The sequence below is a fragment of the Episyrphus balteatus genome, chromosome 2, assembly GCF_945859705.1.
Source record: "Episyrphus balteatus chromosome 2, idEpiBalt1.1, whole genome shotgun sequence".
NCBI lineage: Eukaryota > Metazoa > Arthropoda > Insecta > Diptera > Syrphidae > Episyrphus > Episyrphus balteatus.
Genome location: NC_079135.1, coordinates 117,897,286 through 117,969,374, shown reverse-complemented (window position 1 = coordinate 117,969,374; position 72,089 = coordinate 117,897,286). Strand labels below are relative to the sequence as shown.

Below are 72,089 nucleotides of genomic sequence, written 5' to 3'. Positions count from 1 at the left end.
GTATCCCGGATGTAAGGATGTTATTTCAGTAGTTTGCAGATGTACATTTTGTTATGTAAATGTTATGTGTTATGCTTATGATTTTATAAAGTAAAGGGAATATCATTTAGAGATAGAAGGATTTTTTTTCACTCGCGTCCTTAAAGAAAAAGGCTTAAAGTTCATATTAAACTGATGAGATATCTACAGAAAATTTAAGTTTGATGATGTATAAAATATGATCTGGATACAAGTTCAGAATTTATAGGTTTTATAGCATCATCCTTATCATATTTTCATGTTTAAGAGTTAAAAAAGAAGATTTCTAATTCTAAAGGATTTCTTTTAATAGAAGAAAAAAAGGAACAAACTTTAACAAGGTCCACTTTAAATTTTCCAAAAAGAAAATGTGATTAAAAATTATATTCTTGTTTTTTTTTTGTTTTGTTAACTTAAAGAGAGGGGATACATTCAATTTTATTGATGGGATGTGTTTCGTGTGAAATGCAATTTTCCAAATGCACTTAAGTACCCGGCCATTGAGGTTGGGATAATACAATTTAAATGCACACGCAAAGTGTAAATGGAGCAATAAATGGTGAGGATTATTGTTGAATGTTGATAGTCGTGTAACACGTTTCGTGGTTTAATTGAATTTTATTTTTGTTTTTTTAAAATACTGAATTCAATGGTGATGTGATGATGTTGGTTTTATTCAGAATTTTTTCTATTTGAACGTGATAAGGTATTATTTTTTTTTCTTTTATTTTTACAGGTATAATATTTAAGAAATTGTATGCATTCATATAGACCGAGAGCTTGGAACAGATTTTTTGCGTGAAAGGTAATCGATTCATATTAATGTTACAAACAATAAGTCCCAGTCATGGTGATGTCTGCCAGCACGCATCGGCGACTTTGCAGAAAAAAAGTGCATCAAAAGGACAATTTTGATATATTAAGGGTAACCACTTAAAATTAGTTGGATCCAAACGCCCTCATCTTAGTGATTACAAAAACAACCATGAAAGACGTTTTATCCGCCCCCAAACACCCGAAAGACGAGCACAAACGCAATCTTTTTCGTGGCTTGGGGTAACCACTTAAAATTAGTCTCACCCTGTTGCCCTAGACTTCCTGATTGCAAAAACACTCATGATAGAAATGTTTCAACCGCGACAAAACGCGACAAAACGCGACACAACGCGACACAATGCGACACAACGCGACACAATGCGACACAACGCTACACAACGCGACACAATGCGACACAACGCGACACAATGCGACACAACACGACACAATGCGACACAATGCGACACAACGCGACACAATGCGACACAATACGACACAACGCGACACAACGCGACACAACGCGACACAACGCGACACAACGCGACACAACGTGACACAATGCGACACAATGCGACACAACGCTACACAACGCGACACAATGCGACACAACGCGACACAACGCGACACAATGCGACACAACGCGACACAATGCGACACAACGCGACACAATGCGACACAATGCGACACAACGCGACACAACGCGACACAACGCGACACAACGCGACACAACGCGACACAACGCGACACGACGCGACACAACGCGGCACAAAAATATTTAAATATTCAATTTTATTTTGTTTTTATTTTTATTTTTGAGTTTATTTCATAGTACTCCGCCCCTGGGTGTGGTTTTTTCAATTATTTTTTTGCGTTGTGTTTAACAACATTTAAAAATATATATGTTTGTATTTTAAATAAAAAAATTTATTTTTTTCTAGGTTTGAACTGACATTATTCCAGGCAGTTTTCAAATTTGATTGAATTTGATGGTAAATTGTTAAGAAAAAACTTTAAAACAATGAATAAATAAATGTTTTTTCTTTTGACGAGACACAACGTCCGAAAAATCTATAAAGTAAAGTAGAACATGAAAAAATATATACCAACTCATTTTAAAGTATACTTTATACTTTAAAGGAGCACTCTTGAATTATTATATAAGGAAGTCTATACAAAATCAACTCACAACTTTTTTTTATTTAATTTGTTGTTTGTTTTCTTCAAAGGAAAGAAAAAACTTTCTTTTCACAAAAAGAAAAACTTTTCCCCTTTTTCCCAACGATAGGTCTTTATTTTTGTTTCCTCTTATGAAATAAAAAAAAAAAATTGCCTTAAAAAAAAACAAACAAACACACAAAGAAGGAATAGAATCCTGAAACTAAAAGTAGGTCACGAGGTGAAATCATTACATGAATCTAAAATTTGTTTTTATGGTTAACCTTAACGAAGTCCAGACGTCAGACAAATTGGGCAAGTTTTACCCTCCTTAAAAAAGAATACTAAAGCCGGTCAGTCATCTCCTGAGGGAATCATTTTGTCTAAGTGTAAGTGTATACATAATGTATTATGAAGGGATGATGCTATGTATTAGAGATGTTATATAATTTTTTTCTATTACGTGAATTGAGATGTGGTTTGGGGAGGGGGAGGAGATTAATGAAGCAAAACAAAAAAAAATTTTGAAACCCAATAAGTTATATTAAATTTTGCAAAACGAAATATTGAAGAAAAAGTTTAGACACATAATTTAATTTAGGAGTGAATATTAAATTTAGGTCAATGGATCAGTTGGCTGAGGTTATAAATTATTTTTATAAAAAAAAATATATTATTAGGGCGTTCGTTATTTAGGTTTTTTTCGAAAATCAAGTTCCTAAGTGGAAATACTGTTTCTTAATAATAAAAAAAAAAATTACCTAATTTTTTCAGATTTTTATTTTGACGCTAGATGGCGCACAGTGGGGAAAATGCGGAAAAAACTCATATTTCAGAAGTACGATTTATTTTGATATTGCACGTGTTTCTAACAGTAAATTAGTTGAAGAATCAGAAAATGAAAACTGTTTTTCAAAAAAAAAATTTTGGGCCTGGAGATTATCGCTCAAAGTTGAAAAATAGTGAAAACTGATAAAAATACAAGTAGTTTCAAAATGATCCATTTACCGTATAATTTCAAGGTTTGAACCAACTTTTTTTGTAAATAGGCTTAAAATAAATTGACAAACAATATGGTACATTAGTTTAGCGAAAAAGAATTGAATACGATTTTTTTGACAAAAAACATCTGTTTGCCTCTGTTGGCGGATGGGTTTCGTTAGATAGTGTGAAATCTCAGCAATAGTTTTCAAAAAAAATCTCACCCGAAGACGTCTGTATTCGGTTTTTATAGCAATTTCAATCTGAAAAAGTCATCCAAAAAAGCAAAAAAAAAAAAAAAATAAGGCAAAAAAAAATAAGCAGCTATTTTCTCCAGACAAATCTTTCTTAATGTATTTTGGTATGCTGAATCTGAACGTTAAGTCCGTTTTGCGAAACAACCCAGAATTTTTGATAAGATTGCAAAAAAAAAAAATTTTTTAAACCCACAATTTTAGAGTTTTTCCCAATTTAGTCGCTGTTGGGATCAGGAGTTTGTGTTAATGAAACCTGCAATGCACATTTACCTATTAAAACAAATGTTTTTTTTCACTAATTCACTTTTTTGACTTTATTTAGGTATAACTATCGGAATCGTAATACAGTAAAACTGGTTATTTGAAGCCTCTCTTATCTTTTTTCCACTTGTCTCCAAAAAAAGATAGAATTATTTGATGGAATGTTCCGCTAATTGATGGAAAAGTTTGGGTTTGGTAGCCGTTTAAATTTTAGAATCAACAAAAAAAAAAAAAGTTTTCAAAAAAGTTAAATTTTGAAAAAAAATGTCATACCTACCGTTTTTGGAGATTTTTCCTTTTTTGAAAATTTTAGATTTTTTTTTTTTGATTTTTGTAAAATTTAAACGGTATTTATAAATAAAATGTTCTAATAAACTCAAAAGAATTTCATTTCACTAGTAAAAAAGTGATTGGAAGTAAGTCATTTACAGCAGAAAAAACTTGTTTTCAGATTTTTTAATATAATTTTTTTCTGAGTGGACGTGGCAATGGGTGGTCATGGATGTAGGTTTGTCTTGCTATTAGCTACCTTTCCTGCAAATTTCATGAAAATTGGTTCAGTAGTTTAGTCTTAATTGAGTTTTTTCCGGTCTCCCATACAAGGTGCCCCACTGTGTGGCGCCCCAAGAGGGTTAAAGTTTTTTCTTAATTAAAAAAGGTAAATGTTGGCTTATACGGCCATTTTTTTAATGATGGCCTTAAGGTAAATTTTTTTCATGAGGATCTTGTCTACATTAAACACCGTTTTCAAAAAGGTATAAACCATTTTTCTAGGACAAAGGGTTTAGTTAGGGAATACATGTATTTTCTGGGTTTATTAAAGCAATCATGTTATATTTAAACAAGCATATGAGTAGCATGAAAAATAAAATAAAACCCAAAAACGGCGAGTATGTCCTGACTAAACCCCTTGTCCTAGAAAAATGGTTTATACCTTTTTGAAAACGGTGTTTAATGTAGACAAGATCCTCATCAAAAAAATTTACCTTAAGGCCATAATTAAAAAAATGGCCGTATAAGCCAACATTTACCTTTTTCAATTAAGAAAAAACTTTAACCCTCTTGGGGCGCCATCTAGCGTCAAAATAAAAATCTGAAAAAATTAGGGGATTTTTTTTTTTTATTATTTAGAAAAAGTTTTTCCACTTAGGAACTTGATTCAAAAATAACGAACGCCCTAATATATATATTTTTTTTGTCTTTAAAATGCATCTCCCTAGAAACTCAAAAAAAATATACCTTATATTTGAGCTTAACAATTTAAAATTTGTCCATATGCCACATCAATTAGGAATTCTCATTTAAATTTTTTAAATTCATTTACCATCAGAATTGTGAGAAATGTTCTAATTTCCAATTTTCTATTTCAATACAAAAATTTATTCAAATGCATTTAGAATTATATTTTACAAGCAATCAAAATGGCATCCTATTTTAGATGCCAAACAATATCAGACTGATTTCGAACTTCCGTCAATGACAGGATGTGCAGTGCATTTAACAAAACTTTTGCTCTCTTCTTGTATAAAGGTGCATAAATATAACATTGAAAAGGAACAAAACTTTTCCAATAGTCTTTCCTTTCAAAATATATATAGTATTTCTACGTAATGAACGTTTACAACTCAAAGCTATAGTGCAACCTGAATGAGGTTTATTCACTTAAACGAAGGCATCATCACACACATTCATACAATTTCGAATTCAAAATTTGGCCTGGTTGCGGATTGAATAGGGAGAAAGCAGCAGCAGCAGTAGCAGAGCAGCTATTGGAAATGGAATAGGATAGTTACAAATGTTTGAATGAGAAAGTGTAGGTATAGATGATGATGGTTAGATTGTAGGGAAGAATAAATTACCGTCGTCGCATGTGGCGCCACTATAGAATTTTGCAAAAAGATAAAATTCACAGGCACACATAAATCAATTTTGAATATTTAATTTCTATTCATACAATATTTAAACGAGAAAACTCTCTCTTGTGTTACCCAAAAGTTCAAAAAAAAAAAAACAAAAAAAGATGGATTTGGAAAGAAGAGATTTTTCAAAAGATTAAGTTTATTGAACTTCAAATAAATCAATCTAAGCATTGTGTTTTAAGTGTAAACACTGAAATAAAGGAGGCGTTTTATAGAACAGTTAAGATTTTGCTGGTGCCAAAGAAGATTGTTTTTTAAAGTTTTGGGAAATAGGTTAAACAAATTTAAAGGTTAGTGTGTGACTCTCAGCTAAGTGTAAGTTTTTAAATTGATGTTTTTGTGTTAAACTTTAAATGAACATGCGTTTTTTTAAAGTACAATGATTTTGCGGCCTTCATTTTTTTCGATATAAGATTTCAAAAATAAGTGGTCACTCTGGCGTATACGTATTTTTTATTTTTTATTGAGAACTTTAGTTTTTAATACAAAAATCTATATCACCTGTGATTTTTATTTAAATTTTACCAATACGCATAAAAACTAAGTTAAAATTAAGGCAATTATTGCCACAAACATTACGTTCTTATACCAAATTATTTTATTTGTCATAAATCAATTAGAATTTTTTTAGTATTATTTTTATTTCTTTTTTTTTCGTAATAAAAATCAACTTTCATTAAAAATAAAAGCATTTTCCTTCCACAAAAAATGTTGTATGTATAATGCCACACCTATATTTGTTTAAGATCGTTTAGTTTTTTGTTGCCTACCAATATCCTTTTTATTCTAAGCACGTAGGTACCATTTCTTCTATTAATTCTTGTATTTTCTTCCTTTTTTTTCGTTTGTGTTTACATAACTTTTATTTAGGCACGCAGTCAAAACATGCCATAACGAGAATGACTGCGAGACTGGAAAAAGTAAACCGAAAACGAAAAGTAGGTCACGAAATTAAGTCAAAACAAAAATACCTTCTTTTTAAGCATTTAAGCTTATCGTATTGTTTACATATATATTTTGTTAATAGCTTTTGCTGGCGGCTGCGGTAGATGGCGTCAATTGGGCTATGGAATTTAACTTTGAATCACATGAAAACTGCCTATTTAATTACTTTCTAGGATATTTAAGTAATAATATCAATTTATTCAAAATTATGTTTTCAAAAAGTTTCTTGAAACCGAACTGGTTCTTGAGATATTAAATTAAGTTAAATTTTTCGTATTAGCAAACTTGTATAAGAGTTTAAACCTTTAAACTATTGAAATTCAATATTTTATATCTAAAATTCAAAATTAGGTTTTTTGCTAATAATAATTTCCTAAATAATAACAATTTGTATCGAAAGGATATTTTACGCTTGAGTTGATTTTTGCTCGGTCAACTGTGTCATTCAACATCCCCAACTCCAACAGCAAGAAAACACAACTAACAAACCATAGTTATGGATAATATTGATACGAAAAAGCGCAATAACATGTCGAACAACACACATTTTATCCTTTTGGTTGGTTGACTTTTGGGCTTGTTCTACCGATGCGTCATGACGCATGGTTTTTTATAGATATTTGCGTATGAAAAGTTTAATTACAAGAATGATAATACTGGTACATTTATAGTATTGAACAGAGAATAACATATACAATGGAGTACATACAAAATAATGTTTGACATGCATTTTTTCCTGTTCGATTTTAATTAAAAAAATGTTTTCCATTTATTGATACATTGATGATTATTTTGGACCTTTGACAGCAAAAGTGTGGTATCAGAAGATACGAAATGTTCAAACAAAGAATGGGCTGAACTTTGTGAATCATTTGTACAATGATTAATTTTTGAGAAAAAAGGCACGCCAGGGCTGCACGAGCTTGCTCTTAGAGTTCAAGATACTTTTTATATAGAAATTTGGTAAAGGCATTTAAAAAAAAAAAAATTAACTCAACATTCGTTTTTAAAATTATTAATTTCAAAAAAAAATTTAATGTAGTGAAGTAATTAAAGCAACTTATTAGGGAACCCGACCGAACAGCTCTGATTTTGATGATTTCGAATAAATAGGGTAGAGTTGCCTATTTGCGGCCGTCCCCAGTTTCCCGGCCACCTTTCGGAAAATCGTTAGAACTAATGATTTCGTGGGGTTTATTCCAAATTTTTGCTATTATGCTGTTCTCTTATATGTTAGAACAGCATAAGAGCGAAAATTTAGAATAAACGCTACGAAATTTCTTGTTATAACGATTTTCCGAAAGGTGGCCGGAAACTGGGGACAGCCGCAAATAGGTAACTCTACCCTATCAAATATCAAATTAAAAATACTTTAAAGTCTATAGATTACAAATTGATGAAGTTTTTGGTTTTTAAAATTAAAATTAAAGTTTTTTTCAACAAAAAATTTTTTTTTTGCTTAAATTTTATAAAACAAATGATAAAAAAAGATTCTCTAGTAATTAAAAAAAAAATAATATTAGGGAGTAAGGGACAATCTTCCATCGTTTAGGCGATAAATGCAATTTTCTCACAATCTGACTTCAAACACAAAAAAAAATATTTTGAAAATAACGGCAACACCTACAATATTTCAAAATACATTTTTAAAAAGCCATAAGCTCATTCGTATCTCTTAAATTTAAATCCACTAAATTTAGCTAAGACTTTTTGTAAGACTGGTCCTCAAACTCAAAATTAAAAAAAAAATATTAAAAAAATTAAAATTACTTTTTTTCAAACTTTTTCTAATAAAATATGAATTTATTTAAAAAAAAAAATTTGGCCATAAATATTATCAGTTGAATTACAATTTCAATGGGTTTTTTTGATAAAAACTGAATTTTTGCATTGAAATAATTGATTTTCTCAAAGATTTTGGCAAATAAGAACTTTAAACTTTTGCTATTTAACTTTCAACAAGGGCTATTGAATAAATAAAAAATTACTTTATATTTAAATACTTAACTTAATAAATAAGTTAATTTATTTTTCAACACTTCTATTAAAAAATTTGTCAAAATTTAAAATTTTGTCAATAATTTTTTTTTTTTCAAAAATTTGAGTTCAATTACTATTCTTTCAAAAGCGAATAGCCCTTCATTAAATTTTCTTAATTTTAATTTTATGAATAGGAAAAAACTTCTAGCCTTTTAAAAATGTATATATTTAAATATTGCAGGTGTTGCCGTTGGGTTCAAATATTTTTTTTTGTGTTTGAAGTCAATTAATAAGAAAATTGCATCTATCGCTTGAACGATGGAAGATTGTCCCTCACTCCCTTATATTTTTTTCCTTGAACTTCCTAGACAATCTTTTGGCATCAGTTAATTTATGAAATTTAAGAAAAATTTTTGAAAAAAAAATTTTTTTTTTGTTCACAAAAATCTTCAATTAAATTTAAAAAAATTAAAACGGCAACACCGGTAATTTTTAATCTATACACTTTAAAGTATTCTTAATTACCGACGTCTGAAACGTTCAGAAACGTTAGGGACTAAAAATTTTGGTAATTTCTCGGTCTCTGATTGGTCAGCTTTAAAAAAAAAATCTTTCCAATTTAGGTAATTTTATTGGAAAGCTGACTGGAAAGTTAGGCAAGAAAATTTTCCCTAAAAATTTAGGAAAGTGTTTTTTGTCAACATGACAGCAGATTGTTTTTAATTAAAGAATTATTTTAGCAAAATTAAATTTATTTGTGTGAAAAACAACTAAAAAGTGCATTATCGGTTATAATTCATTTTATTTATTCATTATAGTTAAGGGAAGTTTGGTGTCTTACCCATGCGACCGGTAAAATTCTTAAATAAATTTCGAAATTTGACAATAGCATTACATCCAAACTAATTTAGTCAATTTACTAAAATTTCCGTTCAGAAAATGACGTTGCCTAAATATCTAGTCCCTAATATTTCCTGAACGTGCCCATTGCCAATTTTTGAGCTTTAGTTACTCTACTAAATGTCATGTTTTCGAAAATTTGATTTTTCAAAAAAAAAAAATTTGTAATCCAAAAATTATTCTTTTCAAAATGTTGTTTTTTTTAAATTTATTTTCAGGCTATATAAATTCTTTTGCATACAAAATTCATTAAAATTGAATCAGTAACTTGCGAGTTATAAAGAAATTTAAAAGACGGTTCTATGGCAGGCAATAATGATTTTCGGGAAAAATATTCGTCACAAAATAGATCTTGTCGTAAAACTATTACTTTAAATTTTTTTTTATCATAATCGTAGAAGCCGTTTTCTAGAAAATAATTTTTTTCCAAAATTGACAGTTACCTTTATTTTTGGTCAAAAAAAATTAAAGTCAAGTTTTTGATAAAAACGATGTTTTTCAATCGTCAAAATAATTTTCAAAATCTATCATTTTAACTTGCATGCTGAATTTTATTCCTGTAACATCTTGGAAAGTACGTTTTCTTAAAAAATATGTATCTGTTGCTCTGAAAGTAGTAACTTCATTTAAAGCATTTTATAGTAACTTGGAGTGGTCGTATAAATTTGGATTGAATTTTGTTAGATTCAGCATACAAAAAGCATGCACATTTTCAAAAAACTTACGGACAGATTAAGTTTATAACAAAATTAACTCCAATAATACCCACCAGAGATTATTTTTAGAAGAATAAAATTAATTTTAATATAATAATAATAAATAGATATTATTTTTGTTAACCTTAAGCTAGCAAAAAATCTCCCTTTCTATTTTTGTATTTGACTGACGGTAATGGCATTTATATTGGACCACCAAATCCGACTTTTATTGCTTTCTAAACGAGAATCATGAAACAGCAGCAGCCAAAATCCCTTTGACCTAGTTCTACTGGTATACAATACAATATCCCAGCCAAACAATAAGTTCAGTTGTTTAAAAAGTTAAAAATAACAAAAAATGAAAAAAAAAAAAAAATGACGATGAGTGAAAGCTAAATTCTTATTGTATTCAGAGAAAAAGTAGAGCAAATAAAATATTCTGAAAAAAATAAAAAAAAAATATATATCTATACGCCAAAAACTTTATTGGCAGTTAAACAGCTATAAAACGTGAATATAATACCGTTTGTGGCAAATTAAGAAGGGGAGTATTATCTTTTAAGAAAGTACCTACTATTGGAGAATTAATTTAATTTAGCAGTAGTAGATCTAATGTAGAAGAGAATATTAACATCTTGATAAAGTTGATACGAGAATACCATCACGTCTGTATTCTGTTTATTGAGATGACTGCAAACGCTTATGAAACGAAAAGAAAAAATTAAAAAAAAATTTGTCAACATAATGAAGTTTCATTTCATAATAAATTACTAAAAAATTTAGTTTTGTTTTCAATTGTTTTCTGAAAAATGCAATTTTTGAATTATTTCAAGAAAGTTTTTAATGTTGTGCCTCAAAAAAGTGACTAGAGACTATATGCATATGCAGAGGCGGCGCTAGACCAAAATGGGGCGTGTGCTAGAGAAAATTTTCGGGGCCCCTGAGAAAATGAATTTGGACTATCATTTTGAAAAAAGTATCAAATCTTGCGTCCAAGTTCAAGTTCAAAATTCTAATAACAAACTTAAGACAAAACGTTTCATTTCAATGTAAGCCCTGTTCCTTTGGGAGGTGGCAAAGTACTACTAGTAGTTTACTAGCGATTTCCAAGACAGTAGATGATAGTACTAGATTAACCAAAACATCTACTATTAGAAGACTACCACTTCCAATGGAACAGGGCTGTAGATGAAAAACAAAATGCACGATTGCTTTAATTTTTAAAACTTTTTATATAAATAAGATTTTGGTTTTGTTCTTCAAATCAAACAAAATAACAACATCTAGAATGAATTTCAGCAATTTGATTTCTTTTATTAGGGCGCGTTTTTAGAAAAAATGAAAATCGTTAGAAATCGCTATAAACATTTTTCGGAAAAAAACTATTTTAAGTAAAATTGATATGAAATTTTGCAGAAATTTTTTATCTACATTCCAAATTCAAATAAAAAATAAAAATCAAACTTTCTTCATCAAAATATAGAAACTAATAAAAACTAACACTTGATTGCTTTTTTTTGATAAAATTGTTAAAGTAATTTTTGAGTAGATTGTACTTTTCTAAAATTGGTATAGCTATTTATTTTAATGTAGAAATTCTTGTTTTCGTCAGTTTCTCGGTTTCTTTTTTAGAATATAAAAATATCAATTGAATTACCAATTAGAAAAAGGGAAAAAACCCATCTCATCTTATTGTTGGCAAAACGCAAATAACTGCACAACTTCTTTATTTGATGGTTCTAAGAATGTGGTAAGGCTAGTCTCACGTTAGTCTTAAAATTTGAAAATTTACACTTTTCAAACAACCTGTAATATAGCTGAGTGCCATTGCTATATTAAAATAAAAAAATAAAATTTATCAGTAGGAAGAAGGAAATAAGGCCGGGATTTGTTTCTTTCTTTAAACTATTGTTTTTTTAAATCACTTGTATGTATGATTTCTATTAAAAAATCGTTTTTTTTTTTCTTTCTTTTGTATAGAGACAAGATTTACATCAAAATGTAGGTAATTTTTGGAATATTGAGGACTTATTGCTTCTTTTAATTGGTGATTCAATTTTGCTTTTGAGTTGAAGAAGAAGAGACCGGAAAAAACCAAGGGACTCTCCCTGCTAAATACAGAAAGATATATAAAAAATTGAAATTGTTTTTGTTGATGTTTGCTTTCCTCTGTTAGATACTTATCAATCATTTAATTTTTTTTACGAAATAACTGATAAATACATAAATTATTCGCATGTTTGTTTGAGCTAAATTTTTGATTTAAAACGGGTTTTTAAAGTTTGGTGGATTGTAAATCCGTCCGTATTTTGAAACATCAATGAATCCGCAAAATGTGTTCGAATACGAACAGCAAAAATTCCACTGAATAAAATGGTCCTTTTTAATCATTAAATTGGCGGCGGAAAACAGAAATGTTCTTAAGTCCAAAGTAACAAAGTGTTTAAATTGGTAGAAAGTGTGAAAAATCGGTTTATATAAAAAATTGCGAGCGTAAGCGAGCAAAGAATTTTTTTTAAGGGAAATAAAGTTTACCAATTCTTAACCTTTACAAAAAATATATATACAACATTAAAAAATAGAAAAAAGAAAAACTGTTTTTATCACTGAGATTTTTTAACAAAAAATGAATTCATTTCATTGAGTTTTAAATTTAGTTGGGAATTTTAAAAGCAAAATTTTAGATAATCCAAAATGCTTGGCAAACTAATTATCTGCTTCACTTGAGAAAAAAAAACAAACAATAATCTTAAATTGTTAAATTTATTTTTTCTTTCCTACTTTTGCAAAAAGCGGCCAATGTATGCTTCGACTCATCTCAATGCAATTATGGAAATCGAGTGAAAACAAGCCAATTTCAATTATTTGATTGTTTTGAATAAAGAGAAGAGACATGGTTTTTCGGATTTTATTATTTCTGAGACATTTTCATTTAGCGCCCGCGGGGCCCCTCTAAGCGTGGGGCCGTGTGCGGGGGCACACTCCGCACACCCCTTCCGCCGCCTCTGTGCATATGTTTTTGTAATTGTAGTATTTTTGAAAAAAAAAAAATTGAAAACGAAATTATAACTCAGTATTTTTTTAACATTTAAAGAAATGAAGTACCTACCTTTTTGACAAATTTTGAAAAAAAAAAAATAAAAATAGAAAATAAAGTGTTTGGATGTAAAAAAAATGGTAAAATACATTATATTTTCGAAATTGTTTTAATGTTTTCATTGATATTTAATTTTTAAAGGCATAGCAATTTTTTTGTAAAATGTTTGAAATTTTGTTTATATAAGAAAACTATTTTATTAAAAACAGTTCTAAGGACATACAAAAATTTCTAAATAAAATATCATACTTAAGTTAAAGACCAAAACCATTTACAAAAATGTTTCATTTATTTTAAAATCAAATTTTATATTTTGTATTTTTAAGTAAAGTTTCTAATAAAATTAAATTACAAATAATATTTTTTTATAAATGCTTAGAATCTTAAGTGATTTTTTTAACATTTTATTTTTTTTAATACATATATATTTAAGAAAAAAATAACTATGTTGGTATGCAATTATAATAGTAAAATAAATATTATTTAAGAAGTTGGGCAAATGACGAAAAAAATTGAATTTAATATAAATTCTAGGTGGTTTAATCGAATCACATGTTTTATACATTGTTGAAAAGGTGTAATTATCTTCTATCATGGGTAAAAATTTGACAAAGCTAGAATTTTTTCAATGGGTTAAGGTCCAAAAACCGTTTTTTGCCCTTAACTCCAGATTTTGGGGGTTTTAGGGACTTTTTAAATATCGTTTCGTATTCAGTGCGACTAGCTGTACAAAACATGAAAAATCTCCGTCCGTGTATATTTTGTTTTTAGTTTTGATGACAAATTTTAAATTTTAAAACCTTCTTTTTGTAACACAGTGTTATTGATTCAATACATAAAATAAAACAAATTGCCCCAAATTGATTTAAAAAAAAGTCGACTGAAAAGGTAAAGAATCTTATGTCAATTTTGATGATGTTTCAGGAGAGCAAAAAAACACTTCAAAGCTGGCCTCCCAAAAATTCTTTCAAGGGTTAATTTAATTGTATAAAACATTTAGATGCCAAATAATATTATTTTTTATTTTTTTTTTTTTTTTTTCAAAAAGATATTTTTAATATTTTTCACGTTATAAGGAAAAATATGACTTAACGCATATAATTTTAAAAAATAAGGAGAAAAAAAAATTGAAAATAAAATCATTCCTTAACAAAGTACCTAAATAAACGCATGCATTTTTTGGTGATATTTTACACAGGTGAGTAAGGGTGGGTGAGCTAGTTTCTTTTCAAATGTGATACATAATTAATTTTGTTCCAAACAAAACTTTAACTTTTACTGTGAATCCAATCAGGAATAAAATTTATTTTATAAAAAAATTTTTACTTCGTTTTTAAACCACCCATGTTTTTCTTACCAATTTTTTTTTTTCTTAACTGTTTATACATACTTACTCAAAATATTAAAATATTATTTTTCTTTCTCATTTTGTTTATAAATCCTTTTCGAAATTTAATACCTTTGTCAAATTAGATATTCAAAATTTTTTATTTGCCAGTTAAAATTTAAACTCTCATTGAATTATAAGGTACCTACGCGGTACAACATTTTCACACCATTACTTAATTTTATGTGAGAGCGAGCCTTCTAGTAAGTAAGTGAACGCACATAAAAAGGATTATTTAGAGGAAGGAAACGGAGCATTAGCACTCAAGCGTTTTACTATTTCCTTTGCTTGATATCGTGTGTGTATTATGTTATGAAGATACTTAAAATTATACTGGCAATAAAATGTCCTTTTTATAAATTCCGCATACAACTGACTGAGTGTCTGGTTTATATCCGCATGATTGTGTCAACACATTCTCTCGTTGTAAGTATTATATGAAAATGTGGGTCATGGAAGGGGCTATAATTTATTTTGCATTATTTGATGTGTGTCAGGAAGTGTAAAAGGATGCGATATGATGACTAAGAAGACTTCGTCGTCGGTCGTCGTTGGTTTTGGAATATGCAAGTTAAGTATGTTTGTGGGTTTCATAATATAAAATTTTATGAACTCTTTTGTTTCACAACATTTTTATTAAATCCTATTATATTTTATTCATCATTTTCTTTATTTCATATTCCTGTTTTCAAATTTAATATTTTTCATACATAAACAAAAGAATAAAATTATAGAACAAAAACTGTTTCCATTACGCCTTTTAAAAGTAACATTTTGTTTTCTATAGCTGAGTTAGATTTAAAAAACATCTGATTCAATGTCAACACTTTGCAGTTCCTGGCTCATTAATAAAAGGCCTAAAGCAGAAACATGTTCAAACACTGCCTTAGGCATGCACTCTCTCTCTCTCTTGTTTTCTTACAATAACTTTTATGTACATACCTTTTCGCATTTCAATACCTAGTAGAAATTGTTGACATAGTTTTTTTTGAATATCCTCATACCCATAAACAACCTTGACATCCTTTTCAACTGAAATATGAGAAAAAAAAAAAAAAAACACACACCTACAGCTTAAATCATTATTATTCCGCTTACTTGACGACATGAGCATTTTTTTGTTGAGTAAAACTGAAAGAATAAAAAATAAAAAACTCACAATCAAAGACATGCCACAGCCACGCGGATGATGATGTGATGTTCAGTTCATAAATGTATGCATTGTTTCTGAAGGGTTAAAAGGAACAACTTGGATATGTTATCATCATGAATATGACATTCAGTGGACTTGAACTCGCTCTTCATTCTTCACTTGACCCAAAAATATTGGATGGATCAGCTTTTTGAGAGATAGAATTTAAGGATATACGGCTTTAACTTAATCACGGTTAATATTTTTTCGAGTATTTATAGAAAATGGAATGTATAATGGAAGGCACACCTACACAACAGCATATGCAGATAAAGTCTTTTTCTTTGATAAAGTGTCACATTCTTGTAGTTTTAATGGAATTTCGTGCCCGGAAAGTACTTGAAGACGTTGTCCTTAAGAAAAATATTTTTTTAAAATGTATTTAAATGTATTTAAAAATTGAATAGCATAATTCTATGAAAATTTTTCTATTTCAAATAAAATTGATGCTGCGTTTGTTAACATTTTAATATAGGTTTCTAAAATATAAGGAATAAAGCAAATGATTTATATGAACATTTTTTAAGATATTATATACCTCTTTATTACAAGAAAATAGTGGTTATTGGTCCTTTGAAAATAATAAACATATTGCAGCTCTTATTACATAAGTTATAAGAACTATCACTTTTTATATCTTGAAGAAGTTAAAGTTTTAATAAGACTAAGAGCAAAGGCGTTCGTTGAGGAGCTTGGGCCCTGGGGCAAGACTACATTTTTGGGCTCCTGTGATATTTAGTGACCTCTTTTATATACATATATATAAATGAAAAAAAAAAAAAACAATTAAAAAAGTAAGTATACGCCATACTTTTTGTTTTGGGACCCTTGGTGTATCATTTGTTGGTCGCTAGGATTATTAATGTAATATTTTTTGGGGCCCTAATATAATATTTAATTTTTGTTTTAAAAATAAAATTTATTTTTTGGGGGTCCCTGAGGTATTACTTGTTGTTGGCTACCAATTCATTATGCGTTATACTGAAGAAAATAATTTGTCTCTCTTCTGTCCAAAGGTATTCATGTAAAATATCTTATCTATTTGCTTCGTTACTTTTATAATATGTAAGTTTCCTTCTCTGCATTGTCTCCAGTGGGGGCCATATCGTTGGTCGGGGGCCCTGGGGCACCGTTCTGCTTGCCCCAAAGGTGTGTACACCCCTGAATAAGATTTAGTTGGATGTGAGTGATGATAAGTAAAATTATTGGTATTTTTGGAAAGGTCTTTAAATTCATTGTTCTGCAAGGGAATCCTCCCTTTAATAAAACTATACTTTTCTAAAGGATTTTTGTATGATGAATCCGAAGACAGAATTTTCCTAGCACGTCACGTTTTTTTAAATATTCCCGTTAGAAAATTTCAAAAACCCATTTTTTGATGTTTTCGAAGCAATATTTTGGCCTAAGGTAATCTTTTTCAACTTAATTTGTCCTTGAACGTGTTTTTTTTTTTTCGTATTCAGTTTCAATCTTCTCAATATCTCTTTTCTTCTCCGAGATATCTAAATTTAAGTAGGTTTATAAGGTTTGGCTTATATCTTACCATAAAGAAACTGTTCTTAAAAAAATCATATTTCTTTCTTCCAAGAACAATAGTATACTTTTCTAATGGATTTAAATGTGCTGATTTTATTTATAGAAGTTTAGTTTTATTTTGTTATAGTAGTTTTTTTTTTTAGATTTTCAAAAAAACTTGATTTTGTGATTCTTTAATGGGTAGGGGAAGTTGGGGTAAGACCGCCTATGGGGGCAAGACGGTTTTTTGTTTGATTTTTTTTCAAAAGGTATTACACAGGTCGACAAAAATAAAAATATTTTTTGTGCTTGGGTTTAATTTGCACTTTTTGGGTTCATGGTAAACCAAAACGATAGAATCACCCTTTCCCCTCCTAAGATTTGCTTTTGTAGTGTTGGGAGCAAAAATACAATTTTCATACCCTGTGAGCCTAACTCCAGTTTTATGAGCTAAAGTGCAAGAACCGTGCTTTGTACAAAAAATCTGTTAAGGTATAAAATGTAGATAATTTAAAGCTTTACATTATTGCCAAAGCACTTTATTCGACTTAAATTATAAGAAAAAAGTTATGATGAATACAAAGGGTTTTTTGATCCGAAAAACCCTGTTTTGTTGAGTAGTTCAAACTGTAATATTTTTTTATTTAACTTTAACTTTGGAAACTTTTTTACTTTTTTGAAAACTTCAGTACCGGGACAAGTTTTAAAAATAATAAACCAGAGTCACACAATACAGTTTTTGTTCGTGTTGTTGCTCTGAAATAAAAGTAAGAAATTGAGTTTTTATGGAAATCGGAACTGTTAATTAATTTGCAGAAAAATGGCGTATGAAATAAAAAATATTTGTATTAGTTAATTGTTTCTTATTGTTAGGCAATGTTTTAGTGAAAGAATTGTAAAAAACAAAAATCAATTATGGGCAGAGGAAGCAAAATACTGTTGCAAAGTAGGGATATTTTTCGAAATTTCACAAGAACTGCCGTAAGGATTTGGGATGAACAAGTTACAAAATTCTGAAAGATCTTAAGCTAGCCTATTAGCCCATTTCGTTTAATCCATTACTTTTTAGACACCCTGTATATGCAACAAAATAATAAAAAATACTATACAAACAAATTAATTTAATTTTTCAATAAATAAAGAATTCCAATATGAAATAGTTTGGCTACAGTTTGGATACAGTTATTTGTTTAAGCAGTTATTTTTGTATAGTAAAAATACCATCAGAGTGAATTACTTTTACCATAAATATTGAAAATAGCAGGTATCAAATGATGCCTCAAGCTCCCATTTGTTAAAAATTCGAACAAAACGAAAATTTCGATTTAATTTTTCTTCTTAAATTTCCCTTTTTTTATTTTTCTGAATTTTAATATGAAAACAGCATTAAAACGAAGAAAAAAAAAACAAAAATCAGCCAAATCGGTTCTCGAGTTTTTGCCAAAATTACGCACGACAATTTTTGTAAAAGACAGATTTACTTGAAAACTGGAAATTGCTCTACTGACCTAAAAAGCAAATTAAAAAAAAAAAAAATATTTTCCAGATGAGTATCAATATATCTATTATAATTTCATAGTCACAATCCAAGCACAAATTTCGTGTTGACCTGTGTTATCTTTTGTTCAGTATTTTTCATTTTTTTTTTATAATAATGAGAGTTTCTGCAAAAAACATTAAACTTAATGAATAAAAACTTTATTCTATTTAAAAGATGTTTCTTGTTGATTTTTAAGACAGTCAAACACTAAGTGGGCGGTCTTGCCCCCACTTCCCCTATATCTCAAAATCCTGACGTAATAGAATTTTTTTGACTTCGAATTCGAACTCGGCATAGCACTAACTATAACTATAAGAAAAGTATGCTTTTGTTCCAAGGAGAAATAAATCTGAAGCTCTACAAGGAATTTTATCGAATGGTTTATCACAAATAAGATAATTTCTAAATAGAAAAATAGTACATGTAATGAAATTACAAAACATGTATAAATTTGTTTTAATGTATTTATAGTTTTCTTAACATATTCGACTTTACAAATATAACAGGCGTTGAGATTTTTCATTTTCCTTAATTAAGGTGTTTTTGTTCATAAAATCTGTAGGATTTCAATATTTTTGCTGTTTTTGTCAATTAGTATCTTAAAATGTGTGTAAACATTAAATAAGGGAGCGGGTCATAATTCTGCTTGTCAAAATTCTGTACGACAAAATTCTGTAGGGTCAAAATACTGTAAGACCATAATTCTGTACATCATTATACTGTAAATACAAAATTCTGTACGTCAAAATACTGTATGAACAAAATACTGACTCGCAAAATTCTGTTTTTCAAAATTCTGAACGGCAAAATACTGTATTTTTAATACAGTATTTTTAAAGAAATTTCCTTTGATAAAAAAACACGAAATAGTAGCTTTAAATATAATTATTGACAGTAAAGTTGTAATTTTATACAAACATAATTATTAAAGTAAAAAAGTAAATCAATTCTAGGAACACAAATCAAACTTTTCTTAAACATACAAAATACATTTTACAAAAAAAATTTCAAAATCAAATAAATTTAATTTTTTTTTTTCAATCCGTTTCAGGTATGCAACGTGGTTTAATTCAGATTGTTTTTTTTTAAATAAGTATAGTTTTGTTTTCTCTCTCTTTTTTCCGTTGCTCCTAATAAAGTACCTAAATTAATCAGCATTAGAAGCTTGCCTCTTTATTAAGTTGATCTCTTAGAAATTCATAGTAAACCCTCTTTTAAATATATCTGTATTTCAAAATTCTGTAAAAATGCTGCAAAAATGTACAGAATTTTGAAATACAGTATTTTGACCAACCAGAATTTTGCTGTACAGAATTTTGACTTTCAGAATTTTGCTCATACAGCATTTTGCACATACAGAATTTTGACATACAGTATTTTGGCATACAGTATTTTGAATACAGAATTTTGCAACACACAGAATTTCGACCCCAACCCATTAAAATATTAATACAAATTTGGTGTCATATTATAGATCATGTTATGAGTAATAAGTCCTCCAAATTTGAGCTTAATAGGAATGATAGTTTTATTTTTGTACTGGTTAACCGAATCTAAAAGCGTTATTTTCTACAAACTACTCATATTTTTTCAAAAATCATTAAAAAAAAAATGGTACGTGCTTGAATTTTTCTGAAACTAGATTTAGATTCAGGAAAATCAAATCTAAAATAATTTTAAAAAATTAATTGAAGGAGAAAAAAAAGATAAAGTTTGAAGACCAGTCTTATCGTATTTATGAGATGTGTAATTCCTTCATTTTTGGAAACTTAAAATTTTGTAGAACCAAAACTTACCTACGCTATCTGACCAATATGGAAAATTTTGTTTTTCTCATTTTTCGAACTGTTATTATTAACGGTATCAGTCATAAAGCGTTTCTTTTGTATTTCTGATTTTTCGTGAATCTGTGCTCAAAATGTTGATCCATCTAAATTAACAACTGAGTTTTAAACAGATGTAATCAAAAAAATATTACAATGGCCAATTTGGCTGGCAAGAAAAAATTCTTTGAAAAAGATAGCTTGATTCTTACCAGCTAACTTTTTAATATTCCAATTCTTTTCATATTCAAAGATAATTATAGTTAAAGCATTTTGTATATTATTTATTATGTTTGTTGCATGATTATCAAATGAATGCATTACTTTATCATCTGCTTGCAATACATTCCAAATTTACAATTTTCTATTTGCATTAAAATGTTTCCCATTCAAAAATGTTACGCATACACCACAGTGACCCAATTTTGTTCCTTCTAATAGATAATCACTGACTAAATACTTAAACAAGCTGAGTTTTTTTTTACCATTCACTTCTTACCTTAGGTTCTCTATTTTGCAACATATTATGTAGTTTACATATAAAGTTTTCAAAAGATATCCAATTTGAAACCTTCCTAAGAAAGTATGAGGTTTACATTGTAGTACAATTTGAATTTCTAATTAGGTTTGCGTTTGCTAGTTTCTTCAATTCTTAAGAACTTGTATAGGATTAAACTGATCCTTCTATTACACTGGTTAACAAGGGTTCTGTTGCCGGAACAAAAATATACTTTTCTGAAGGTTTTTGGTGTGCTGAACTTGAATCCGAAGTCAAAAAAATTCTAGCAGCTCCCGTTTTTGAGATATTACCGTTAGAAAATGCAAAAAAACGTTTTTTTGAGTTTTTCGGACCTTATTCTATTGTATAAGGAAAATTGTTTGAGCATATTTAGTAACGGTTTCTATAAGAACTATTTCCCATCTTTCGATACCTGTTTAAATCTTTTCAATATCTTATGTATTGCCCGAGATATCTTAAACTGAAGTCAGTTGGTTTGGCTTCATATATCATAAAGAAGATAATGACATTATAAAATTTTTAAAAATATCAAACAACTGAGGATATCTCGGGAAGTAAAAAAGATATCGGAGAGATTTAAACAGATTTAAAAAGGTGGTAAATAGTTCTTATAAAAACCGTTACTAAATATGCTCAAACAATTTTCCTTATATAAAAGAATAAGGTCCGAAGTGCTGCACTTTCTAACGGTAATATCTCAAAAACGGGAGCTGCTAGAATTTTTTTGACTTCGGATTCAAGTTCAGCACACCGAAAACCTTCAGAAAAGTATATTTTTGTTCCGGCAACAAAAAAAAAGTTTAATTTTGTAAACCAGTGTTATCTACTACATAGGTATTTGGGAAAACTTAATATACTTATACACCTTTCCAGGAATGTTCTAATTAAATCCTCTCTACCTTACAAAATCGTTATTGCTTTCCCCAAGGATGTGTCAACGAGTAGAAAATTAGATAATAGTTTTGGGTTAAGTGACCTTTGTCATTTAATTACCAAATTTATATACATATTTGTTTATCCAATAAACAAATTGGCAGTCAATTAATGAAATTCCAAAAATATTTATCTATAAGGCAGGATGTGGGTTTTTTCTTTTTTGCTCAATTTGCACATGGTTGAGTGGATTCAAATTACTTCGTTCCTTGATCCGAAAAACTGTCTTAATATTTTTTTGTGTGTTGATTTACGAACCATAAATTAGAGTGGAAATGACGTTCCAATTTTTGTATTTTGGGGTAAATGAACTTTATTTCAATTTTTTGTTAGAAGTAAAGCTGGTTAGGTTATAGAAGAATTCCCCAATATTATTAAAATTCATTATATTACTATCTTTTGCATGAGTAGTTCAAATTTATTAAGATTATAAGATGACGCACGATTTTCTTTTGAAAAATTTCTAATTTACGACTATGGTTTTCTGAGAATTTTTTTGTTTTGTTTTTGTTGACGTTACAGCTGAGATGTATCAAAGATGAGGATTGCTTTTCTTCTTCTTTAAATGAAAACAATGAAAGCGAAATACTACCAAGGGTTTGAGTAAGCGGAATACACTTAGTTTGAGTGCTTCGCTATAATCAATTTTTTCGTATATGGCCCGGGTCGTCAAACGAACTGGAACTAAACCGTTCAAGAATAAGATGAAAACTGGCGATATTTACAATAGTCAATGAAGTTTATTATTGAAAGCAGAACTAAATAACAAATCTTGATAATAAACTGTCTAATCAAGCAGTCCTCAAGATGATCCAAACTACATGGTTGCACAGAATAGGCTTGTGTAGAAAATGTATGACACGTTTGTTACTTTGAATTAATGACGATGAATGTTACCCTATTATTGTTAAATTGGCAACCAGATTTTTTCAAATAAAAAGAATTGCATTAAAAAATAAAATGCACCACTGGGTCGCACGAACTTGCTCTTGGAGTTCAAGTTGCTTAAATTTTTAAGACTTATTATATATACATTTGGGGAATGTCAGGTACATAAAAAAAATGAAATAAAAAAAAAATAAAATTCGTTTAAAAAAAATAGAACAAAATCAAATTGCCCTCCAAAACAAGTATGCAGTTTTAATTGATATTAAGATGCATTTTTAGAAACAAAATTTTCAAAATCGATAGAGCCGTTTTTTAAAAAACTAATTTTTTATGAATAATTTTTTGGAAAAAAAGTTTTTAAATTAAATTGGTATGCCATTTTATAGAAATCACTAATGAACATTTAAAAACAAAATTTCAAAAAAATTCAATGTCCCGTTTTCTAAACTTTGATTTTTCAAAAAAAAAATGTTCAAAGTTTTTTAAAAATCCAAAAATTATTTTTATCGAAATATTATTTTTGGCAGGAGTTTATTAAAAGGAGAATGGGCAAGTTTGTATGGAAAGTGGACGTTACGCGGCCAGGAATGAATTTGTTATTTTTTGATGTAATTAAGGTTTACAAATATTGTGCAGAACTTTTATCCTTGTGACGTACTTCAACAACGGATAAAATGCATCTTTGCATTTAACACTTTATATAGATTGTCTCAATGTTATAACTAAATTGTGTATTTTAAGTGCCTTAAGTGACCTTTATCTTGAATATCCAACCACTAGAACCCAAACTATAAACATTTTAAAACAACAATTTCAAGCCTATTTTGAGGGTTTTGTTGCTCAATTTTTTGTTAGTTTGAATTGTTTGAAAACTTTCGAACAAAATCTTGAAGTGGTTATCTTAAAAATATTATATTATGAGTTCTATTGGTCGTATTTTCAAGATTAATGTCTTCAGACTCAGGGAAAATGACAGAGCATCATATTTTATGTTCCAAATTAAAATATGAATCAATTTGTCATTCATAGATTGAACAATGCATTAACAATACTAATACTGCATCTTGCATTCTAAACGCAATACAGCGACACGTCCATAGTAAAAGTTTTTCCTAGGTTATAATTCTTTCATTTGATAAGAATTTCATTGATGGCCGCTCAACGTCCAAAATGCCCATTCTCATTTTATAAAAGCGTTTTCATTAAAAATTTGGTTGAAATCGAATAAGCGGTTTCGGAGCAAATCGGAGTGTAACAAAATGGTTCTATGGCAAGTACCATTAATAATGATTTTCAAAAAAAAAAATTTCATTAAAAGATAATCCTTGTCTTGAAACTTCCAATTGAATTTTTTAAACAAAATCGTTGGAGCCGTTTTTGAGCAATTTCAACTTTACTAAAATCAGTATATGACAAGTACCGTTATTTTTGGTCCAAAAAAATTAATTCCAAATACCTCAAATAACGCTACATACCAATCAGTCCACCCGTTTAGGCTGTAGCTTCGTTTACAGACAGACAGACAGACGGACTTCCGAGACCCACTTTTTTGGCATTCTCTATCATCGTAATGTCATGGAAAAATGTTATCTCAATTTTTTTTGTACGAATGCATAACATAGTACATATATCGCAAGTAAAAATATTTACTGCGACTGTCAAAAAGCTACACGACGGTAAAAGTTTCTAGAATGTAAATTGTTATAGCATGTAATTTGTTATAGCATTCATAAACAAAAAATTTAATCTAGCTTTTTGTATTACGGTTTTAAGAAATGTATAAATTATAATTGTTATTATTGTTCTTAAAAGGACGAAAACATGGTTTTGGAATGGTTTTAATCTTCAAACTAAAACAAAGAATTTTTAGAATTTTTTTTTCAAAACTGTAGGAACCGTTGTTTTTAAATTAGTTTTTCTTAAAAGAAATTCAATTCTCAAGGAATAATTTTTCAAGATATAAAAATTAATTTTCCTCTTTTACCCGTTTTCAAAAAATGAATTTTCAAAAAAAAAAAAAAAAAAACCAAAACAAAATTTTTTTTAATTTTTTAGACATTTCAATATTACACGCTTCTAGGTCTATAAAAATTTTCGTTGAAATCGGCTAAATCGTTTATGAGAAAGTCAGAAATCAAAAATATTTGCATTGAATATTTGCATTGAAAATAAATTTGTATTACTATTAAAAATATTTTGCATTAAAAAAAAAATAAAAAAATTTTCTGAATTGAAAAAAAAGCAGTCAATTCAAAATGTGGGCATTTAATATTTTTTGTATATTCGTCGAATTTCTTACAATTTTAACTATTTGGCTTTACATTAGGTTCAATAATATGGCTAATAAATGGTGAAATAGTCAAAATTATAAGAAATTTGAGGGAAAATATTTAATGCTGTTACGTTTGTATAGTCCAATAATACCACAGGTAAGTGTCAGATATGTACATGGTCCATTTTGATTTTACGGATTGCTCCGAAAAAAACACGGGATTAAATATCACAAAACAAATTTCTGCAGTATCATGGATTTCTGTGATTGGTAAGACAAGTTGCTGCAATGAGAATGGAGTTTTGCTTTGTGGATTGTTTGTGTGTTGAAAGGTCCTGTTTGGACTTCATATACTTAAGTAAAATGTTAGCTAAGTGGAAAATAATCAATGCATGAGAAACTACACAAAATGTTAAATATTTTTGTTATTACTTTGAAGAAGTTAAACAAATTCTCTACCTTGGATATAGCAAAAACTTTTTTCTAAAAAAAAAAAAAACATTGAAGTCACATTAAGGCATTAAACGCCTTCTCTAAAAGAAAGACACATACAATTTGGTAAAACAAAATAACAGAATGGGAGACGAATAATTACTCTTGTCAAATCAGGTTAAACGTCAAACATTTTGTATCAGCCAAAAACATAGGCGACAGATGGGGAGTGAAAATCTTTTTCTTTACTCAGTAAAAGTAGGTATATTACTTTTTTTTAATAACATCAAAAAATTCAGGAAAAAAATAATAAGACCGAAGCGATCCGAAGCAAAAGTCTTTAACCTAATTAATCAACTTTCATTTACTTCATTATAATCATTCATGTTATTTTTTTTTTTTATCTCGTACTTAATGATATAGAAGTCAGCTCCTATTCAGCCATTACCAGTTCCTGATGTCTCTTGTGAATATTCCGTTCCGCTTCAGGCATCATTCTTCTTCTTCTTCTTGTCATCCCATCTCACAGTTTGTAAAGATATTGTTTCATGTTTATCTCCTTTCCGACGGAAAAAAGTCCTCCTTAAAAGCCTCCAGGAACTAAATACAAAACAAAAAAAAAAATAAGATGAAGAAAAATAGAAAAAACAAAAAAAAAAAAAAATGTGAAAAAAGGAAATATTAAAAGAACCGCCGGCCGTCGCGCGTCCATACTTTTTTTTTTCCTTCCGCAATTCATATAAAAAGGATATACCTCTAAGAATAAATAATACGATATTGTCCCATCTTACAATCATGATGAGAGAGATATCTACTCCTCGTCCTCTTTGCTCTGGCTATGACCTAGTTTTGCTGGTGCGAAACGTGCTGTAAAATATTTATGACAACAGTATGACATAATGGTAATTGTAATAACTTTGGGTTCGTTGGTGTTGGGCTTCACTGTTCGTCGAGTTCCGCTAACAAAAGTTATATGGGTGGCGGATGGCGGTGTGGTAGATACTGCGTTTGGACAATGAATAAATACGTATAGTTTTATGAGGCCATAACCACATCCTTTTATAATCCGCTAATAAGCCGCACAAGGTTTCCGAAAAATGAAAATTGTTTGTTTCCTGTCTTAACGGTGAGCCTTTTTGGATTTACTTGGGGGTCATAAATTATATGGACCTGCAAGCAACTTAAAATGCCAGACGTCTTTCTTTTTATTGTTAGATTTATTTGTTGGCTTTCGGCACTTTGACAAAAACTAAGTCTGTGTTGAATTATTGATATTTGAAAAATATATGTATTTACTCATAGAATTTGTCGAAGAAAATCATTGATTTCTTTTGTTCTTGAAATTTTGGTTTGGGCGACGATGACATCCTACCAACTTTTATTATTTATTACTTAGAGAATTTGTTTCCAATAAAAATCATATTATCGTATAAATATTTCATTATTGGAGTCTGTATGGGAAGACTATATGAAACCAAGTAGGAAGTTCTTAATAAAAGCAGATGAAAGAAATGTTGGAGTTTTTTTATAAAGTCCAGATAATGTATAATAAAGTCCAGAATCAGTGGATATAGCTTCGTTTTATGATTTATAGACGAAAATGATAACAGATAAAGAATAATTACGGAATATATTTTTTTTTTTAATTTTTGAATTAAAAGTTTTACTATAGAGCAAGTTTAGGATTCGTAAAAAAAATCAAACTCGAGATAACAATTTTACATGACATTACGATGATGGAGAATGCCAAAAAAGTGGGTCCGGCAATTCTGTCTGTCTGTCTGTCTGTAAGAACCTCGAGCTACAGTCTAAACTACTGAAGCGATTTTCTTCAAACTTGGTAGTTCACAGTTTTGGGTGATTCCCTAGAGGAAAAATTTAAGTTTTTTTTTTAGGACCAAAACTAACGGTACCTGTCATGTAACGGAAACAGAAAAGTTGATTTATTTCAAAAACGGCTCTAACGATTTTGATTAAAATTTTTCTGCTTACTGTTACAGATAAAAGCCTCCTTTGATAATAAAAAAAATATTTTTTATACCTTATTAAAGGTACCTGCCATAGAATGGTTTTTTGGATTAATGAATTTCTCAAAAACGACAAAACAGATTTCGACCAAATTTTTAATACAAAAGCGTTTAAGCAATCATTATTTAAAAAAATTTTTAATTTTGCAAAAAAAAATTTTTGGATTTTTAAAAAATATTTCAAAATTTTTTTTTGAAAAATTAATTTTTTGGAAACGAGTTGGTGAAAAATTTTGAAATTTTGTTTTTATGTGTAAATTAATTATTTATTCAAAATTGCATATCAACTTTTTTTTTGAAAAATGTTAGAAAATTTTTATATATACAAAATTATTTTTTAAAAAACGGCTCTAACGATTTTCGAAAATTTTTTTCTAAAAATTCCTTTTTATACTAGAAATAAAATGGCATACTTAGTTTTTTGTAAAAGATCATTTAAAACGGCATTTAATTATTTATAAAAACAGATTTTAATTTTTTGCACCACTAACGAAATTCCGTGAAAATATCAAATTTTAAATTTTCCCTTATTTTGTTCAATGAAAAACTTTAACATTAGAGTAACTTTTACCATAAGAGCAAGTACGTGCGACCCCAGCAGTCGTGCAATTAATTTTTTTTTTGGTTACAAAAATCTAATAATAAATGATACAAAATATTTTTTTTTTTTATTTTTGAATAACACTTTGTAACCCTCAAAAATGCTTGCCCGAAATAAAATATGTATTTAAAATAAAATGCACGAGTGGGTCGTACGTACCTGCTCTTGCAGTTCAAAGCACTTTTAATTTAAATGAAAAAAAGAAATTTTGTTATTTGACTTTTTTGAGAAAAAAAAAATAAAAATGCAGTTTTATTAGAATTGCTATGAATATTACGTCTGCAAAGTTTAATCAAAATCGTTAGAGCCGTTTTTGAGTAATTTGCTATAACTTGAAAAATTTGTATGGTAGGGACACTTTCTAAGCGAGAATTCCATAAAAATCATCCGCACCAAATTTGAAGAAAATCATTGATTCCACCCCCTAAACGGGTGGAAATGTATACAGATGGACGCACGGACGGAAGTGTGAGACCTCCTTTTTCGGACTTCTCCATCATGGTAATGTTGTTGGATTTGATTAAAATCTCAAATTAATTTTTGACACTAAAGCAATACTTTCCCTATAGAGCAAGTTAAAAAATCCAAAAACATTAATTTGTCAGATATGACGTTTACTTTACGCTTTAGTATAAACTTTATTTGAAAAACTTAGAAATAAAAAATCTCTTCTTTGGCAAAGTCATACTTACCTACTTGCTCTTATGGTAAAAATAGCTCCAATGTTAAAGCTTTTTATAAAAAAAAAATAGAAAAAATTTATTCATACCTACATAGTTTGATTTTTTTAAGAAAATTCACAAGTAACGTAATAAAATATAAAATCTGTTTTTATAATTATTTAAACACCATAAAACCAAGTATGTCATTTGTTTTCCTGTATTAAAAGAAACTTTTAGAAGCAAATTTGAAAAATCGTTGAAGCTATTTAAAAAAAAAATATTTTTTTATAAACATTTAAAACTACTAGCTTTCTTACAATTTTCAAAAAAAAGTTGGCATGCCCTTTTTAAGGAAATTAAAAAAACATAAAGATGAATGAAATAAAAAAAAATCGTCCCGTTTTCAAAAAATTGATTTTTCAAAAAAAGACGTTTTAATGTTTTTCAAAAATCCAAAAATTTGTGCTTTGAAATTTTTGTAGAATTTTATATTTATTATTGTATATTTTAATGCTTTTACATAAAAATTTATTTTGAAATCGGTAGAGAGGGGAAATTAAATTTTTATTTTTAGGACTCAAACAGAAGACCAAAATGAAAAGTTGATTTTTTTTCAAAAACACATACCCGTCTTCTTAAAATAAAGGACAACAAAATTAGCAACTTATTATGTATGGCCCATTTTTTAAACGACTTCTGGCTTTAATTCACACTTTGATTTGCACTAAAATCTCTAAAACAAAATATTTTATCTGCTTTCAAAAAGAGTGTTGTTGGTAATTTTCACTTATTTATTCTTATCTGTGTTAATGAAAAAATATCATAATCTTTTTTAGTAGCTCAACAAAAAAATAGTAACTTTTACGTAAGAGCATTCTACTTTAAATACTATTTGTTTTTGAAATAAAGGATTCCGAGATCTCAGACGCGCTCATGTAAAATTTCATTTCTACAACTATACTCGTAATATAAAATTTTGCAATCAGAAAATGGTCAAAAACTCAATTTGTTTCATTATATATAGTCAGTGATTAAATAAAGGCAACTGTGTGTAACTTTTTTATTTGAACAAATCTTAATGCAAATTTATTTTTTCTTGAGTAATAAATAACAAATAATACCCTTTCTGAAAATCGTTAAAGTTAAATTAGTCATACAAAATTTAAAAATAATTTCTGTTGAGCGATATCGGACTGTATTTTGATTTTTGATCTCCGGCTTTCTCGGTCATTGTTCAATGGATTTAAATAAATGTTCTATTTTCATAGTAGTTTTCACATAACCGTACAAAATTAAAAAAAAAAATTAAAAGGTACCCATCTCTTTTCCAACAAGAATTCTTTGTTTAAAGCTTGGAAAAGAATTTTCCTTCTAAATTCCTTTCTTAAAGGATGTGTAAAAAAAATTATAATCTTGACAATTAGGTCAAAAATTACTTTAATTTCATTGAAGACACCCGGAAGACTTAAACAATTTAAAATTCGCACATTATGTAACTGTCCATCCAAGAACACTAAACAAATTAACATTTGAAAATGCTCTCTCTCACAATTAAATTTGAATGAGATTTAAATTGCATAAATTACAAACATTCACCACCAACCATCTTAAGCCCAAAGCATCAATTATTTCCAACACCTCATTAATATATATTCTCAATTTAATTCCAAGGAATCATCCATTCTACCTACCTTCCCATCTCCCACACCACTTTACTGCCGCACATTCAAGGATATAATAAACGAATTTACACGCAAATGAACAATGTCTAATTGTCTGTATCCTTTCACTATAAAACATTTTTCGACTGCCCATTTTCAGTCTTCCCCCTGTATTACAAGTAAAGTATAGATATCGAGAGCCAAAAGAGGTTAAACACAAAGACCATAAATGACGTGTCTACCACCTTTATATTCCTGCATTTATGCAGGACGGGGAGTAGAAATGGGTGGTGATGATAGTGACCTTGCATTTAACGCGTCGTTATCCACACTCTCATTCCTCTTTCTCTCTCTCTTACTATATTTTGCCTTCTCTCTATATAATTTCGAACGACGAAGAATTCATAAACCACCTTTTCCTTTAACCATATCCAAAGTCCAACCAAGTCTGAAGGACAACTTCTTCATCATTTGAAATGCTGAATGAAATTTTTTATCATCATCCTCTTTTTCTAAAAACGTATTCAGCAGTGAATGAATATAATTTTTGGCGGTCTATTGAAATTAACACATGCGCTATAACCATTCAGCAAGTCTGCTAAAACCCTTAACTTTCCCCAGTTTTTGTTACAAAATTCTGCAAATGAAGGCTACTTTCTGCCTGTTGGCTGATAACATCATCAGCTTCTAATCAGTTAGAGTTCTCATTCGAACTAAAACGGACGCGAATTATCCTCTCTTCCTTTTCGTTAGAGAAGTCCTTGCAGCATTCCAAACATAGTTTGTGACAAGTGTTTTAAAGTACCTTTTCTACACAAAATAAATAAAAGATCCTTATTTCTTCTTCTTGCTTTCTAGTCAAGGTCCCATCTTGTTTCGGAAGATTAATTTCTAAGTGTGAAACATCAACTACTCCTCTTTTCTCTTGGGAATTAATTCATCGCTGTGTGTAAAGTGTTTTGTAATTAAAACAAGCAAAACGGGTATAATCTGATTTTAGTGCGTATGATGATGGAGTGAGTGCGAGTGTCCTTCGGCGGGCGTCAAGCTTGGTGATGGCAAGCAAGGATGAGACGACTGGGAATTAAATTTTGTCACAAGTTCCTTAAGTGACTCTATACCAAACGACGACGCGTGTGTACTTACAACTCGGTGGGGGTGAATGTGCGGATTTTGTGTGTGTGTTTAATTTTTTTGTTTGTGAAAAAAAAAAAACTTTTCCCGTCAGGATACCACAAAACAATTGCTGGATTAAAAACGAAAAACGAATAAAAAAAAAAAAGGATATATCCTGGGAAATTGGGTCAAAGATGGATTAAAAACACACGAGCATTTCCGGGGAAGTCGTCATCATCGTCGTCGTCGCATCCTTTTAGACAAGTTTTGGTACGTTTACTTGATTGTACCTAATTTTTCTTCTTAGCGCTTTTTTTTTGTTTCCTTTTTCTTTTCGAATGTGATGAGAATTTGTTCGACAAAAGTTTTTGAGGCTTTACAAGTTTTTGTGGGCATGAATTGGTTGCAGTTTGAGGAGGGTTTTGAAGAAAAAAAGATAAATAAATAAAACATCCTTGAGAATCAAAAGTCTTGAGATATCTCATCATCTCGATCTCAGCTGTTTTATATTTTAAGTAGGTAGATATCCTTTTTTCGATATAAAATACGTGTCGGAATTCCTTAATAAAAAAAAAAAAAACAAAATACAAGAGAATAAATGTTTCGTTTTTACCATATGGAAGAATGGAGAAGTTACAAGGACTCTCTGTGACAGAAACAAACGACGGCCATCCTTTATTCCATCCATGATATGTTAATATCGCACATAAACAAAAATAAAAAAAAAATACTTCCTTTTACTTGTTGAAAAGTTATTGACGATATAAGCCTCTTTTGTTCCGTGTGTGTATGAGTGGGTGGGATATTTCTTTTGTTTTCGTTTTTTTTTTTTTTTGGTATTTGTATTTTTATTTTATAACAAGCTCACCACAGAACTCTATTTGTCACGATAATTGAGTGGATGGATAAAAGTATGGATATGGATAGCCCTTGAGATGATTAATGGAAATTATTATTATCTCTGGGAAAAAGCTATTTATTTAATCATATAAAGTTTATTGGGTGCTATTGGGTACTATGGAGATAGTATACGGTTATTGAAAGTGCGTGGTTTTTTTTTTTGGAAATCATTTCATTAATTCTTTGATAAACAAGGACATTATATTGTAATTTGTTGGTAGGGTGTGTAGGAGCTAAAGATAATAAAATAATAAAGTGGTGGAAACATTTTTGGTTATAAGTACTTAATTGTGGTAGAAAAGTTTGTTGACTATGTAAGAGGATTTTTGGTTAGTAAGGATTAGGAAAATTTCATGTTAACTTATTTAGGAGAAGTTAAACGAGTTTTATTATTTTTTTTATATTAAAAAAGTTTTTCTTGGATTGTTTGTGATAAAAGTTGTTTGACTTTTTTATGGTTTCATGACGCCATATCATATAAAATGATCAAAAGACGAAATTTAAGACCAAAATTGGTGTAGGGATACGTGATATTGTGTGGGTAACTACACATCTTAAGTGCCTGGGAAAGGTAAATAATTCTGAAAAATTTCAAAGAATTTAAAAGTTGGCTCCTTATTTTTTTGTAAAGTTTAAGTTGTTTAAAGTAGATGTTATGTTTGAGTTTTATATAAAAATAAAAGAAAAACCAAAGAAAATGTTTTTAACGTTAAATTTTGTTTAAGTTATATGAGAGACATTATCATCATCCTGTTATTTTTTTATTTCACAAAATTCAAGGTTCCCTGAATTGAATCGACGCAATTGAACACAAATTTTCTTTTTTTTTTCATATAGTTTTTTTTTGGTATTCGGCTTGTTTCTATCAGGATGAGGATCATTTCTGTATTATACGAAGTGTCTCAATAATTTGGCTGAATTTATTCCAAACACATTATTTTCTGTTGTTGTAATATAAGATTGCAAAATAAAAATGCAGATATTATTTCATTATTTTTTTGTTCTCATACAAAAAAATCGAACTCGACATAACAATTTTACATGACATTACGATGATGGAGAATGCCAAAAAAAATGGGTCCGGCAATTTGTTTGTCTGTCTGTCTGTCCGTCTGTATTAACCTCGAGCAACAGCCTAAACTACTGGAGCTATTTTCTTCAAACCTGGTAGTTAACAGTTTTTTGTGATTCTCTAGAGGACAAATAGAAATTTTTTTAGGGCCAAAACTAACGGTACCTACCTGTCATATCTATGGAGTTTGGTATTAACAACATAAGTCCAAAATCGTCGTTTTGAGATAAATGCATTTTAAAGTTTGAAAAATTCCCCCAAATCCAATTTTATTTAATGCAAGTATATTGGGATGCAATTGTTTTTTAAATCATAATATTTACACAAATAAAGTAAGAAAAAATAATTTTTAAGCTCATTTATATGTTTTTTAGTGAGATATGTTGTTTTGACCAAACTATTTTCCGTTCAAGAATAAGATTATTTCGAGTTGTGTCCTTAGTGCCAATATTTTTTTTTAAGAATTTTAATTTTTCGAACGAAGTTGTGCTGTTTTGACCAAACACTTATTTAAAAAAATAAACATTTTTGATTGGTCAAAACAGCACAAGTTGGAGTTATGCCATTATAATCAAACATAATTTTAGAAAAAGGAGTTAAGTGTGTTTAGGGCCATTGAATATCTTTGGAACTAGTTTACTTAAAAATGAAGTTAAGACCAAACGAAAATAGATTTTTTTTAAATAGTTCTGCATACTCAACTCATTTTCGAAAGAAATGGACTTATGCTGTTAATACCAAACTCAATAGATATATCAGATATAACAGAAAAAGAAAAGTTAATTTATTTCAAAAACAGCTCTTACGATTTTGATTAAAATTTTTTTTGTGTAGGTCTAGTATTACACATAAGAGCCGACTTTTGAAATAAAAAAAATATATTTTACATCGTTATTAATGGTACCCGTCATAGAATAGTTTTTTTTATTAATGAATTTCTCGTAAACAACAAAACAGATTTCAACCAAAATTTGTATGCAAAAACTTTAAAACAAATGTAATTTAAAAAATTTTTCAATCATAGTAGGATTTAAAAAAAAATATTTTGTTTTTGAAAAATCGATTTTTGGAAAACGGATCGATGAATTTTATCGAAATTTTGTTTTTATGTGTTGAATAATATTTTCTTAAAAATGGCATACAAACTTTTTTTTTGTAAAAAGGTTATAAAATTTGTATACCTACATAAAAAATTATTTTCTGAAATTGTTTTTAGGTACAAAAATTAATTTCTATGCAAGAAATCGAACTGCATACTTGGTTTCGTGTAAAAGTTCCTTTAAATCAGTGTTTAATTAATTATAAAAACAGATTTTATTTTTTTTACACTACTTATGAAATTCCTTAAAAATAACAAAATTTAAATTTACTCTATTTTTTTTCTGTAGTTTTTAAAATATTAACAAAATACTAAATATGGCAACCTTCGCCTTAAATATAGCCTTCAGGTTCTTGGTGCCTATACTTTACTAACATGGAGGCCGTATTTATATACACATATAGAATTGTAAATGATTTTTTCAAAAAAGTTTTCTTCAGAAGTATTACTACACTGTGATTTTCTTTACTATTATTTTATTGGCTAGATCTCTCCCATAAACTATTCAAAAATTATGCACCAAAGAGTTTTTGTAATTACGGTCCAGGAATCGCAGACTCAAGACTTTTACGATCAAATCCTTTAACACTTTTTTCTTAAAACATTTTTTTTTATCCGCGACCAACAAACTCTTTCATTTTCTAGCCGATCGGGATCAGGGATTTCTTGTGTTGCTTATAAATACTTTTTATGACCCTTTCTTCGCCGACTTCTTTCTGAAAAAAAAAAAAAAATTCGAACAAAATGCCATGCCTGCAGCTGGTGGGTATGGAACAAAAAGAAAGAAGTTTGTGAACTACTTACGAATAGCTCAAATCACTTAAAACTTGATATTTTTGGAAGGGGTTTTATTTCCTGAAGTATTAATTTGGTTTTAACATAATCATTTTTAGCAAAAAAACAAAACCGACATCCATGGATCAAAACTGGGTTTTATGGTTTTTAAAATAGTTCCTATGGCTAAAAATGAACGAAATTGAAATGGGACCACACTGCAGCCACCAGCTTTCCAATACAAAAAGAATTATCAAAATTGGTTCACTCAGTCCAAATTTATGCGGTAACAAACATAAAAAAAAAAATAAAATAGGTACTCCTTTTTGGAAGTCGGTAAAAAATTAATTTACCTGTGTTAAAAACTAATTTTGAAAAAAAAAAAAAACTAAACGTTTAAAAAAACAACAATATTTAAATTCTTTTTGGAAATTTTTGTTTTAGGTGTTTAGTAATAAATGGTACCATTTACCATTTTTATTTATTTTAAATAATAATCAATAAAACATTTTATTTATTGAAAAAAAAAAAAATGGTCATAAGATTTTCAATTTTTTTTTTTTTTCTAAAAATGCAAAATATTTTGTGAATATTTTTTTTTGAAGCTGAAGGATTTTTATTTCATATTACAAAAAATCTTTAATGTACGTACGTAAATTTAAGAATTATGAAGTTAAAAGTCTGAACTTCATCAAAACACAAAGTGGAAAAATACTTTTAATTTTTGACACATCAATATAAATGTGTTTTTATGTTTTCTACTTTTTTTCTTTTTTGAACTTTGTATGCTTTTGTGTTTCGATGTTGTTCAGGTTTTATAGTCAATTCATTTAATCGTTTTTTTCCTGCTCCTTATCAGACCTTTCTTTTTTTGTAAAAAAAAAAAAAAATTACGTGCAGACATAAAAACACCACTACTGAAAAGGTAAGAGTAAAAAAAGAAAATTGATTGACAAACTGAGAATGCAGGTGGATACTACCTACATTCCCCAATGTATCCTAGGGCGATGATGTTTAAAAAAAACATCACCCCTATAAAGTGTCGACCGACAGGCAGGGATGGGACTTTTTGAAACAAATGCCGGAGTAGATTTGAACAAATAACGCAGTAGATTCATTTTTATCGCAGTAGATTTTCATATTTTTGTATTTCCTTAAAAAATAACAAAAACTAAACATTCATTTCTTTTTAGAAATAAATGTATGCATTTTTGTGTTAATTATACATAAAAACACACGTTAAGTATTAAAATGAGATTGACTGCATTCAAAATAACGATCAAACAAATAATTTGCTGATAATATTTTTACATGAGATTCACGTGGAAATTTTCCAAACGAAACATTTTTGTTCTCATGGAATTTTAAAAACGGCAGAACTAGATTTTTGTTCGCCACTAAATTTTAAGTCAGAAGAGACCTGTCAACTACCTCGCAGAGTGCTGCTAGAATATTTAAGAGGCAAGGAGCCGATTTTGAAAAATCTTTTAGCTAAAAATAGCCTTTTTAAAATATGGCCAAATACAATTTTTGTTTTTCATTTTGTTGATATTTGTATATTCTGGTTTGTTATGCTTTCTGGTTTGTACAGCTTTCCTCACGGAACTCATAATACAAATAAAAGTAAAGTTAATTTTTTTCGGGTGAAATCTTGTTTACATGAAACTCACAATAGGCTGATAATTTTTTTTTTTTTGTAATACAAAAAGTGCAGTAGATTTTATTTAAAGGCAGTAGATTTGTTTCTTGAAGAAAATGCAGTAGATCTACTGCTATTGCAGCAAAGTCCCATCCCTGCCGACAGGTTGATCCATCAACAGAGTACCTAACTACTCGTAAAAGTGTTTCTCTAAATTCCATACAGATATATCTGCATGCTAATAAAAAAAAGTAGAAAATACTCAGCTAAGGGTATCTGTCTTGTCTAGACATCTCAGAGGGTGGAATGACCTGAGTAAATTATTACGTTCACTAATTATACATACAAAAACTATAAATGCGTGTATAAGGTATAAAAATGTTGACCTCTATTCTATAAACAAATGAGTCCAATAAAATTTAATTATAACCGTTCGCATTTTTGTGTGTTTTGGTCGAAAAGATTGTTTGAGTTGATATGTTAATCAAATTAGTAAGGCTTCAAATGGATTACTGTTTATTGCTTGCTTTTATTGCTGATTATATGAAGCTTATAGTAATCTAATGTTGTAAATATATATATATTTTCTTTTACGTGCAAAATAAAATAAAAGAAAAATATTTCCCTTGGAATTTCTTTTGAGTTTCCTTTTATTTTCGAATTAAAGCATAGAGATTCAGATAAATATTTTTGTTGAATAATATTATGATAGAATTTTATAATTCTCAAGATGAAAGCATGATAATTTTATTTTTGTTAAGGTTGATGACCTTCAGATTCAAGTCCTCATGTTGCCGGAATTTAAAGAATTTTTGAAAAATTTAAATAAGAATTGCTTTACCTAATCATATTTTAAAGTACCTAAATATCCGTAGAGTCAGTTGGGGTAAGTGCGCGCACTTTTCACTTTAAGGCAAAATTGTGAAGATTCTATAAGAGATATCAGAATAAAGTTTTTTACGTTTGATAAACTTATATTTTGGGAACAAGAAAACACAAAAAAAAAGTTTTTTAGTTTAAATATTTCATATGATTATAAACAAAAACCAAATGAAGTCAATGTGCGCACTCTTACCCCAAAGTCAGGGTAAGATCGCGCAAAATCTTGGGTAAGAGCGCGCTTATAGTTTTAATAGGAATCTTGACAGTTTACGTGAACTAAATTTCTAAAAACTTATGTTATACTTAGTTAAACAAAACTTTGTTTCAAAACTTCCAAGTTTTCACTAAAATTAATGAAAATATAAAAGAAAAAACAAATTAAGTTCAAATACAAAAACTTAAACTTTATTTACAAAATAAAACAAACAAAATAATATTTCTAATTAAATTAAAAGAAAACTGCCTTTCTTTTTTGAAATTAAGGAATAAAAGCCTTCGTTTCTCAAGATTCAAGTTTGACATTTCTCTGTCTTGTTGAAAAAAGAAAAGTTTAATATGGGAAGAAGTGCGCGCTCTTACCCACAAAAGGACTGCGCGATTTTACCCACAAAGGTACTTTTTTTTCTATTTATCAAATTTATTATAAAATATAAGAAAGTCTAACAAATTTTTGACTTAAATCAAATATAAATAGGCACAATTCAAAAATATATGCTACTTTCGGTATATAATGCTCCCACGCCGACGCCACACACTTTTCCCGCACAACTTTTTTTTTTTTTGTTTTTAGTCATATTTTTTCAAGCCTGTTTTAAAATAAAATGGAGCTGAGCACACACTCCCGAAGGTTATCACTTATTGACGTCTTACTAAGCGCTGATTTCCTCATTTTCAGTTTTAGTTTTTTTTGGACACAACTCGAGAAATAAGCAGTGCGCGCTCTTACCCACTGCGCGATCTTACCCCAAATGACTCTACACATAGTGAACCAAAATATTCTGAGTTCTAATAGCCCATAAATCGTATGGCGTATACGTAACCTTTTAAGAAACAAAATTGAAATTTTACACCAACATATTCCAGCTTTTTGTCTATCTTTTTCATAAAACTTTCCATATAACTTTCAAAATAAAAAAAAATGCACGACTGGGTCGCACATAGGGGAGAGTGGGGCTAAATGTAACAGGGGTAAGAATTAACAGCTAAAAAAAGCGATGTTCCTTTCAATATTAAGAAACGCGTAAAGGAGAAAAATGGCTCAATTTTTGCATATCTACCGGCACATTTTCTTCAGATGAAGATTAGACGACAGGGTGAGAAGTTACACTAGTGGTGCCCAAAAAATGCATGTTTGTAACTTTTTTTTTTAATTTTATTTTTGGTCTACCTCTTAACCCGAAAAAGATAGAGTGCTAAGTGTTTTTTTGTTATATGCAACTGTGTTTTGGCTCAAATTGCGTGTATATGTTATGTCTATATCAGTTTCGCTTTTTTTAAAATTGATTTTATGTGCCAAATTTCATGCTGGGGTTAGTTGTAACATTTTTCCGGGGCAAGTTGTACCATGTAAAAACCTACCTATACTGAAAAATTGTTTACCTAATATAATTAACAACCCTGAATATGAATGCTTGTTATTGAATTTGTATTTATTTTGAAATTGGAAACACATTTTTGAACCACCACTTGAATTCATAAAGGTTATAAAACAATTTATGAATTCTTATAACTTTTATTTAAGACTACTGTCAAATTTTCTCTGGAAATCTTGGATTTGCTCCACTTTTTACAAATTTGCACCAAAATTTCATGACTGAGGTTTGTTTTTATTGTTATTAATTAAAAATAAATAAATATAAACAAATAAAGGTATTTTTCTCTTATTTTTAGTTCTTGGTACAACCTACCCCGGTATGTGTTACACTTTGCCCCGTATGTGGGGTAAGTTGAAACAACACGATTTTTTTTTTTGGAAGCTTTATTTTTCAACATTACCGTTATGTTTTGCTAAATTTTTATGATGGATCTTGAAGCTAAAACATGGGTCTTTAATTTAAAAAAGGTCTGGTTGACCCACTTTCAAATTTGTAGGAGAACCATCGATTTTAGAAAAAAGTGTTACATTTGGCCCCACTCTCCCCTATATACTTGATCTTGCAGTTCAAAACAGAGCTGCCTCTATATAAATTTTAAAGAAATTTTTTTTTTATGTTGGGGAAGAGCCGACAATTAGGACAAAGTTTTGTTAAATGAAAAATTTTTTATTTTTGTTATTTGACTTTTTTGAGAAAAATTAAATATGCATTTTTATTTTTTGCTTTAAATATTACGTCTGCAAAGTTTAATTAAAATCGTTTGAGCCGTTTTCGAGATATTCGGTATAACTTGAAAAATTTGTATGGGAGGTACACTTTATTAGTGAGATATAAAAACAAAAAAAAAACTTTCACAATTCTATAACAATACGTACCAAGTTTGAAGAAAATCCGTCCACGCGTTAAGGCGTGCGAGACCCACTTTTTCGGACTCAACCATCATAATGTTGGTTTTGATTAAAACCTCAAAATTTTGTTTACAAAGTTACGAAAAGAGCAAATAATAAAAATTAATGTACTGTGACAAATAATATCCTGCTTTGAACCCTTATTAATGGTACCTAGGTAACCGTTTTCTTGATACCAGAATTTTTCGTACACAGAGAAAAATAGACCACATAAAATAGAACAAAAACAATAAGATTTCTCTATGGTTTTCATCCAAGAAGGAAACCTTATTAAAACAATCGGGTTTTCCTTATTGTTTTAAAATCTGCAAAAAAATAAAAAAAACGATGACCAGGCTGGGAATCGAACTGGAGACTTCAAATCATTAGTCGCCCACCTTACCACCTGAACCAACCTGCCATGAAATTATTGATCGCGATTTTTGTTCTAGTGCTAAGTTGCAAAAAAAATCAACTTTTCAGTCAAATTTTAATAAGATTTTCTCTATAAAAATAATAAGAAATCTCATTAAAAAAACCTTATTAATCGTTGATTTTAATAAGATTTCCTTATGAAATGTATGGACGGTAAAACAATATGGCAATCTGTTAGTTTTTAGCGGGTCATATTTTTCTCTGTGTAAGAGACGAAACCGATTTTAACGAATATTTTTGGACAAACATTTTTAGTAACTTTAATTGCGAACTTAGCATGTGGAGTTGTAATGTGAAGCAGTCAAATGGGAGGTTTGTGGTCCCATCCATAGTGACAAAATAGTGTCATAATAAAGAAAAAAAAAATAATTTTTGAATTTTTTTGAAATAAAAAATCAATTTTGTTTTTGAAAAATCAATATTTTGAAAACATATTGATTATTGTGAAAAGAATTTAAATGACGTTGTATGTTTCTTCAGAAAATGTATTAGATGGCATTGTATAAATTATCCTTAAGTGGAGTGAATAAAGCAATATATTAGGGAATCCGGCCGAACAGCTCTGATTTTGAAGATCTTTTTTTTTTAACGTCGGTAATTATATATATGATGTTGCCGTATTTTTTTTTTTTTTTGTTCAAAAACTTCTATTAAAAAGGTTCTTTTAAAATGAAACACATTTTAATTTTTTTTTTTCTAAACTCGAATACATATTTAAATTTCCTTTTCTGAATTCAAATAACAATTATATCTCGACTGAAAAGGTTAAGTATCTTAAGTCGACTTAAGATGTTTCGCGTTTTTTTGTTGAACCTCAGTGCCATCCAAATGGCCTACAATTCTGACTAATCGGCATCTTTCTATCTGGGAGCGGTACGATTGATCGCAAACTAAAATCTCTTATAACGAAATCTCGCATTTTTAAAAATTTCACGCACAACAAAGTTGATCTTGAACACTATGAAATAGAAGTCTAATATGCATATAACAAACTTTTACCTTTTCTATCTTTTTCTTATAAATAAACAACAAAAAATAACAAAAACAAAACACAATAAATTCCCAGGAAAGTCATTTAATTGAAAAATAAATTACTTCAATAGTTACAAACAAAAAGTAAAGATAATATACATAATTCCATACAAAAACAATAATTTTAAGATAAAGAGAGGTTTTTGAGCTATGCTTTGCAAGTAATCAATTTTTGACAGTTGAAGTCTTTTTTTATATGTATTTTGTAAAGATGTATTGCGAATAACGGTTTTATTCCTTCGTTTAGCATTTCTATTGGATCTCGATTGCTGCAGCTTAAATTTTCCATAGAACTAAACTCTCGACAATAAATTTACATTACAGCTGTAGAGAGTGATGCCAACTTACTGACTGTTTAAAATGTAAATAACGGCATCTTTTTAGATGTAGAAAAATACAATTTTGTTTTTCTCGCTCTTAGAAACAACAGTTACCTATGTTTTTGTTGATAGGTTTAATACAATGATTACAATTTAAAGTAGTAAGCAAGTAGATTATGCATAGGTAATATCAGATTCGCGCCCGCGAATTAATAAATATTTTATTTCAATGCGAGATTTTAAATTGCGAGATTTAAGTTTGCGATATTTTAATGTTGCGAGCTTTCGTTAAGCGAGATTTTGTAATTGCGAGATTTCGATATAAGAGATTTCATAATGCGAGATTTTAAGATGCGAGATTTTAAAAACGAGATTTTAAAATGTGGTCAATCGTACCCAACCCTTCTATCTCACCCCTTTGCTTTTTTATGCACAAAAACAATTTGATCTTATGTTCAAAAAACACATATTAAAAACCTTAAGTAGACTTAAGATTATATTGGGTTAAGACTTTTTTTTATTATTGTGAAATTTTAAATTATCTTATGTTGACTTAAGGTATTTTCGTGCGTGCAAGCAGAAACAAAAAGTCATCCTTAAGTTGACATAAGATAAAATATTTTAGAAAATTATGAAAGCGTGTGAAAAGGCAAATCATCTTATGTCAACTTAAGATTTTGGAAATTAATATAACGTACAATTTATAGAAAAGCAAAACTATCTTAAGTCATATTTTTCCTTGTAACGGGAAAAATATTAAAAATACCTTTTTGAAATAAATTTAATAGAAAAGATCATAAAATTTGACATCTAAATTTTTTATACAATTAAATCTACACTTAAAAGAATTTTTGGGAGGCATCCATGACTGGGGTCGCACGAACTTGCTCTTATGCTTAAAGTAACTCTAATGTTCAAGCGTTTTATTCAAGAAATTTAAAATTTAATATTTTGAAGAAATTTCATAAGTAGTGAAAAATAATAAAATCTGTTTTTATAATTATTAATAAAACACCGTTTTAAATGATCTTATACAAAAAACGAAGTATGCCATTTTATTTCTTGTATAAAAATGTATTTTTAGAAAAAAAATTCGAAAATCGTTGGAGTCGTTTTTTAAAAAAATAATTTTTTATAGGTATATAAAAATTTTCTAACATTTTCAAAAAAAAAGTTGGTATGCCATTTTGAAGAAATAATTAATTTACACAAAAAAACGAAATTTCAAAATTTTTCGTGAACCCGAAATATTTTTTAAAAATCCAAAAAATTGTTTTTTGAAAGTTTTCTTTAATTTTAATATTATTTCTACTTTAACGCTTTTGTGTAAGAAATTTCGTTGAAATCAGGTGAGTCTTGAACGAGATATTTAGAAACCAAAAAAAAAAACGTTCTATGGCAGGTACCGTTTATAACTGTACATAAAATATTTTTTTTATTTCAAAAGTTGGCATTTATGTTTAATACTACACACAAAAATTTAAATCAATATCGTTAGAGCCGTTTTTGAAAAAAATTAACTTTTGTATTTCCGTTATATGGCAGGTACCGTTAGTTTTGGTGATAAAAATAAAATTTCAATTTCCCCTCTAGGGAATCACCCAAAACTGCTAACTACCAAGTTTGAAGAAAATCACTTCACTCGTTTAGGCTTCAGCTCCAGATAGAAACAGACACACACACAGACAGACAGACAGAATTGCCGGACCCACTTTGTTGGCATAAAATTGTTATCTCGAGTTCGATTTTTTACGAATCCTAAACTTGCCCTATAGTTACGGTGACCACATTTCTAGGAGCGAAATCCGGGACAGGTAAAAAATTCGTTGCTTCGTTTTATAAACATTGGTTTTTCAAAAAAAAAAAAAATAATAATAAAATGAGTTTTCATAATTATTCCTAATTTTGACATCAAGATTTTTTAAACGATTTTATAGGACGTTGAAATCCTTTAAGTCGTTTCCAAAGGAATCCAGAAATCAAGAATTTATTAGATACTGTTACTACTGTTAATAACTTTAAAAAAAACTACTTTTTTAAACAAAATTATGAGAGCTGTTTTTTAACATTTTAATTTTGTTTTAAAAGATGAATTTTGTAATATTTAATTCAACTTTTAATAGGGTCAATGTGGGTAAATGTAAACAGGGGTAAATGAAAACATGGCTCATAACAAGCTTCAGTTAAATCTCTTTGATGCATACATAATTACAAATCGCGGACGCATGTATCTTTTAACTAATACGTCAAGCTCATTCATTCGACGAGCGTATTTTCCGTGAAAGATAATTTTTTAAAGTGCCAAATAAGTCGTTAGTCTTTCAGAAAAATTTAATATTTTTGCAGATTCAATTAAGCCAGTATAATTTGCAAATACTTTTTAGTTTTTAATTTTGATGTAGATTCTATGTGAAACAAACAAATTTTAAAATACAGGACATTTATGTCGATTTGCATGTGTTTACATTTACCCCAGAATATTTTTCATAATGGGTAAATGTAAACAACGTATTCTGGGGGTAAATATAAACATATATTTTTGCTGAAATTATTGGTTTTAATAAAAATAAAGTATTTTTAGTCGATTACTATTGCTAAAGTGCCGCGGAGTCACATTTTAAAGCTGCCAACACAATCATTTTCAGTGGATGATGTTGCAAAATCGGTCTTTGATGAAAAAAAAAAAAAACAAAATATGAGCAGCTCTGACTGCTCAGGATGCATATTGGGTGCTTATATAAAGATGCAAAGGAAGAATCCAAAAAATTTTATTGGAATTTGAAAAAGTTTTTGTCAAATACCTTCTTGAACGTTTTTCAAGTCGTTATCCAAATGATAAAGAACCACCGTTTACATTTACCCCGAATTTGTAAAAAAAATAGAAACATGGGGGGGTATTTGTAAACATGCCATATTTGACAGTAATTTAAACAATTTGGGAAATATTTGTTTATATTTATAAAGAAGAATTGCCATCATTTCATATTTGCATTTGAAGATACCTGTGAAGTTGTTCCGTGAAAACATATTAAAATCTAAAGTCAAAAGAAAAAAAAGACATGAAATTGTTTACATTCACCCACATTGACCCTATGTCCCTAAAAGTTTTTAAATTTAGCTGGGTTCACTATTCGAAAGAACTTTTTTCTGACAAAGACAAGCTCGAACTAAACAATTGACGACAAATTTTTAAAAACTAATGCTTTTATTCGAAAAATTAGAAAAACTTTTCTTTTCCAACCACTGTTTTCTTGTTTTCCGTACAAAGTATTTAAAATTTTGAATACAAAAATCAGAAAATGTGGAAATACGGGACAATCACGGGACATATTACAATATACGGGACACTTATACGTTCCGGGTTTCTTAAATAAAAACCCGGGACAAGCTATAGAAATACGGGACATTCCCGGGTAAACCGGGACGGATGGTCACCGTACCTATAGTACCTACCTATGTAGGTACCTACATGGCAAGTAAAAAGATCATTAGAATCGAATCTGTTTTCTAATATTGCCATTTTTTGGGCTTTAGTTAGTCCACTACTTTATTAGATAGCGAGCTTCATTCTTTTATGCAAACCTAAAATTCTATGCATATTTACAAAAGCGACAGTTTATTTGAATTTTGACACTGGTTTTGATTAGTTTCAGTTTCTTTAAATTTGTTATGTTTTTTTACTTGCAGCAAGTTTAAAATTGGTACCAGTTAAATAGATATATACACATAACTCCAGCCATAAGATTTGATCGTATAGCACCATCAAATTATTGTTGCTATTTCTCAAAGCTCACAACATGTTTAATTTATTAAAAATCAAAGTTGTCTGGCTGAACCAAATTTCAATTAATTTACACGTGTATACAATATACATACTTTGTAGTATATCTACATTCTTCCATAAAGAAAATATTTAATCAGTTGGAAAAAAACAAACTTAAGATTTTAATCAAGATAGGCGCCAATCTTACAATAGATTAAATTCTTAAACAATGGGTAGGTTGAAAATTCATAGAAACTCATAGAACACTTTCCAAAGAGATATCCTCTTTTAGCCGTGAAATTTTACGAGATAAAAATCAATTTATTTTCACTCCCAGCAAAAATTAAGGTTGAAAGGTTCTATTCACACTTTTACACCATCATAAATTTCTTTTGGTTATTGTGTCGCCCCTTCTCCGCAATTCTTCGAAGTAAAAACAATTTAATTTTATCAGTCAATTGAACATTGAAAATTAGTTAACCACTTCAGCGTGCCTGCACTTAATTATTAATTGACATAATATCACTTACACAATTCAGAAAAAAATAAAACAAAACAAACCAAAAAAAAAAAAATAACCGAGATAAAAATAATCACCTTTTAATCTCCATAATGAACGTTCAGAGGCTTTATTTTTGCTTTCAACATCTGTTGGGTATTATTTTCCGCTTTTGATTTTCGATAAACAAATCGATATTCGTCCCTTTTGTGTTGATGAAGGCACAAAACATATTCACCCATAAAATATAGAACTTCCTCAAACAATACAATAACGATGGTTGAAAAACTTTCGCAAGCCATATTAATTGCTCCCTATGGTTGGTATTAATGAAGTGCCTAGTGCCTTACAGAAATATTTTGTTTTCAGAATTATAAGCAGGAACCTAAGGTTACAGTAATTTAAGTATTATCTTATACAAAAAAAGAACAAGATTGAGGAAGGTTTTCAAGAGAATATCCTTATTCAAAGTTAATTTATTTTTGGCAAAATCACCAATAAACTTCAGAAATATTTACTTCAGCATTTTTGTTCTTTTTTTTTTTTTGTAAAAAAAATATGTACTTCCGGTTGTCTTAACTCTAAAATATTCCTTCAAGGCTGACGAAGGAAAAATCTTAAACTTTCACTCCCATGACATTGAGAATTTAAATTGAACATCCCTTAAAGCTGAATAAATTTGTTGGGGTAGCTCCATGAGACGAGAACATTTTCTTCGTTGACGATATTGAATTTTTCACTAGCAACAGAAAAAAATGGAAAGAAAAAAAAAATTTAATGGAACCATAAATAAGATCCTACGGTCGTTACGCTCCAAGACCATTCGAATCACTTAAGGAAATTATTAACAAACAGTTTTAGTATATTTTGTAAGAGAGTGAATTACGTGACATTGTTATAACAAAAAAAAAATTCTAAATCATGAAAGTTATATTTTTTTTTTTTTGGTTTTATTAGGACATTGAAATGGCCTTGGTATAGGACAAGGATAAAAATTAGGATATTATTGGTCAAGGAAGATTGAGCAAAATAGTTATTTTATGGAAAGAAACAAAGTGGTCGACTCTATAATCTATAACGACACTCTTATAATATAAAGAATGCTTAAAATACTATAGCTCGAAATTCAATTGAGTAGCTATCCATTTGACATGACATGGTTATATTATGTTAATTCTGTATTATGTCACTTTTGAGCGTTTGGGTCGAATGTAATATAACACTTATTTTCGGTTGATTTCAGCAAAAAATTATATTTAATTTTATTGGTTGAGAAAAAAAAAAATATTCTTAAAGTGATGAAATATATTCATTAAAAAAAAGTTGCTAGAATGAATTTAAGACTAAAGTTCAGCTCATTAACTTTTGTTATATAAAGATGTATACAATGTTGCCTTTGAACTGATTTAAGAAAACGTTTTTAATGTGCTTTTTTGCTCTAACTCGCTTGACAAAAAAAATTAGTGAAACGGAAATACCTACTGTCAAAAATTTTCTATACAGGGTGTCCCGAAAGTTAACGTCGAAATGAAAACGGTAGATAGGGTAGGTGGTGACAGTTATCAGAAAAATAATAAAAAAAATCGCAGCCATATATTTTGTGAGTTATGTGCATTTGAAAAAAAGTCGAAAAAATGGTAACCCTGTGTCATGTGCCGTGACTACAAATCTTAATTTTTCTCATTTTTTTCTTTTGTTACGGAAGCTTGAATAACCCTGCTACCAAATGCATTCAAAAATTTTAACTCAGCTGCATCAGTTTTAAAGCAAATATTACTTTTTTGCCCAACTAAGTACTAAAAAATTTTACATGACTCTAAAATATATGTTTGCGATTTTTTTTATTATTTTTCTGATAACTGTCACCACCTACCCTATCTACCGTTTTCATTTCGACGTTAACTTTCGGGACACCCTGTATGTACCAGGTACCTACCTATATAAAAACTCATTCTAAAATCAATTGTTAAGTCAAACACCTAAATTCATTAACAATTTCTTACTTAAAACAGTTATTGTTGCAACTAGTTAAGTCAGTGAAAATTAAAGAGTAAGCCAAAGAATTATAAGCCGTGTTTTATTGGTACTCAGTATTTTACTGAGTAAAGATTTTATGCTCTAAATAACAAAAAAAGAATACTTGTATTTATTTTTTATAATCCTTTTATTTTTTGTTCTTGATTGAATAAATTAATATTTTTCGAAAAGAATAAAAAATGTGACTTATGTTTACCACTTTCAAATAATAACGACTACAAAAATTTAGAATTTTTTTTTTTGAAAACGAAAACGGTGAATTGAATTCCTCTGAAATTTTGGTTAAAGGTGTTGATTAAAAATTTTTAGAAATTTTTTCCAAAAAATTTATTTATAAAAAATTAGTTAAAAAAAAAAAACAACGGTTCTAACGATTTTGAAAATACCATATACAGGGTGTCCCAAAAGTAATGGATCAAACAAAATATGCTGATATGCCATCTTAAGGGCTCTCAGAATTTGATAACTAACTTGTTTATCCCAAATCCTTACGGTTTTCGATTAAATGCAGTTTTTGTAAAATTTTGAAAAATCCGTACTTTGCAACAATTTCAATTTCAATTTTGTTTTATTGAACATACTATATACAATTGACTTAAGCTTAACTTATTTCCAATAAGATACATTGATTGATATAAAATTTGTTGGCACATATGGGGCCTAACCTTATACAATGGATAAAAGATAAAATATATTTAAATATAGTACATGAATAGGCTTAATTTTACAAGTCTGCTGACTAGGTTATCCTCGGGGTGTTCCTTCCCGGTTGTCCAGTTGTGGTATTGATTATGGTGGGTTGGGTGGTATGGCATTTAGCCGCGGTAGTAGGCCGATTGCGTATCGGCGTAAAAGTAAACTACTTCCTCGTTGTCGGTTGGGATTATGTGCTCATCCAGAATATCCAAAGCACTAAGGTATCTGGGTTCGGGATGTCGTTGTTGGGTTCTCATGCTTCTCATCAGCTGATTGGGGTGGTTGGCGATGCTTCCGACAAGTTTCTTTGCAGATTGCAGCAGATACTTTTCCAACGTCATTATGTTTGCTTCCTCGTAAAGTCGCTCGTTGCTGTAATATTTTTGTCGCTGTCGATCGAAGTAAAGTCCGGTGCAGATCCTCAGGATTTTCCTCTCAAAAATTTGAAGTTCCTTCATGGCTGTCTTGGAAATGGTATACCATACCGGAAAGCTATAGGCGATTACAGGTCGAAGAAGCTGCTTGTAGATCAGGAGTTTCGTTGGTTGGCTTAATCCGTTTCTTCTCTTCATCAGGGGGTGAAGGCGATGGAAGGCGTAGTTGGCTTTTTTCAGGACAGACCTAGAGTGAAGGTTGAACCTCAGGAGCTCGTTAAAGTTGATCCCTAAATACTTCGCGTTGCGTTTGGCTGCCAATTTAGTACCATCAGGTAGTGTAAGTGTGATGCTCCAGTTTGCAGCTGACCGATTGCTTCGTCCTCCTGTTCGTCTAAAGCACACACAGAGAAAAATATGACCCGCTAAAAACTAACAGATTGCCATATTGTTTTTTCGTCCATACATTTCATAAGGAAATCTTATTAAAATCAACGATTAATAAGGTTTTTTTAAGGAGATTTCTTATTATTTTTATAGAGAAAATCTTATTAAAATTTGACTGAAAAGTTGATTTTTTTTGCAACTTAGCACTAGAAAAAAAATCGCGATCAATATTTTCATGGCAGGTTGGTTCAGGTGGTAAGGTGTGCGACTAATGATTTGAAGTCTCCAGTTCGATTCCCAGCCTGGTCATCGTTTTTTTTATTTTTTTGCAGATTTTAAAACAATAAGGAAAACCCGATTGTTTTAATAAGGTTTCCTTCTTGGATGAAAACCATAGAGAAATCTTATTGTTTTTGTTCTATTTTATGTGGTCTATTTTTCTCTGTGCAGTAATTCCGATTTTGATGAGTTGATCCGGATACCCCATTTACTGTAGAACTCATACAGTTTTCGAATGTGAGCTTCAACTTTCTTGGCAGCTATCGTTGGCGAGACGGACTTGTAGTCTGTGAGCGAATCGTCAGCGTAAAGCAGGTTCTCGCACTCACTTGCAAGCGGCTGGTCTGACGTCAGGATACTATAGAGGAAGGAACCAAGTTTTGATCCTTGGGCAACTCCAGCTCTAATGCACTTCATTGCTGATTTTCTATCCTCCACTTGTACGAAGAAGTTCCTAGAAGAGAGAAAAGAAAAAATGATTTTTATTAGTGCTACAGGGAAGCCTAGTAAATGAAGTTTATGGATAAGGGCTTCTATCCATACGCTGTCAAATGCTTTCTCGACATCCAGAAAGCATGCGATGGTAACTTGATGGTTGTTCAAAGCTGAGGTGATGTCTTGGTGGAACTTCATGAGCGGATGCAGTGTGGAGTGCTTCTCCCGAAAGCCGAACTGCATGTCTGGGATAATGTTGAAATTGCTGCAAAACTTCTTGAGCTTCCTCAGTGTCCGCTCTTCCAAGAGCTTACTTAGGTTGTTGAGAAGAGAAATTGGCCTGTAATTAGATATAATGTTCCTGGCACCCTTCTTAGGAATTGCCACGATTCTTGCAGTTTTCCATTTCTGCGGGAAGTAGCTGTTGTTGATGCAGTTGTTGAGGATAATGGTTAAGAAGATTAATATTATCTGCGGGAGCCTCTTAATGACGAAGTTGGACATGCCATCCGGTCTGGCTGATTTCTTAGGTTTGGATAGGAAAATTATTTCGGCAATCTCTTCTGGGGTGCTCAGGTTTGGGCTGTCAACTGGATCACTTGCGGGATTGGTGTTGCTGAATGTTGCTACATCGATGTTAGGTACTAAGGTCCTTCGGATGGATGCTTCCATTTCCTGTAAGAAGACTGGGGGTACTTTGCAACAGTATTCTGCTTTCTCCGCCCTCAATTGATTTTTTTTCTATTATTCTTTCACTAAAATATTTTCAGATCGAAAAATATTACACCGAAAAAAAAAATTTGATAATAACAGCTATCAAATTAACATTTTTCAGTGACAAAAGTTGTCCAACAATTAAAATATCAATTTTGATATTTTATCATATCATTTTGACATTTTTTTAAGTTTAAGTGGATAGTGAAAATTTCACTTTGACAATTAAAATATCAATGTTGACTAGATTTTACGTTTTAGTTTATTATAAATGAAACCTATTTCTTTCCTTTTCATTTTTATTATTTTAATTATTTTAAGAATTTTCTTTCTTTTTTCAAAACATTACAAAATAATGGTGATATTATTTTTTCTATTATAGGTGATATAATTGTTTTGTTATTTTCTCCCAAACTATGTGAAGTAAAATCTTAGTGCCGGTCAAATTTTCTCAGTAAATCATACATTTTACTTCGAAAAAACTCAAAGCGCCTTTAAATTAGTACACATTAAGAAATTTTTATTTAATATTTTTCAATAATTTGGAATGAGAAATTGATATGAAAAAATGATAATAAAATATCGAAAAAAAAATTTCCAAAATGTGACATTTAAATATCATCCTGATAATAAAAATATTGTTTTAACATTTTAAATATCATAAAACACATTCTATAGAGCATTTTTGGCTGATATTTGAAAAATGTTAATTTGATATTTAAAAAATGTTAAATTGATATTGGTTTTTTTTCGGTGTATTAAAAAAAAAAGATAAAAATAAAAAAACGATGAAAATCGTTTAAAAACGGTCAAAAAACGTGTTTTTTAAAAACTTGTTTCTTCCGTTATTCGGTCAAAACTCACTAAACGATTCCATTTTTTGCACATGTATGCATAAGGCCAAAACCTAAATGTCCTATAAGCTTGAGAGTTTTTGAATGCTCCAAAAACTACCCAAAAATACCCCTAAAAAAACAAGATGTTCTTCAAAAATTTATATTTCGAAACGTAGAGTGTTGGAAAAAAATCCGTATCAGACGCCTAATTTTTTTTCTCTCATCTTTCACCTAGCACCTTTAGAATTGTCAAAAAAAATTTCCCCTACCCACAATCATCATTTTGTCATAGCCCCAACACGTATACAACGTTCAAACAAAACGTTGTAGCTTAGTTTAAATTTCTTTCAGAATTTTTTTTTTTATGCAGTTATTATTAAATTAGTCTCATCTACATATCTATAGCAAAATAATCAATTCTCTACGACTTCGCGTTTAGATTTTAGCCCAAATTTCATCTTTCCGTTTTACCCCTGTTTACTCTATTAAATTACAGAATTTTAAAAAATCCTTCATTTAGATTAAGCTTTAGGTTTTTATCTTTCAAATAAGCTATAGAAGATTTTTGTATCTCGTAATAGTTTATTTTAAATTTTTAATTGAAATTTTTGCCGCGAGAGTGTAACGTTAGAAAATGGCGTCACTTTTTGTGGTGGCTGCCATGGTTCATCGATTTATAAGACGTTATCACTTCAAAAATATTTTTCCTGCTCTAAAATTAAGATCTTGAAAAAAAAAATTTAAATATAAAATTATTGTAATTGTATTGTAATTATTTTCAATCATTAAGCACTATATCATTTGAGTTTTAAACAATTACCTACAATAAACTTAGTCTTAAAAGAGTATAAAATTATAAAAAAAAAATGGTATGAGTTACCTCTATTAACCAATACTGTTCATGTTCATGGTTAAAAAGCTAAGTACAAAAAAAAAAAAGAATATTTTTAGCATTCGAACTTGCATTACAAGTTTTCCATTTATTTGGGTAGAATGGACAAAAAATTCAAGATGACAGAATAATTGACAGTTTTGATTAGCTGTTTTACACATTAAGATTGCATAAAATTTACATCTTTTCTACATAGTTTTTAACTACGGAACATGAAATCCTATACAAACAAATTGATACCATTATTTTGAATTGTATACAAAAATACTGAAATTAAGTAAAATTGTTTATTATCTTGCTCGTTATTTATAATAAAATCACATGAAATGTTTTCTACTTTAATTATGAAACAACTATATAATTTTACTTGCAGACTTCTTTGTGTGTTCACGGTTCCAACCCGCAAAAACCCAGAAAAGTCATAACATCAATTAAAATGACAGACAACCCTTCAGCTCAAGTTCTTCCGCCATCAGTTCCTCAGTTATCAACTCAATGGAATACCAAAGAGATTCCAATTAATGAAGTCACATCCTTCAACTATGACGATGAATACCAAGTATTTCTTCTCAAATACTACAACAAAAACAACAGTTTCAATTTCATCAACAGCAGCAGCAGCAATAGCATTGGTGTCATCAACCAGAACAAAATTGACGAAAATATTATTATGACAGAAGCAACTACTATCAAAGAAATTACCAAGTGCCGCCGTACAATTTCAAATTCAACTTCAACCGAAGCACATCTCTATGATAGCTTTGAAAATTAAATAATTGATATTTACTTCCTGGCAAATAATATAACGAAAAACAACCCCCAAGTACTTCCCCATTTGTCTTAATTTACCCACAAAACTACCCTCCTTCCACTTTAACAACCACCCATTATACAATTTCCCCCAAAAAACCGCAACAAAATAGAAAGATAAGAGAAAGCGAAAGAATAAAATCATCCCCCCTGAAAAATACTGTACATAACGGGATTATCATAAGGAATTCTCTAATTAGCAACCCCCCAAATCCTGCCAATAAATCACGTTAAATCTAGGATATTGGTTTTTATTGTTTTTCGTTACTTTTTTTTCGGTTCTATTTATTCTTATACGTTTTTATTCGCTTCTTTGAGCTTCGTTCCAAAACCTCCCCCCCGCCCCCTCCCCTAAAATCTAGAAAGGAAAACTATGATAACACGACTCTACACAACGGAAGAAGACCCCAATTTGTGTTCGATTATTTGGGGTGCAAACTTGTCGCGTGACGATGAGATTGATGTCAGCAGCATTAGCGAGGATGCGCCCACAGCAAATGGGGTGAGTTTCGACATAATTTTTCACTTTCATTTCCAGGATGCGAAGAAGAAAATTCCATTAAAGATACTGTATCTTATCTTGATTAGTACGAAAGCATATAAAACTTCTCGTGCATGAGACTTTATTTTGCAAAAGTTCAATGCCCAAGGAGATTTTTTGTCTCTTTCTCTCTTTTCTGTTAAAATGATTTCGACATAATATCCTGATGGGAAATTATTGCAAAACCATTCTAATGTTTTTTGTTTTTTGTTTTTTTTTTTTTGAAATCTTGACTTTATTTTGTTATTTTTTTTTATTTGGTTTAGTTGCAAATCCAAGAGGATCCTAGAACAGACGCCTTACGAGAATTATCATATGGAATTATTTTACCCATCATTTGTGCTCTGGGGATTATTGGTAATGTTCTCAATCTTATCGTCCTGACAAGAAGAAATATGCGGGGTACAGCTTATATCTATATGAGAGGTAAGTTAAATGCTTTGTTTTGTGTTTAAATTTAACATGGTTTTAAAGGAAATCATTTGTATGAAAACAGAAGGTATTTTTTTTGCTAAGGAAAAGAACAAAAAGAAACTTTTTGTATTAGGGTAACTTCGGGCATTATGGCGCACCGGGCATTATGGCGCACCTCTCAACTACCATACTTCCAATACTCGCATTTAAATAAAACCAATGCAGAAACTTTGGCCTTCGTCGAACACTAGCCTTGTGACGATCGCAGGTCAGTGCTATTATTTTTGTGCCAAACAAAAAAGAAAACAAAAAAAAATATACCGGTTCTGGGTTCCAATATAATATCGCTTTGTTTTTGTTTGTGTGTATCTCGGTAAGTATACAGTGCACGTGTTTGTTGTAAAGAGTGAAACGCAGAGTAGAGTTTTGGTTGGGTTATATCACTTGTAATATTTTAACTGAAGTAAGAATTGTATTTAGTTTTTGGAGTTTTGTGAATATGTGTATATTTTGCAATATGGCGCAGATGTAATAAGGGCATTATGGAGCTATATTATACCCGACTGCGCCATAATGCCCTTATGTAAAACTAATTTCAAAAGTAACTCTGCATTTTTTTAAATTTGAAAATAACCTCAATTTTACGTTAATTTTATGAAACTTATTTACAATTATATTTCAGAAATGCTGAATATACGTAAAAAAAGTAAAGGGTTCCGAAGTAAATGGGGTTCACCATATTGCCCGTACATAGGGCAATATGGTTTTTTTTGGACTATTTTTAATTTAATTTATTTTTTGTTAAAAAGCTTGAATTTGTTTTCTTAAATAATTTATTTATGTTACGTTTTTATGAAATTTAATTAAAAAAAATGATTGAAGTAAAAATTGTAGGCCGTAGTAAAGTTATTTGAGTTTGTGCTTAGGTATGCCATAATGCCCTAATTTACCCTACGAAGCAATTATTAAAACTGAGTTGAGGAAAAATGGTATGTTAGACAGTGTTAGAGGGATTCCGTGAATCTCTATTCTCATTCTCCGTTGAGGTTATGAATTCCTTTACAATTTTTCTGCATTTTTGCAACTTGTTGTTTTATTTGAGACAATTGGAGTGAGTATTTGTGTGTTGCTTCTAATAAAGATAATTCATTTTAATGTCAGGTTGTATAATTTTAATGAGAAAAGAAAGTATTAAATGATAATTATGTGGCAATAAATTCTGCAATATCAAGGGATATCTTTACATGGAGAGAGTTAACCATAATAAAATCTAATTAGGTAAGAAGAAACCTACTCAAAATTTAATAGCAAATAAAATGTAAGATTGGTTAAATAATAAAATAAAAATACTTTTATATGAACCATAAGCCTTTGGAAGCTAAAAATTATAAGATTTACCTTGTAACTTTTTATATTGATAAGAAGTACCTAATACTTTTATCTTCAGAGACTCATGACTTTTGAGAAATAATATATGGTGTTGAAGTATGGACTTGTGAAAGACCTAAGAACATCAAGTAGTTAATGTAAGAATATCTTCAAGATTTTCAAATTGCGGCTTAAAACAAAAATTAAAATATTCCCCGAATAATAAAGTCCGAAAAAATTAACCATTGCTTCGTTTTTTTTTTCTTTTAATTATTTCGAAAGGGAAGATTTTAATCTTGTTTTCAAATTCAAAGAAATGACAATGTTTGACTCATACACATTCTGAATAGTTTTTTTTTCAAAATTATGCAGCACTCCGCATTTCCGTAGAATCTTGAAATTTGAAACAATTTTGAGTCTTTGGTGTATAAAAAGTACAAGATAACAACCATTTAAAACAATTGTGGATTTCATCCACAATTTATTTTTGACAGATTTAAATGTTTTTTTTACTGCACTGAATTTTCTTACCAATAAAACAAATTTTTGATTGAGTAAATAATAAATAAAATCAATCGTTTGTTTGTTTACAGTGAAAAAATTTTCAATAAGCTACGAACACATTTACATAATAATAAAATGCAGTTTATGATAGAAGAAGTGAACAAAGTATGACTTAGAAAACTTTTTGCTTTCCCATGGAGGTTTTTCTCGACGCAACTGTTATTAGGTAAAGGCCATTCTCAACGAAAAACTTTGAAATTCAGTTATAAATGCCTCCCAACAAAATCGTTTTTTCATCAAAACAATTTTTTAATAAAAACATGAATAATTGTATTTCATAGGGGTAAGGTATTTAATTTTTTGTTTGCTTTGTTTTATTTATTTAAATTTAATTTATAATACATATATCAAAAATATTGTGTCCAAAATTTAAGTTGATTGGAGCAAAATTGGCAACTCACTTCTTCAAAGTCAGTACGCATTATACCTAACTTCAAAACTATTGCACCCATATTTTTTAAATTCTGAACTTTCTGAAATAGACCGGCTTTTTTCGCTTAAAATCGCATTGTTGTAAAAAGGGAAAAACTATTACTTAAGGAATTTTTGATTTTTTTGATTTCAGTTGATCCAACAACAAGCTAGGAGGGGCACCGCAATTCTACTTCTACTTGTTGTCATTTCTGTATTTTTAGCCGTCTTCAAATTTGAATACTTCATGTGTAATCCTGTTTTAATTTGGTTCACTTCTGACAATGGCATTTATGAGAAAGAAGTTTTTTTTGTTAAAATTGTACTAAAATACGGTGTAAATATTGGTATCAGTAGGTTTTATGAGACCACTAAGTAATTAATAAGGTGAATTTCACCATATAAAGAAATATATGAACTTTTTCTTCAAACGCCCGAAATAAAAAGCTTTAACCTCTATTAGTTAAAAAAACCAGATTTTTTTCAAAAAATTTCTTAAAATCTCAAAAATTGAATGAATCAAAAACTTGTCTAGATTTTTTAAGGAAAAGAATTATATGGGAGTGAGAGATAATTTTGCATCCTTTAGAAGCTATTTTCTTCTAAATTGACTTAAAGGTTTAAAAAAACTACCTCAACAAAACGGCAACGACGTTGATATCGTATCATCGATACAAACAAAAGAGCTGATCAGCAAACTTGATTAAATTTAAAATTGTTATCAGTCAACATCAGAAGAAATACAGAGAAAATGAAAATTACAACAGCTGTTCTATGTAGAATATGAAGCGTTGTGAATTTTGCGTACCCACTTTAATTGGATTGTTAAACAGATAAATCTCATAAAGCCGGATTTTGTTGAAGTTATTTCTTTTATTTTTTTTTTTAAGAAAGCTTGTAGGTTTTTGATTTTTTTTGTTGATTTTTTCCCTCCAAAACCTATTTTCATTAACAACTTACTAAAACTGACCAAAAACAAACTTTTTCCCATTTTCCTTATTGTTTGTTTATCTATATTATTTTGCTCGAGAATCAAAATCACTACTGAATAAAAGGTCTCATAAATCCCAACTTTCCACAAAGTCTTTTCAAATTAATAGTTCCACTTATCAGCTACATAAATTTAACTATCGTCAATAACTTTTGTTTGTAAATTCACAACCCAAAAAGTAATATAGATAAATTTATCATCTGAAAATCATCGTAACAAAGGTCCCATCAATAAAACCGCGGATGTCATCAAACAATTTTGTCATTTTGACAACATTTTAAGCTCACAGTAGTTAACAAACAAGATATAAATACCTATATGTCAACAAAACTTAGGAAAAACTATTAATTTAGTGAAAACACTATCTTTTATTATTTTAATGATATCAGTCCCAAGACAGGCGTAAATATCAATCCCAAGGTGGGCGGGTGTAAACATAACTTTTCTATAAAGCTTATCCCTTTCTCTCTGCTGTAGGGATAATATTTCATTTTGATTTTGTTTCCCAAAAATTAAGCAATAAAACTATATCCCTAAACACAATTTCTGCCATTAGCTATTATCATTATCCCACTTTAACGTACAATGTAATACGTGCCATTTATTGTTCTTTTATTACAAACAAAATTGCCTAGAATACGAGGCGTTCCTTTTTTGTTTTAGCTTTTTTTTTGAAAAAAAAAATTCATTATACGAGGTTATCCATGTAAGGAACTAGGATCGATTCCTCAAACAAAAGACTGCCTCCACATGTGAAGAAAGAAAAAAAAATTATTAACATGTGTCACAACCAAAATATTCGTAGAAGCCTTCCTCATCAATCTTTGTGTGGGAACTAGAAAAATAAAACAACAACAAAAAAGGAAAACAAATCGATAAAACTGTCAGTAAAAGCTTGAGGTCAAATTCTACACCCAAAAACCCGAACCTACACCATCGTCATTTCTTGTAGGCCCATATCTCTCCAGAGGGATACCTTTTTGTTTTTACATTAGAAGAAGAAATAATACAAATTTTCTATTTCATCATGGGGCAGGTCAAAATCATAGCAACGCAAGAGTCCTTGGCAATAAATCTTCCACAGGGAATCAAGATCTGCAAACATTTTTCTGATTATGGAAAGAAATCCCTTAGCGGTCGTGTATTTGATAGTAAAATTCAAAGCTTCTGAAGGACGACGAAATAGATTGAAATTGAACCAACAACGAAAAGATTGAGGAAAACGAACAAGACTATGAACTCAAGAGAATTTGAGAATTTTTTTGATGAAATTGCTTTTTTAAATTGAGTTTATACATTTTTGAAGTAAGGAAGCATTTAAAAATAAAAAAAAATCCGTTAGAGAATATCTTGAAAGGGTTAAAGGGATCTAAGTGGATTCAGTTATTTAGGTTATGTTATTTATTGGGTTTAAATTATAGCTTTAAATAAAAAGTGAGTGATGGAAAATTATTACATAAGGAAAATCAAACTATAAAAAAAACCAGCCCCTGAGGTAATAAAAATCATTGATAACATTTCAAGGTGATGGGACGTTTGTGGGTGGACCTTGTTGCCATTATATCTTTGGCCTCTTACTTTTTTCCCCAAATTCTAAAATGAAAGAATATGAAAATTCGTATGTCATGATTTAAAAAAAAAAAGATATATTGTCTGTGTTCTTCTGCTTCAAAAATGTCATCGATTCAATATAATGTCTTGATATTATGAGAATATATTTCAAGTTCCCAGCCTTTATCAAATTGAATCAATTTTTATTACCTACGCACATCAGCCTTTTTCGTGCCATGCAAAGTTACAAATTGCTATAATAAAAATCTACTCATTTCATTCTTGTAAAAATATCAGGTAAGTGATGTTCTATGCTCATCGTATTTTTGGTTGAATTTTTTTTTTGTCAGTAGACATAATATGGTGTCAATTTGTAACAAGTTCTTTTTTTATGGACTATGAAATCGATTAATAGACAACAAACATTTTTTTCCTATCGAAAGAAAAAAAATGTTCGCACTCTGCGATCTTGATGTCATTAAAAGGAAATTTATTGATAATCTATTATCAATGTTGTTTCTTGCCTTAGACATGTTTTCTTTCTTGTCGCACGAGTGGAAGCAAAGATTAAAACAGAAACTAATATTTTAGAAATTATTCATTGATATTAGATATGGGACTTGCAAAATCAAACATCATTTGACACAGGTTAAGAAAAGATAGGGCTTTGAAAAGGGTAAAAAAAGGATTGATTAATTACTATCAGAAAAAATTGCAAAAACAATTTCGCAAAATATTTTTGTGTGATTTCATTTTTAGTCCGGTCAATTTAGACATAAAAAGTTGTCAAATAACAAAAACTGTCGGAAACCCAAATTTTGGTGACGAGTTAGGGTTCACCATTACAAACAAAGTTTCAAAAATACCCATCGATCCTATACGTGCAACAAAAGTTATTCGGGTTCAAAGGTCAAAATTTGAGGTGTTTTACCTAGATTTTTTTCGATAACGGTACGTTTTATCAAAAAAATTTGAGCCAAAGCTGTAGATCATAAAAATGTCTACATAAATGGTCCATATGATTTTTCCCTCAGAGAGATATTGCGATTCTAAGAAGTTATAGCTATTTCACGGGGACCAACCCGATCATCAGACTCCTTTCAGTGGTGATAAGTCGTTTATTATGATCAGGTTAGTCGCCGTGAAATAGCTATAACTTCAGCATTTGAACTTGGTGGTAACACACACAAGTTGTTGTTGTTCATGTTCATAAATTGATTAAACAAGCAGCTGCCTTGCAAGTATGAAAGCTATACACAAACCTCTTCTAAATGCTAATTTGTTGCCCAAACAAAAAATTTGAAACTCGTTGGTTTTCAGCTATTGATTTTTTCGCTTAAATAAGTTTAATTTTAGAGGACAACCTGGGCCCTATTTCACCAACTACAAGTTACAAGCACAAATTTGTAACTTGTAGATCACAAGTACAAATTTGTACAATTTAATTCTGTTTCACAAAGTACAAATAAGTAATTCACAAATTTGTGATTATCGAGAAAAAAAATTACAACTAACTTTTGAAAACCACAAGTTTGTAGAATTACCGTTTCACCAAATATATTTTTTTCTTGTAAGCAACAAGTTTATCTCACAAACTTGTAAAGCTCTTTAAAGTCTAAGCGGTGACCGTTGAGTTACTTAACTCGTAACGACAGAGGTTAAAATTGGTTTCAAATGAAAACTAAGTTGATATTGAATATGAAAAAATAGGATTGCCATTTTTAAAACTTAAGCAACCCTATTTTAAACGAAAAACTGTCAAAAAACTAATACTGTCATATCTTAGTAGTTAAATCAAATAAGAAAATTTTTTTAATTCCAAACAAAATTGTAAATATATATTAAGATTTTTGTATTGCTGGATTATTCTTATATTTATTATTTTATAATGACATCCATGGATTTATAGAAGTAAAACAAAGGGTAAAATAATAAAATTGTAAAGGGTGAGGAAAATAAATAAAATAATTTAAGGAATGAAGAACTACAAATATGAGAAAAAAACAAGCCTCTTTCATCAAAAGAGAACGAATTTTTACATACTTAAGAGGCAGGTTATAGCGATCAGGAAATTTTTTTAAATAGATATTTTGTGATGTTTTCATTCGATTTGAAACACAAATGTTATACCAATTTTTAAAGCATTTGTTTTCCATTACAAATTCAAAAAAAAAAAAAATATTTATTACAAATTAAAAATCGCCTTAAAAAAATATATTGCAAACAAAAAAATTTGCATTAAAAAAAATGTAATTGCAACTGAAAAATATATAAAAAATTTTTTAATCCAATTTTTTTTTTCACTATGAAATTTTTTTACTTGCAATAAACGATTTTTTTTTTATTTCAAATGTATTTTTACAACCTTGAATAATAATAATATATAGCTTTTATTAAAATAATAATAATGGCCTTCGGGTTAAAGCCATTTTAAACACTTTAATCACGCTAAATACGGTTTTTACAAACTTGTAACAAAAATGACATACGTCTTGGCTCTTGTAGAAAATGTTCACAAATAAATAGAAACTTGTAACTTTTTTTTTTTGGTGAAACAGAAACCCACAAGAAACTTGAAAGCTCACAAATTTGTTACTTGTAAAATACAAGTTTCGGTGAAACAGAAAATGGATTTTTTCACAAATTTAAAATTGTAGATTACAAGTACAATTTTGTGATCACAAGAAACTGGTGAAACAGAATTTCTCGATTTTTTCACAAATATTGTGAAAATTACTTGTAATTACAAATTTGTAAGTTGGTGAAATAGGGCCCTGATCTCAAATGTTTAAAAAATAACAAGTTTGGCAGGCATACAAATTTGTAGCTCTTCAAATGCTTTTAAGGCGATTTTACACGAGTTGATTTTTTTCCGTGTGGCAAAGCTTTACGGCCTAAGTCGACTAGTGCGAATGTGAGCCATATTAGTGGATTCCGTTCCCGTCTAGTAATCTTATTTTTTTAAATTAAAAATAAATATTTTTTTAACCGATATTAACTGTACCTGCCATTGATTCTGAATATTTCTCAAAAGCGTTAAAATGATCGTAATATAAAAATCTTATAAATTTTTTTATAAAACACAATTTTTTTATATATTTTTAAAAGATTGTTAATATTAAGTTTAATTAAATTTTTTACGAAACTCACCGCGTATTTATAAGAAATATTTAAAATTATTTCTTCGCCCCGACGAGACGTTTCGAAGAACTTTCAAACTTCGTGGTCCAGTGACACGAAGTTTAGAGTTCTTCGAAACGTCGGGGCGAAGAAATAATTTAAAAAATTTCTTATAAATTCGTTGTGAGTTGTTTCGTAAAAAATTTAATTAAAATAAATATGTTTGATACCCGCGAAGATTTTTAATGTTTTTTTTTGAAATTTGAATTTTTGGAAAACAGAGTGATGATTTTTCAAAATTTTGTTTTTAATTGTTTCTTGAATATTGTGTCTTAAAAGCATACCAACTTTAAAAAAATTAGAATATAAAATATTAAAAAAAAAAAAATTTAATTTATTTAACATTAAACATTTGATCTACTTTTACAATAAGAGGAAGTGGTTCGACGGGCGCACATTTTTTTTCTTTCTTTGAGAAATAAACTTACTAAATTTTATAAAAAATGTATATACAATTATTTTTTTTTTCATTTTACCTACACTATTCAAAACTGATAGATGTCCAAAACCCTTTCTTTGAATGAGATTTAATTTCACATACCTACGTATTTTTTATCATGAAGGTAAATAAGTCTAATCCTAAGCTTCAGCTTTAATAATGTTTCCGTTTTTCATCGGGTACCAAAATAATAAGTTGGTGTATAAATAAACTGACCAAAAGCTTCGCATTTAACTTAATTATTCAGCTCCTTTATAGACATCCTTTTTAAAGACAGTTTGAAAAGGGTTATTTATCATAATCCCTTAAATTAGAATTTAAAAAAAATACATGATCGTCCTTCAATCCTGATTTATTTGACATTCAAATATAATCAGCTATATAAGAAACACCCAGAATCCTCATCATCATTTTGGTAACATAAAATCTCTAAACCGTCACAAATGATACTAAAACAAAGTCCCCCAATAACCTTTATCAAAAGTTTCATGTATATCTATTTTTTTTGTTACCCCAAACCCTAGCTCAAAAGTGACATAAAATTAAGCACAATGATGTTTTTTTTTGTTCCCAAAAGAAAAGACACTTTTTAAAACTCTCCTTCTCCCCGCATAAGCCATTTGAGAAGATATTCTGTAAAACATTCTCATTTAAGTCAACGCGCGCTATTGCACATCTTTTTTAATTTTCACAAATTACATTCTGTAACTACTTTGTTGCAAAAAAAAAGAAGTTTTTCTTTTCTTGGAACTTGTGATAAATAATGTCACTCTATGCTATCATGTCTCACAAAAGTGTCCTTGGAAGAGAGAATGTCTTATGCAAGCCCTTTAGACCACATGTTTTTCTTCATGCTGGTGCTGGTGGATGAAACCTAATCTTAAAAAAGAAGCTCCCCGGGCAAGAAAGAGCTATGCACAAAAACGTCATTAATATAACTTAGTTCATGTGGAATGATTTATCTGGATAAAAGACACGTTCTCTCCGTCGTCGTCTCCATGTAGTGTTTTAGGTTAGGTACCCAGGATTTTTACTTTTAGCTAGTGTGTGGCTGTGGTTGGAGCAATAAAATACGTTGATGACGACACGACGTAAAACTTTATCATCAGGATAACCTCGGAGGTGAATTCACAGAATGTGAACAATGCAACGTAATTTCAAAGATGTGAAATCTTAGTGTGCCTTAAGCTGCATCATCTGCCTTCATTCAGAAAGGGACTATTTATAAGTTGAGCACTTTTCCCAAACAAAGATCCTTAAAATGTAGAAGTACCTTGAGGAATTGAAAGACGAGGAACACTCCAAGTAGATATGTGTGCTGTTTGGTTGGTTGGTATTTATAAGTGTTTGCCATGTTAATGCAAAATCTAAGTTCTCAGTTTTCACTGCCTTTTTCAATTGGGAGGGGTGATATGGGTGAATACAGAACATATCTTCTGAATGGGAATGTCCTTGTAAGGACATTCAACAGGTATGTTTGTATTTTCATTGAGGGCATTTTTCATGAACGAACAAGGCAAGAACAACAAACCAAGGCTCTGTGGAAGGTGATTTCAACTGAAATTACTTTGGGGCACGCTATTGGTCAATGGGATGGAATGGGATATTGTTGTTGTGAAAGTCCTTGTTACACATTTCATAAATGGGGGTATTTAATAGTGGGTCAAATCAAGAGCATATAAAGAGAGTATATGTAATTATGTGCTTAAGATGTTAAGCGACTAACATTATTTTGTAGGTTTATAAAATGAATAATTTTGTCAGGAAATCACGTCATTTAGATGGGACAAGTTACACGAAAGCCAAAAGTCAATGATTAATTATCCGATTACAATACCTCAAAGCATGAGGCTTAACTCGGATTACATGCAACCAATTGAAGTGTTTTTTTTTTTTTTTTTTAAGGACGATGATGATGGTGGTGAGGTTGATTTTACATGTTAATCAAAATAAGGACATCTGAAAAGGCTTTTAACACAACATTTTTTTAATTTTTGCTTTTGCCTTCAATCCAACTCTAATCGACGTTTGTTCAATTTATCAATTCACCTCCTTCTTTTTGCAAACGATACAAGGACAACAGAAACGAGACCTTGCTCAACCTTTTTCATGTTGCCTAATCTGTTTGATAAACGATAATGGCATACGCCACCAACGCGTTTCGAAAACATCAATTTTAAACTTTATCTTTATCAATAATGTTATTTATTATTGCTCGTATTTTTATCCTTTTGTTGCTGGCTGCTTGTCTCACAGCTCGTGCGACAAGAAGTGAAATAATGTTTTATGCTACCAATCTACATTATCCTTCGATATTCTGAACAGGAACAACACTGGAATTCAGTGATGTGAAATAAAAAAAAAATAAATTTCATTTTTTTAATGGCATCATGATGAAGCGAAAGTGTTTCCTCTTTCGAGGAGCGCAGATGAAGGAGAAAAAGTAATTAGATTAATAGACTTCGTCATCAATAAAATATTTTTCAAATAAATTGACATTTGAAATGTCAATTAGATGGAGATGCACGAGTGTGAAACACATGTGTGCAAAACATTAGATACTCCCGCAAATTTATATTATACCTTTATTGCTAGACAATACACAAGTCTTCTTCAATGAATCTATTTCATATTTAATTTTGTATTAATAGAATTTATGGTTACAAAAGAATAAAGAGGTAGCAAAAATGTTTTAAAATGTAGTCGAGGAATAGAATGGAGCAAATAATGTATTACTATTTTTGAAGTGAAAACTTCTTTAGTATCGTAGTGATTTGAAACAAGATGAAACGAAAACGCGACACGACTTCAACTTGTTATAACTTTTTTGTTTTAATAGATAGATGAATTAAATTTGTACTGTACATAGGTAATTTAATAAATTATAATTGTACAAAATTTCAATTACTTTCATATTCAAAATTCGGAGATAACGGTAAAAAGATGTTCTTTTCCAACACACGTTATATCTTTTGATGATCTAGTGCACATACAAATTTGGTTTAACTTTAATACGCATGCTGATTACATAACCTTTTATTTGATATATCACACATAACGTTACGTGCTCTACAAGTTACACAATCTTAAATTGAGAAAAATTTAAAAATACCTCAAAACGCCTGTGGAAATCTGTTGGCGATGACCAGCTACCAGTGTAGGAAGCACCGTAATCTCAGTCTGGAAATTCGACATGGTTGACTTTAAAAAATTCTAACTTCTCTTGTAGACATCTTTGAAATAAGATTTATGCATCATTATACAAGGTGAAACAATAAGCTTTCACATGGTATAAAACTTTTTATAGGTTGTCAAACAAAAAAATTGATTTAATAGCATGAGAACATAAAAATAAATGTTTTGTTTGCTTTTTGGATGAAATTTCATCGAGTTTAAAAAATTCTAGCTCTTTTTGTAGATGTCTCATCAGGGATGGAAAATGACATTTTTTAATTGTACTGAAATGGGGACAATTGTATTGAAATATATTTTTCATACGAGAAATTAATTTAAAATATAAACAAAATGTTATATTTGCAAAAACTTTTGAATTTTCCATATACATTTCATTATTTTCTGCGCAAAGAGTAAATTTTATTTAATTTCGGACAAAAAAATTGTGAGGACCCAAAAATAAAAGTGGAATTTTATTTTTTTCTGATTAATGTCGAAAAAATAAAACTATGAACAAATCACTACACTCAAATTGTAACATTTATTTTGGTTCAAAAAATCTGAGGAAAAAAATACAGACGAATTGAATAAAAAGAAAAAAATTTTTAAGACACAGATTAAAAATTTGTATCGAATTTAGACAAATTGTATTTTTGTACTCGAACAAACTCATTTGTATCAAATTCGATACAATTGTATCGACTTTTCCATGCCTGTGTCTCATACACCTGATCGATATATATATTTTGAGCTAAGACAATAAGCTTTCAGATGATATAAAATTTATCTAGGTTGTCATATAAAAAACATGGATTTGAAGGTGATAGAATAAAAATAGGTAGATTTTTTCTATTTTTTTTTGCAAGAAAAATGATTTTTTTAAGGTTTCACTTCTACCACGTGTGAATTGCACACATGATTTTTTTTTTATTTATTACCATTGCACAATATAATTTATTTATTTACTTTATTAAAAGAATTCTTTTGAAAAAGTTATATGTACAAAATTTGATAAAATGTTAAAAATGTTTAAAGATACTAACTTAATAACTGAACGGTTAAGAAGATTCAAGGAAGAAAATTTTGTTCCCTACTTCCAACACTTGAATTTTTGAAGTGAAAACTTCTTTAGTATCGTAGTGATTTGAAACACGATGAAACGAAAAAGCGACACGACAAATCAATTGGCTATAACTTTTTTTTTAACTTTTTCATTTGATCTTCAAAATCCTGAGATAACGGTGACCAGCCACCAGTGTAGGAAGTACCGTAATTTCAGTTTGAAATTTCGACATGGTTGATTTTAAAAAATTCTTACTTTTTTTGTAGGCATCGTAGCAATATGATTAACGCGTCATATAAAAGGTGAAATAAGCTTTTGAATAATATAAAATGTATAATAAGTTGTCATAAAAAAATGGATTTAATGGTGTTAGAAGAAAAAAAAAAAAAAGATTTTTGTTTTCTTTTTTCATGAAAAATAATTGTTTTGAATAAATAATTTTTATACTTTTTGCATATTGTAAAAATTTAAGTATGGCTTTATTCTTTAGGAAAATTTGTAAGCTTTTTAATAAAGATTTCTTAAGGTTTCACTTCTACCACGTGTGAATTGCACATGTGATTTTTGTTTTTTGAATGCACAGTGAATCGACTAGCACATTGTTCAATTTTGTTTTTCATTGAAAGCGTTTAAAATAAAATGCACGACTGGAGTCGCACGTACTTGCTCTTATGGTAAAAGAAGTTCAAATGTTAGAGCTTTTTATTGAACAAAATTAGGGAAAATTTAAAATTTGATATTTTTAAGAAATTTCATAAATAGTGTAAAAAATAGAATCTGATTATATAATTGATTAAACGGCGTTTCAAGTATGCCATTTGATTTATTGTAAAAGGATTAATTTTTAGAAAAAAAAGTCTTTAATTTTTTATAGGTATATAAAAATTTTCTAACATTTTTCAAGAACAAGTTGGTATGCCGATTTTAAGAAAATATTATTCAACGCATAAAAACAAAATTTCGATCAAATTCATTGACCCGTTTTCAAAAAATTGAATTTTCAAAAAAAAACCCTCAAATTTTTCTAAAAATCCAAAATCCAAATAGCGTTTTTGTATGAAAATTTTGGTGGAACTAGGCCTTGTCATTTACGAAAGATTCATAAATAAAAAAAAAAGGCAGAGGACAGGCACAGTTGATAGCGGGTACAAAAAATGTTTTTTTATTTCAAAAGGTGGCTATTATGTATTGTATATGCGTTGTACTACTCACAAAGATTTTAATCAAAATCGTTGGAGCCGTTTTTGAAAAAAAAAAAAACAAAATAATTTTTCAATTACTGTTATATGACAGGTCCTACAAAAAATTTCAAATTGTCCTCTAGGGAATCGCCCAAAACTGTTTACTGCCAAGTCCGATTTTTTGTTTCGAATCCTAAACTTGCTCTAATATCGCAATTAAAAATTTGGTTTCCTATTAAAAAGAAAATATTCATCGACACATAAAAATAAAGTTTCAAAAAAGTGATCTGTCGAAAAAAATTTTGAATGTATTTTAAAGAAATCAAAAATTATCAAAATTGTAAGAGACATTAAAAAAAAAGATTGCAGGTTCCATTAATCATGGTCCTTAAAAGTAAAATTTCAGTTTCTCCTCTCCATAACTACCCGGTTTGATAACGCTTTACTAGTTCAGTTGCTCTTTCAGCATATTTCGTTTGGACCATTACCTACTCTTAGGAGAGGACACCCTGTTTTTTTTAAATTTTGTTTAAATAATAAAATTAAATTATGCCTTTATGAATGTTCAGTTCACATTACAACTACTCTTATAGAGCAAGTACGTGGTCCAAGTCGTGCATTTTATTTTAATTAATTTCCTTGTGGGTTAGTTTTGACTTTGTTTCATAACTTACGGTCTTATTACTAAACCACTGTACCTAAACTGTTCCAACAAAAAGTTTGTCCTACATCTTTTTTATTTGCTAAAACAAGGAGTAAATATTTACTTTTGATTTCTTTTTTTTTTTTTATTTTCATGATTGATCATTATAAATCAAATTTGGTTTTGATTGATGACAACACGTGTATTCATGTATTAAAGTTGTATTTTGTTGAAAAAATTACAGAAGATGATAAAGTTATGATTTATGAATGTATATCGACTGAGCGACTACAACAAATATAGTTTAAACATTTTTGTTTGAGATAAAATAATTCCTGAAAAAATTCCCATTCTGCATAATATACCTTTTTCTTTGTATACGTATAGCCACAAATAATTTAAATTAGGGAACAACTTGTATGGATGAGGCTCGGGTATATTTTTTTATTTATTATTTTTAACAAGCAATTATTTTGAAAAAAATAAAAAAATACAAAAATGAAAAATGGGATTTTCAGGAACACAAAAAAAAAACCAGTTCACTTGTTTTTTGTTTTTTCAGTTTCTACTTTTTTTCAAATCTGCATTATCGACTTATTTAAGAACCATTCACAATTCAAAATCGTGGTGAATACATATTCCTTATTTAAATTATAGTAAGGGTATAAGTCCATTCCAAACACATAAACACATATACTATTTGTAGTTGTAGCATGTGCTCAAACCAACTACACGAAAAATGAATATTGTAAATTGACAACAACCCTCACTTCTCGAAATAATTTCACCAACAAGTTACAAAACTTTCTTTTTTTCTATTTCCAGGATACTCCGCCGCAGCTCTTCTAGCCATTGTCTTTGCTATTCCCTTCAGTATTCGAATTCTCATACACAAGGACCTCGGCCAATGGGAGGAATTCGGTCCAGCATTTTATACAGCACATTTGGAACTATTTCTTGGCAACGGATGTTTAGGTGAGAATTTCTTACTTCCGCTTTTAATCATAACCTAAATCTATTTCAGGGGTCGGTGTTATGATGCTTTTGGTGCTGACTATAGAGAGATATGTATCCGTTTGTCATCCCGGATATGTTCGTCCAGTTATGGGTCCTCCAAGGTGTGAGTTTGTAATCAAAATAAAAAAAAATATAAAAAGCAAAGTGGTTTCCCATAAAAGTAGTTAACTGAGTTTATTTTATTCTACTTTTTTTTATCTCTTCAATGGAATTTTTCGATCCTTTTTTCTCGCTTTTGTCTGATTTTTCATTTACAGAATGACTGTTATTCTGATACCTGTGGTAACGTTTTTTGTTTACCTACCAAGTGTCTTCCGTGGTGAGCTGATTAAGTGTGTCCTTCAAGCAGATGGAACTTTTGTCTATTTTCGAAGAGATAATAGTGAATTTCTTAGTACGCTATTTTATTCGGTAAGAATTCTACAGGGTGTTTTTTTTTTATTTTGATACTGGTTATTACAAATTTTAATGATTGACAGGTGTACAAAGTGATGCTGGAGGTAATCTTCAAGCTCGTGCCTACTATTCTGATAGCAGGATTCAATCTAAGGATAATGATTGTTTACCGACAAACTTGCGAACGACGGCGAAAAATGATTTTATCACGAACGTCATGTTTTAAGGACGATGATCCACGCAAATTTGCTGAAGAAAGAAGATTATTTTTACTTTTAGGTGAGTTGAGATCTGAGAATAGGTTTGAGGTCTAACTTTTTTACTTTTTTTTTCAGGAAGCACCTCAGTGTTGTTCCTTGTGTGTGTTTCCCCAATGGCTATACTTCATATGACGATAGCACAGGAGTATCTTTCCAGTTTTTCGTTTCAAGTAATATTATTGTTTGACTGTGCTAAACGTTTTGAAAATTTAACTCTTAAACTTTAATTTTTAAGGTTTTTCGAGCATTGGCTAACCTTATGGAGCTGACAAACTATTCCATAACATTTTACATTTACTGCCTCTTCAGTGAAGACTTCCGCAACACTCTTATGAGAACAATAAAATGGCCTTGGATTCCAGCCTCGCTGTGCAATCAAGCGGATGAGGTACCTTTATTTCATCCCCACTAACAATTTCGCTTCTATAAAACTTTACAAAAGCTTTATAGAAGCAAAATTGATAGTCGAGCTTCTATTTAGAAGATTACTTATTTTTAAATTGTTTTCTTCCCTCAGGTATCAACTAAAGCCACTCCACTTATAAAATTGGATAAATTAGCATTTAGAAACCATCACATAACTACAACGTCGGCCCTTTGTACAGCAGCTGGCCGTTCAAGTAGCATATGATCCAATAGTATACCTCTGCCAATTGCAGTTTAAGGCATATAAAATGTTAAGAAAAAAAAACCATACCTACTATTAAATATATATAAATAAATTATAAGAATAATTATTTTAAATTTAAATTTAAAATAAAAAGCTCATCTAAGATATACAAAATATGAATGCATGTTAATAACATTGCTCATTTATAAAATGTTACCAATTTTTAACATTACAAAAACAAAAAAAGGGATTTCTGTTTATAAAACATTTTAAAATGTCCAATTGTATTATTATTAAAAAAAATAATAATATTTAAATTTTAATTTACCTACT

The 72,089-nt window shown here is 29.4% G+C and overlaps 1 protein-coding gene across 2 annotated transcripts; it reads left to right on the top strand.

Annotated features, from left to right (window-relative positions):
- The first annotated feature begins 31,147 nt into the window (after positions 1-31,147).
- On the top strand, positions 31,148-71,831 carry LOC129910226 (probable G-protein coupled receptor B0563.6). 2 transcript variants are annotated; one of them, XM_055987509.1, is made up of 11 exons: positions 31,148-31,281; positions 31,339-31,866; positions 53,517-54,455; positions 54,761-54,920; positions 70,299-70,448; positions 70,498-70,591; positions 70,748-70,901; positions 70,970-71,165; positions 71,222-71,316; positions 71,382-71,534; positions 71,664-71,831. In XM_055987509.1, the coding sequence occupies exons 3-11, from the start codon at positions 54,327-54,329 to the stop codon at positions 71,775-71,777; spliced, it is 1,245 nt and encodes a 414-aa protein (XP_055843484.1). In that variant the 5' UTR covers positions 31,148-31,281; positions 31,339-31,866; positions 53,517-54,326; the 3' UTR covers positions 71,778-71,831. The 2 variants fall into 2 exon arrangements, with proteins under 2 accessions (XP_055843484.1, XP_055843485.1); XM_055987510.1 differs by having other exon boundaries at positions 31,148-31,866; positions 53,517-53,702; positions 53,756-54,455.
- The last annotated feature ends 258 nt before the right edge of the window (positions 71,832-72,089 follow it).

Excerpts from the sequence above, each read along its gene's own strand:
- LOC129910226 (XM_055987509.1), top strand. The coding sequence starts at position 54,327 with ATGATAACACGACTCTACACAACGGAAGAAGACCCCAATTTGTGTTCG. Across the intron at positions 70,902-70,969 it reads TTAGTACGCTATTTTATTCG|GTGTACAAAGTGATGCTGGA; the intron begins GTAAGAATTCTA and ends AATGATTGACAG. Across the intron at positions 71,317-71,381 it reads TTTCCAGTTTTTCGTTTCAA|GTTTTTCGAGCATTGGCTAA; the intron begins GTAATATTATTG and ends TTAATTTTTAAG.